This window comes from Nelumbo nucifera, chromosome 5 (assembly GCF_055504915.1).
Source record: "Nelumbo nucifera cultivar China Antique chromosome 5, China Antique-T2T, whole genome shotgun sequence".
Classification (NCBI taxonomy): domain Eukaryota; kingdom Viridiplantae; phylum Streptophyta; class Magnoliopsida; order Proteales; family Nelumbonaceae; genus Nelumbo; species Nelumbo nucifera.
Window position 1 is genome coordinate 53683290 of NC_142653.1, and position 66402 is coordinate 53749691.

General features: G+C 37.6%; 1 protein-coding gene across 2 annotated transcripts; it reads left to right on the forward strand.

Annotated features, from left to right (window-relative positions):
* The first annotated feature begins 1050 nt into the window (after nucleotides 1–1050).
* Nucleotides 1051–44768, forward strand: LOC104596748 (Tmem18). Of its 2 annotated transcripts, XM_088888715.1 has the most exons (5): nucleotides 1051–1425; nucleotides 24465–24570; nucleotides 44142–44290; nucleotides 44378–44511; nucleotides 44667–44768. In XM_088888715.1, exons 1-4 carry the CDS (start codon nucleotides 1285–1287, stop codon nucleotides 44471–44473), a joined length of 492 nt encoding a protein of 163 aa, XP_088744841.1. In that variant the 5' UTR covers nucleotides 1051–1284; the 3' UTR covers nucleotides 44474–44511; nucleotides 44667–44768. The 2 variants fall into 2 exon arrangements, with proteins under 2 accessions (XP_088744841.1, XP_010256327.1); XM_010258025.2 differs by having other exon boundaries at nucleotides 44378–44768.
* Nucleotides 44769–66402: the final 21634 nt, after the last annotated feature.

Sequence of the window (66402 nt, forward strand, 5' to 3'; positions counted from 1 at the left end):
CCATTGACCATACAACCGACGGAAACACAGGTGTCGAGAATTTCCTTCATAGTTTCAGACAAGTTTTTCACCATCGATCTAGGCCTCATAATTCTAGCAATCTCAAATTCTCAATAACATCAAGAGAAATGTTGCCTGCGTGCTTATTGTTCTTGGTCTTCTTGCAATCCCGTTCAGGCTCTTTGAGGGCCTTGATTACAAGAGCAGTTGCCGATGGCACAATGGATACTTTGGCCTGTTGGTTATGTACAATGAGTTTCACAATCGAAGACCCTTCCATTCTTTTGTAGTTTCTTTGGCAGATTCTTCTCCGACCTTCTTCGAAGAGAGACCGAGTGGTCCGACCTTTGGAGCGAGTGAACTCATTGCACTGACCTCATCACCAATAACACACATGGTGATGCCGGTGGATCTGATTTCCAGCTCTTAAGAAGAAAATGAGCAACGTTTTAGAGGGTATTTTAATAAAGGAAACATCTATGATGCGGAAAATATATGGTATGGGAAGAGTTTTGACCAATCAAAATCCATCTATGAATTTTGATAAATAATACCTGATTGACTACCATCGTTTATGATTTCAGTTGATTGGTCATAAGTTTTTTAGATATGATATCTTTTTCGTATCATAGTCGAACCTTTAATAAATCTACATCTAAATAGATAGGCATAAGGGTAATATAGGCATTTTAAAAAAATAAAAGTATTAAACTCGCAAAAGGGAGGTAGTTGCATATTTTCTGAAAAATGCATAGGATATTTTTATTAAAGTGAAAACATAGAGAAGGTTTTTATGATTATTAGAAAACTAAAGGGAGGTTTTTATATTTCACCCTTTTTTTCCGATGTTTGGGCTTTGAGGCTGAGTTCAGAGAAAAGACTACTGTCTCGAAGAAGGCGGTGGAATGTGGAAAGAAGGCTCAACGGTGGCGAACTGCATTGCTATGAAAGACCTGTTCGGTTTGAACCGAATCGTGGGCGGACCGCCACACTACTCCGGTTGGGGAATTCTAGATTGTAATAGGTCTTACAGTTGTCACGTGATGGTGCACGCGTTTTGGTTTGATGCTTTGAAGAACACTCGAGCAAGCTCTGCATAAGCTATCTCAGTCCTCAGATTCTGTGTCTTTCGTCTTGAAAAGTTGAAGTTAAGTTTTCGAATTTCCCCTTATTGATTACGGGAAAGGCTTAAGATTTTCTTTTCTGTCTGTGTAATCCTTTGTGGGGAAGTTGTCCACAAGGATCAATTTTGAAGTGTAATTCTTTGAATCGGGTTTTGGCGCCATGGAAGACCTGAAATCTGCGTTTAACGATCATATAGAGCAAATGGCGGGTCTCATTGAGAGATTCTCGGCGGAAATCCGAACTGGGTTTCAGCCAGCTTATGAGAATTTCATGGGTTTCTTCCATGCCATTGATTGGAAGGTTCTGTCTCTTCTCTCACTCTGAAACTTGTATTGCTTTTACTTTTTGAAGCTTAAAGTCTCTCAGTTCGTGCTGAATGTCTTTGGGCTTATTTGATTCTTCTTCCTCGTAATTTTTATTGATTATTGAACGCTGGATCTATTGATTTGTACCCTTTGTCACCATCAAAACAGTTTTTTTTTTTTTTTTTTCTTTTTTCTTCTTCCGAATGTTAATTGCAAGCTAGCAATAGATTTGTTCTACCAGTTTCCATTGGAACCAAAAGAAGAAAGAAGGTTGCTCTTTTTGTTTCTATTTTCCTTATATTGTTAATTTGATCTGTTATACATCCTTGTTTCTTTTCTGACAATGATGATAAGGATTTTGTACACATTGTACTGCAGTTGTGGTTTTAGTGGAGATGCAATATGGTGGCTGGACTGATTAGTAGTGTCATATGGATCTGATCAATAGCTATAATAAGTGGGAAGTGATGCTAGGATAAATGGGACAATAATTATGGCTGTAAACTAGTAGAAAGTAGATGGAGGTTAAGTAGTATTAGTATACTTTCTAGAACAGGGTAAATTTTCTACTAGTCTACTTTCGTATCAGATGAGAAGTTCATCCAAGGCAACATTTTAGTGGTAAAGCAAAGAAAAATTAATGGTACAAGAACAACAATGATTATATCTTTGAAAAGGAAGTTTTGATTGAGTCATATTAAAGAACACTCAATCCATTCTACATAATCTGTACAACTACTTCATCTAAAAAGCAATATCTATTAACATAAAGTAGTGCTTCTTTCCATTCAACAAATAGATACAACATCTGCTTCATGCTCTTTGCAGTATTTTTTGTTAATTAGTGATAATCTGTTCCATTCACGAATTGCATTTCTCACTGATCATTTATTCAATTCTGAGATTGTATTTCCTATTTCTGTGTTAAGAAAATGAATATTTTACATAAGGTAAAAGCAAATCAGGTTTAAATTTTACAAGTGAGCATTCTGAGACTTTCTAAACATAGAATCTTCTTGTCTGTTAGCCTTAGTCAATATCTTGCACTTTCATGAATCTGGTTCAATCTAATATGGTTTAAGAATCACCATGCCAAATATATCTCCCCTCCAAATGCATTTAGTCATTTGAACTCTCCAATTCCTATCCATATGGCAGACTACCAACTATATAGATGCCCTGCTAATATGCCAAAGATGTTATTAATGGTAGTTTAGTAATTTATGAGTTATGGAGAACTTGATAACAAGTGGGAGGACTTGATAACAAGAGCTCTACCTAGAGTCACATCTGACCATTGTCCCATTGGCCTAGGGCAGGAGCCGTTTAGGCAAGGACCCCGACCCTTTAGGTTTGAAAACATGTGGTTAACTCACCCGGATTTCGTAAGGAAGGTTGAGGAATGGTGGAGAGAAGACCTAAGGGGGGTGAAGTGGAAAGGAGTAAGATTTCTTAAAAAGCTAAAAAGTTTGAGAGCACATGTGAAGGATTGGAATAGGGAGCATTTTGGAAGAGTAGAAGAATTTAAATCCTCTTTGATGACCCAAATAGAGGAATTAGATGCGAAGGAATCCCAAAGAGTCATAAACTCTCAAGATAGAGATCGGAGATGGAAATTGAAAAGAGAGTTAGATGAAGTCATTTTGAGAGAAGAAATTTCTTGGAGACAGAAGTCTAGATGCAGGTGGCTCAAGGAAGGAGATGGGAACACTAAATTTTTTCATGAACTAGCCAATGGAAGGAGAAGGAAAAACCTAGTTTCCAAATTGGAAGTGGATGGACTAGTCCTTGATTCCCAAGAGAGGATAGCCAATTGTTTCGTTGACCATTTCAAATCCATATTAAGTGTTAGCGTAGGGGTATTTCTGTCTTTATACCTTGATTGATGTTGCTGATCTGTAATGTTGTGTTGAAACATGTGCTCTTAACTTAAGTAAGGGCACATAGGTCTTTTCAGTCATGTTTTAATAATAATATAAATACTTACTGGCCGACTGGGAGAAGTTAGGTTGACTCTTTCAGTTCGAACCAGAATTCTCTCTTCTCTCTTTCTCTCTTTCTCTCTTTCTTTATCACTTTTTCTTCTTCTATATAACTGAACTCAGTCAGGCCGAACTCTAAGGCAGACCTGAATTATAACATGGTATCAGAGCTAGGTTAAATTTGCCTAGATTTCTGCTTGCCTAGGGTTCATTCTCTGCGCACCCTATCTAAGGTTTTCCTCTTTTTTTTTCTATGTTCAATTGGAGATAAGGGAAAGGGCTGAAAAGGAGTGATCGCCCTCTTCCCTTGGGGGTCTCTATGCCTCCAGTCAGGTCGTATGTGGTCGGTTGCTGTGATTTCTGAGATCGCCCTCTCCTAGTAGAGGAAGAATAGAGGGCCGAACTGTGTGGGCAGTGGCTGTTGTGTGTGGACTGCTCTCCTGCTCGCATGGGTGTTATTTCAGCGATAAGGTAAGAGATTTCAGTGGTAGAGGACGTAGCTCAGGCCCGAGGAAGTGCACTCATTGTGGTATGGATGGACATATCATCAACTATTGTTATGATCTACATGGTCCTCCCTCAACCTGGGCCAATCATGCCGCGACCGGTGACTCAAGTTCCAGCTTTAGACAGGAGAATCATTCATCTGACCAATTGCCTCCTACATCCACAGATGGTCCCATGAAGGAGATGGTGAGTGTTCCCCGTGATGAATATGAGAGGTTTATCCAATCACAGCAGAACACAACGACTTTTGCTCACTTAGGTATGGCTTGTCTGGCATCTACACCCAATCCCTGGATCATTGACTCTGGAGCCTCCGATCACATGACTGGAACTCCAGGTGTGTTTTCCTCCTTATCTCATTGCTCAACATCACAATCTATCACCCTTGCTAATGGTTCCACATCCTCAATTTGTGGTGTTGATAATGTTGACCTAGATCCTGTATCCCTCTCATCAGTTCCGTATGTTCCTAAATTGCTTTTTAACTTTATGTCTGTTAGTAAGCTGACCAAATCACTTAACTGCTCCATTACCTTTTATCCTTCTATGTGTGTCTTTCAGGATCTCAAGACGGGGATGAAGATTGGTGGAGGGCATGAAGCAGGTGGACTGTATTATCTTGACGGTGGTGGTGGTAGAACTTCAATAGCTCTCCAGTCATCTCTTTCTCCTCTCCAGTGGCACTGCCGATTTGGTCATCCGTCACTCAAAGTCTTGAAGTCCTTGGTTCCGTCCTTGAGTCAGCTTTCTATTTTGGATTGTGAGTCGTGTCAGTTTGGGTAACACCATCGTGTTTTCTTTAGTTCTAGGGTTGATAACCGTGTGTCGAGTCCTTTTTCTTTAGTTCATTCAGATGTTTGGGGTCCTTATAAAGTAATGTCATATAATGGATACAAATATTTTGTCATTTTTGTGGATGATTTTTCAAGGATGACATGGCTCTATTTAATGAAAGAAAGAAGTGAATTGTTTACCATTTTTCAAAAATTTTATGCTGAAATTTGTAACCAATTTGGTACCCACATCAAAGTTTTTCGTTCTGATAATGGCCGCGAATATTTATCCTCATTATTTCAGGAATACTTGGACCAACACGGCATTATACATCAGACCTCGTGTACCTACACCCCACAACAAAACGGGGTGGCTGAGAGAAAGAATCGCCATCTCCTTGAAACAGCAAGATCCCTAATGCATCACATGCATGTTCCCAAACCTTTTTGGAGTGATGCAGTGCTTACCTCTTGTTTTCTGATTAATCGGATGCCCACGTTCATCCTTGATGGTCAGTCTCCGTTTCAGGTCTTGTTTCCCACTTTGTCTCCGTTCCCTCTTATGCCGAGTGTTTTTGGGTGTGTCTGTTTTGTCCATAATCTGGGTCCCGGGAACGACAAGTTTGATGCCCGTTCTCTCAAGTGCATCTTCCTTGGCTATTCTCGGACCTAGAAAGGGTATAGGTGTTACCATCCTAGTTCTCGACGGTCCTTTGTGTGTGCTGATGTCAGTTTCTTTGAGTATACTCCGTTCTTTTTGGGGTCTGGTGATGCTTCTTCCTCCTCATCACCTTCTCCTCTTCCACTTCCCGTTGTCGATCCTCCTCCCTTTGTTCCAGTCGTGACCAAATCCTTGCCTCCGGTGCCACCACCTGTTGAACGCCCACCTATCCGTCATGTGTATACACATCGCCCACGTGCACCAGCTACTACTCCTCCAGCTACATCTCTGTCGACGAATCCGGCACCAGACCCCCACTTAGCATCTGAGATTGATCTACCCATTGCTTTGCGGAAAGGTAAACGTACTTGCACCCTTCATCCCATTTCTAATTATGTTTCTCTTACTCACCTTTCCGCTTCCCATCGCCAGTTTGTTACCTTGTTATCCTCAGTTATTGTTCCTAAAGATGTCCAGGAAGCCCTTGCCTCTCCAGGGTTGTGCCGTGCCATGGAAGAAGAACTCTCAGCCCTTCCTCATAATCATACTTGGGACCTCACTGCTCTTCCTCCTGGGAAGCAAGCTGTTGGTTGTAAATGGGTTTATAAGGTTAAGTATCTGCCTGATGGTAGTGTTGAACGCCTGAAAGCGCGATTAGTTGCAAAAGGGTACTCCCAAACCTATGGCATTGACTACACAGATACCTTCTCACCGGTTGCTAAGATAGGGTCAGTTCGTGTTGTGATCTCTCTTGCAGCCATGTATGAGTGGACACTATATCAGCTTGATATTAAGAATGCCTTTTTGCATGGTGACTTACTCGAGGAGGTCTACATGGAGCAACCTCCAAGGTTTGTTGCTCAGGGGGAGGATGGTAAAGTGTGCAGACTAAGGAAGGCTATATATGGGCTTAAACAATCTCCTCGAGCATGGTTTGGTAGGTTCAGTGAGGTGGTAAAGAAGTTTGGCATGAAACAGTGCAAAGTTGACCATTCTGTATTTAGTCATGACTCTCCGGGAGGAAAAATACTATTGGTGGTGTATGTAGATGATATTGTTATTACTGGGAATGATAACATTGGTATTGACAGGCTGAAGACTTATCTGCAGGATCACTTTCAAACAAAGGATCTGGGTAAACTGAAATACTTCTTGGGGATAGAGGTAGCGAGATCCAAGTATGGGATTAACCTGTGCCAGAGGAAGTATGTGCTTGATTTGCTGGAAGAAACAGGCTTGTTGGGTGCCAAACTAGCTGAAACACCCATGGACACAAATACCAAGCTAAGTAGTGATATGGGTGAAGTGTTTGAAGACCCTGGCAGATACCGACGACTTGTGGGCAAACTGAACTACCTAACCATTACCAGACCAGACATCTCATTTGCCGTTAGTGTGGTAAGCCAGTTCATGCAAAAACCTCTGATTCCTCATTGGAATGCGGTTCTGAGAATTGTGAAGTATCTAAAAGGGGCCCCGGGTCGCTGTCTGATATACAAGAGTGGGGGAAAACTTGAAATAGAAGGGTATTCTGATGCTGATTGGGCCGGTTCTATGTCTGATAGGCGGTCTACTACAAGCTATTACACCTTTCTGGGAGGTAACCTGGTGACATGGAAAAGTAAGAAGCAGATGGTTGTGGCAAGAAGCAGTGCAGAAGCAGAATATAGGGCTATGGCACACCGCTTGTGAATTAGTGTGGCTAAGGAACCTTCTATTTGTGATAATCAGGCTGTAGTTCATATCTCCTCTAATCCAGTGTTTCATGAAAGAACCAAGCACATTGAGGTTGACTGTCACTTTGTGAGGGAGAAGGTGCTGAATGGAGAGCTAGACACTGCACATGTTAATATAGGAAATCAGTGGGCTGACTTATTTACAAAAGGCTTGAGTCGGGGAAGAGTGGACTACATATGTAACAAGCTGGGAGTATATGATATATACTCACCAGCTTGAGGGGGAGTGTTAGCGTAGGGGTATTTCTGTCTTTATACCTTGATTGATGTTGCTGATCTGTAATGTTGTGTTGAAACATGTGCTCTTAACTTAAGTAAGGGCACATAGGTCTTTTCAGTCATGTTTTAATAATAATATAAATACTTACTGGCCGACTGAGAGAAGTTAGGTTGACTCTTTCAGTTCGAACCAGAATTCTCTCTTCTCTCTTTCTCTCTTTCTCTCTTTCTTTATCACTTTTTCTTCTTCTACATAACTGAACTCAGTCAGGCCGAACTCTAAGGCAGACCTGAATTATAACATTAAGGAAGCCCCTAGGTCCTAGTGTGGAGTTGGAAGGTGTGACCTGGCAGAGGCTTCCAGAAGAGAGTAGAAGCTGGCTAGGAAGGAATTTTGAGGAGGAAGAAATAAGAAAAACTGTCTTCTCCATGAACAGATCTAAAGCACCAGGGCTGGACAGTTTCACAATGGTTTTCTTTCAAGATTGTTGGGACATAATCAAGGAAGACTTGATTGAGGTCTTCAAGGAACTCGAGGATAATTCAGTGATTAGTCGTGGAGTTAACGCTACTTTTTTAGCCTTAATTCCCAAGAAGAAAGAGGCCAAGCATCCAAAGGACTTTCGACCTAATAGTTTGGTGACTAGTGTATACAAGATTGTGGCTAAGGTCTTATCTTTGAGGATTAAAAAGGTGCTTCCTTGTCTTATCAGCCAAGCCCGAGGAGCTTTTGTTCAGGGGAGACAAATAGTAGATCGGATCCTAATAGCAAATGAATGTGTGGAGGAGATGAGGAGATCGGGTTGTAAAGGTTATGATTGTAAACTAGATCTTGAAAAGGCTTACAACCTAGTGGATTGGGGATTCTTATTACTCGTGCTAAGGAAGTGTGGGTTTGGGGATAGATGGTGTAAATGGATAAACGGTTGCCTTTCCTCTTGCCATTACTCCATCCTAGTCAATGGGGTAGTTAACGGTTTCTTCCCAGCTAGCAGGGGTCTGAGACAAGGTGACCCCATGTCACCTTTCCTATTCACTTTAGTTGCTAATGCCTTTAGTAGACTTCTCTCAGAAGCGGATAGGGCTGGATCCTTAAGAGGGTGGAGAATAGGTAGAGATAGAGTTTCAGTAAACCATCTTCAATTTGTAGATGACATAATAATCTTTTGTGAAGGTTGTGATCTGATGGAGGTAAGAAATCTGAAGGATTTGATAATTCACTTTGAGAGGGCCTCAAATTTGAAGATAAATTTTGAGAAAAGTTGTGTTGTGGGAATAAATTTGAGTAGAGAGGAGATGGAGTTTATAGCAGCCTCGTTAGATTGCACATGGTCTTAGTGGCCTCTATCCTACCTAGGACTTCCCTTAGGCGCAAATCCAAAGGAAAGTAGGTTCTGGAACCCGGTGGTGGAAAAGTTCGAAAAAAGATTGTCAACTTGGAAGAGAAACTATATTTCCCTAGGGGTAGAGTTACTTTGTTTAAAGCAACTCTAACCAACTTGCCTTTATACTTCCTGTCAGTCTTTAGAATTCCTAAAAGGGAGGCAAAGAGGTTGGAAAAACTGATGAGGGACTTCTTATGGGAACCTGGGGAAGAGAAAAAAGATCACTTGATTAGGTGTGAGGTGGTGAGTAGAAGCAAAAATGAAGGAGGCCTAGGCTTAGGGAATGTGGTGAGTAAGAATGAAGCTCTTTTAGGTAAGTGGCTTTGGAGGTGGCCCTTGGAGAGGGAGAGGTTGTGGCATGAAGTAGTGAAGAGTATCCTTGGCTGTTCTGAATCAGGTTGGGAAGCGGAGGTATCCCGAAGGGCTTCGCTCACAATACCTTGGAAGGCTATTTATGGCATTCTCCCAAAGTTCCTCAGATTTGTAAGGTATGATGCTTGTTCTGGAAACTCCATTCTTTTTTGGGAAGATATTTGGGTGAGCACTCAACCCCTAAAATACCACTTTCCTTCTCTCTATTCCATCTCCCTCTTTAGAAAGAAACCAAGTTCCCCCCCGGTTCGCCCTTTGGATTTAAACTGGAATTTTGGGTTTCGAAGAGGGTTAAGGGATGAAGAACTTCTTTGTGTTTCAGAGCTCTTGTTGCTTCTAGACTCAGTGTGCTTGGACCCCCCTAACCTGGATAAAAGGGTTTGGTCTCTAACCTCGGTTGGCTCCTTCACTTGTGCTTCTTTCTTTAAAGCCCTTTGTTCCAATCTCTCCTCTCAGGTGTTCCCTGTTAAAGAGGTCTGGTTAAGGCCAATTCCTCCTAAAATAGCAGTGTTCTGTTGGGTAGCCTACTTGGGTAAGATCAATACGGTGGAAAACTTGCAAAAGAAGAAACCTTACTTGTGTTTGTCCCCAAATTGGTGCTTCTTGTGTAAAGTGAAGGGTGAGGACTGTAACCATTTACTGATATCGTGCTCTTTTGCTGCCAATATTTGGAACTGGGTTGTTGCACTATTTGGGTGCAGGTGGAACTTGCCCTCCGAAGTAAAGCTGCTGTTCATTCCGGCTGCTTTTGGGAGATTGACAAAAAGAGAGAAGCTAATGTGGAAATGTATAAGAGCTGCTACCTTGTGGGCTTTATGGGAGGAGAGAAATGCTAGAATATTTCAAGAAAAGGAAAGAAGTCTTGCTGAAATTAAGGAATGCATAATGACAAGGACAGTCTTGTGGCTAAAATCTTCACACTAGTTGGCAGATTACTCCTTTGATGACTTAAGGAGAAACTGGGTAGCAGTGGCTTCTACAGTCTCCACAAAGAACAAATCACAAGCTGAATGGGAATCCCCACCGGATGGAGTGGTAAAACTGAATTTTGATGGTAGCTGCCAAGGTAACCCAGGGCCATCTGGAATAGGAGGGATTCTGAGTGACAAAGATAGCAACATGTTGTCTTTATTTTCAGGATCAGTGCGTGTTGGTGATTCTGTAAGGGCAGAGATACTAGCAGCGGTACAAGGTATACAGATGGCCAGTCAACTTGGAGTGAATAATTTGATAGTAGAAGGGGATTCCAAGGTAGTAGTGGGCTGGTTGACAAGTCCAGAGACAGCTTGTTGGGGCTACAGGGATTTGTTAAAGAAAGTTAAATGGCTGACAGGGAATATGTCAGTCAGGTTTCAGTGGGTCAACAGATCAGCAAATGCAATGGCTGATTCTTTGGCCAAGCAAGGGGTGTCAAGGGGAGATCTGTTTTGGGCCACTTTTTAACTGTGTTTCAGGCTTGTGTTTGTTTAGTGTTTATGACTCAGTCCTAGGGGGAGGTAACACCTTGTGCCTCTTCCTAGGCTGAATGTACTACTATTTTTTGAATTAATAAAACTACTCTCATTTATCAAAAAAAAAAAAAAAAATTGAGTTATGGAGAATGGTTATTCTGCTATAAAGATGCCCAGCAAATTAGATACACTAAAACATGGTGTAAGTTTTTTGAGTATTTGAAATATATATTTCCCCCACTCGTGCACCTGAATTATCCTTCTCTTCTTCCTTCTAAAGATGATAATGCTGAAACTTGCACAACCTTCAAAGTTTTACAGAGGATAGACTTGTTTGTTCCTTTCAAGTGTTGTGTTTCTGAAACATGTTGAGTGTATCTTCTTTTTTTTTTTTTGATTGCAAGACAGCAGAGAGGGATAATTCAGCTGCAGGAGTGGGGGAAATATATATTTCAAATACTCAAAAACTTACTCCATGTTTTAGTGTATCTAATTTGTTGGGTATAGCAGGATAACCATGCTCTATAACTCTTAAACAATGTTTTAAAACGCAAAGGTGTGGCGCGAGGCGTTCCACTACCTAGAGGCATGAGGCATAGTTTAGAACGCAAGAGGTGTAAGCCTCCCGAACACAAGGAGGCGTAAGCCTCCTTAAGAGGAGGGGGGTTAGGAGGAGGATGAAGAGGAAGGGGGGATCTCATTTTTTTCTTTATTTTTAATAAAAATCTTTTATATTAAGAAGAATAAAGATACATAACATTAGTTGAAAGGGGGGGTCTTGTCAAAGCGGAGGCGAGCAAGCGAAGCCCCCCAGGCGAAGGGGCAGGGGGCAAACCACTTTCTTTCCCCTTATCTTTTCTTCCCTTCGCTTCCTTTCCCTTTCCTTTTCTTTCCTTTCCTCCTTTTTTCTTCTCTTTCTTTTTCTTTCTCTTCCCTTTCTTTTCCTTTCTTTTCCTTTCCTTTCCTTTTTTTTTTCTTTTTTTTGTCTTTTTATATCAGATGTGCATGAGCCGCATGAGGCGTACGCCTCTAGCACGCCTCATGAAAAAAGCACAAGAGGCGTACGCCTCAGAGGTGTCAGCGCCTCTGGTGTATGCCTCAGGGCGTTTTGGGAGCGCCTTGCCTGGAGGCACGCCTCCAGGGATATGCCTCCCACACCTTTTAAAACACTGCTCTTAAATTACTAAACTACTATTAATAACACCTTTGGTATATCATTAGGGCATCTATATAGTTGGTAGTCTTCCATATGGATAGGAACTGGAGAGTTCAAATGACTAATTGCATTTGGAGGAGAGATATACTTGGCATGGTGGTTCTGAAACCATATTAGATTGAACCACATTTATACAAGTGCAGGATTTGACTAAAGCTAAAAGATAAGAAGATTCTATGTTTAGAAAGTCTTAGAATTCTCACTTATAAAATTTAAATTCCATTTACTTTTACATCTCTATGTATATTTTTGACAAATCATCTAGTTGCCTCATGGAGGCCCTTCTTTAAACCAAATTTGGATAGAAACATAAAAAGAGAAAAAAAAACAAAGAAAAGGGAGTTCATGACTAAGATGGAAAAGTACTACCCAAAGTACCAAATTTAGAAACATCTCACACATTTGCACACCTAGACAGGCCATGTAGATGCTAACTAGACTTTTCATAATACAGTCTAATTCTATACATATCCAAAGTATTTTACAGTATTCTACGTTGTGCTGGGGTTGTCTATAATGTCCTAGACACACTTTAGAGAATTATGAAGGAAAGGTCTAGGAAAGGAAGTATCTGGATGCAGAGATATCTAGAACTATTCTGGATATTTGCAACGGTTATTGATGACAAGTGGTGTAATCCTAACTGACCCTTTAGGAGGTGGATATTCATAAATAAGAGTACCTCCTCCATTTGTAACCAGACAAGTACCATACAAGTTCCCTTTTCTAAACTCTCTTGTGTGCTCTTTTGTTCTCTTCCCCAACTAATCTTGTTTAGTCAAGTCTGTTGTAATTTAAGGATTACTCTACTCAAGGGTGGAGTGTTGCATGGCTAAGGCTAAGGCATAGTCAAGCAGTGACAAACAACATTTGCATACAGGGATATGGTTAGTACACACAAGGAGGTAAATGGAAAACAATATACTACCAAATGATTACTTAACCTAAAAGAGAATTTAAATTTTGGAAGCATCTTGAATTAGTAAATTAGCAGAAACTTGCTTATCCAAGCAGGAAAAAATGGGAACAGAAGTGAAGCATTTCCCAAGCATCTTCAGAACAATAAGAGATCAACATAGAAGTGAAAGATCAATCAGAAAATTCTCAATATGCATTTCCACACTTCTCAAATCATGGTGGAACTTCACTACAAGCTACTCAACCAGCTGATTCTATGAAAAAAGACACTTGTTATATAGAGGTAAGTAAACCAAACTTGAATAGTGATAGAACTAAACTGGCAAGAAAAGAGAAATGTATGAGGGATTTTTGGTGGGATCCAGGGGAGTATAGAAAGGACCATCTGATTAAGTGGGAGTTGCCGAGTTGGTTTGTAGATGTAAGGAACAAGGAGGATTGGAGATAGGAAATTTGGTTCTTATAAACACTTCTCTACTTAGGGAAGTGGTTATGGTGATTACCTCTAGAAAAGGAGGGGCTATTGCACAAAGTACTAGTAAGTATTCATGGTTCTTTGGACAATGGCTGGTTGTGGCAATAGAGTCCTTTGGAGGATCTATGGTTTGGCAATTCTCCTCTTAAAGATCAGCTTCCCCTTATTTATTCATTGTCCAACTTTAAGAGGCACCTATTTCTAAATTTTGGAATCTCTAGTTTTGGGATAAATGGAACTTTGGGTTTATAAGGGGTATAAGGGATAGGGAATGTGAGTCAATGATTGACCTCCTATCTTTACTTGGTTTAGTTTTCTTGGATCAACTCTTGGGACTTGGATAGTAGGATTTGGAACACTTCACCCTCTAGTATCTTGTGCATCTTTCTTTAATACCCTTATTCATGCAAATTATTTTGGGGGAGAACTTTTTGGTGAAAGGGATATGGAGCAAACCTGTCCCACCTCAAATACAGGTCTTCTGCTTGGAAGTGTTCCTAGGACAGATTACTACTTGTTATGTGCTTGAAAAACAAAGACCCAATAAATGTTTTTGTCCTCATGTGTGCACTCTTTGCAACACAAATGGTGAGACCATTCCCTACATACTAATCTCCTGTCCTTTTGGGAATTGTGTTTGTTCACTTTTTGGTTGTAGATGAGAACCTCCTTAAGATGTGGCTACTTTCTTTAGTCCTAATTTTTTAATGCAGCCAAAGAAGAAAGGAGAATTATGTGGTGAGCAACAAGAGCATCAACATTATGGGTTATATGGGAACAAAGAAATGAAATAATTTTCATAGAGAAGATTAGATCTAAAGAAGATATTGTTGACAACATAAAAATATAGGCTGCTTGTTGGGTAAAAGTCAAGGGCCTGTTTGTTTCCTCTTAACTTATATCTCTTAAGAGGAATCTTACAACTTTAATAGGAAAACGGGTGTTTGTTTCCTCTTATCTCTTATCTCTTAAAGAGGAATCTTACAACTTTTTGCTTTCCAATGATACCCCCAAAACATAAACAAAAATTTCATTTATGGGGTTAAAATGGATATTTGACAATTTTCAGAATTCAGAACAACATTTTATGCTTCCAGAGTTCAGAGGAAAGAAAAGTTCACCAATACCAATATACCTCTTAATGTAATTATTGTACTTTTAGATGTCAGACGTCAGAGAAAATGAACAGGCCCTAAGCAATCAAGGTGGTCTCGATGGATGACTTAATAAGGGCTTGGAAAGAAGTCACAAACTCCACATAATTTTTTTTTTCTTTATTTATCTTCGAGAAATGACAAAATGTTGATGGAGTGGAAGCCACATCTAAATGATAGAGTGAAGTTGAACTTTGATGGAAGGTCATTAGGCAATCTAGGCCCTTTAGGTATTGGGTGTGTGTTTAAGGATGCAAGGGGAAAGGTAGTGGCAATGTACTTAGGTCCAATAGGAGTTGGGGACTCTTTAAAAGCTGAAGTAATGACACTATTACAAGGAATGAGGATAGCTAAATAACTCGGGTATCATTATGTGGAGGTTGGGGGTGATTCAAAAATGGTAATCTCTTATATAGGTTGTAGCAATCCATGAGCTTGGATTTACATGCAAGGTCTAAGAGAAATTGGGAGTATTGCAAAGGAGGTAGGGGCCACTTTTAGTTGGGTCAAGAGAACTGCAAATGGGATGTCAGATTCATTTCCCAAGTAAGGGGTTTTTAGGGAACATATTTTTTGGGTATAGCCATAATTTGGATTATTTAGAACTGTGAAGGTTGGCTTGGTAAATATGCCTTGATCCTGAGTTGTATCTTTTCAATCTAAATTAATGAAAATTTTTGTTGTTGGCCTAAGAAAGAAAGAATCCTCTTTTGTAGTTGTATGCCTTTTCTTTCTTTTTCTTTTGAATTATAGTTAGTTATTAATGAATCATACCAAAATAGTTAGCTAATCATCCAACCACCAAATCTCTATTTGTTCTTTTAGGAAAAGATTTAAAAAAAAATCGATGATTTTAATGGAACATTGAAAAATTTCTAATAATATTCTAAACTGATAAGCTTTAAATATATATTCTATCAATGAAATCTAAAACATCGTTGAAATATCGAAGATATTAGTAAAAAATATTGCTGCAAAACTTTGTATTGCCACTTAGCAAAATGGGGAAATTTCACCAAATCTTTTCTATATTGCGAACCGTGGGTATAACCTCATTTCATTCCAACTTCCTTCAATTCACTAGGGTGGAGGTTCACTTGGGGTAAGGCTAAACTTTGGACTGATTTGTGGTGAGGAGATCTACCTCTTAAAGATAAATACTCCTCTTTTGTTATCAAAAAAATTCTTCTCCTAGAATGTTTTTCTTTGTGCACTCAATGGATAACTTGGAATTTGAACTTAAGAAGATGTCTTGGAGGGTGAGATATTGGCAAACTCTCTTATTGAGTCCTTGGGGGGGTTCTTGTTTAATGAGTCTAAAAGGGATTGCAAAATTAGGAACGTTTCTAGTTTGGACTCTTTTTCTTGTGCTTTCTTCTCAAAAACATTTTCCCTTGATTTTTCTTTGAACCATGACTTCTCGATTGAGGCAGTTTGAGGTGGCCTTATACCACTGAAAATTAAGGATTTTTTTTGGGAGGTGGTACATGAGAAAATTAACATGTGAATCCTTCAAAGGAATAGGTCAAATTGGTGTGTTTCTCCTAACATGTGTTCTTTGCAGAGGAAGTGGTGAGATTGTCTCACATTTAAAAATATTTTGTCCCTTTTTCTTTGTTTTTTGGGAATTTTTCTTCTTTCTTTTTGGCTGCAGGTGGAACCTTGCATCTAATTTGAGGAGCCTGTTTAAGATGTCATTTTTCTTTCCATCTAGGATGAGGGGAAAAGCATTATGGAGGTGTTCAGGAACAGTTATACTGTGGACTGCATGGAAAGAATTGAATAGGAGGATTAATGGAAATAATTTTGGCTAGGGTGGTGCATTGGGTAAAAACTTTACCCATTTTTGCTTATGCTTCCTTTGATGATCACACTAGGAGTTGGCAATCGTTGCTAATTTTTCCACTACAAGACTACAAGAGCTAAAATTTACACCCTATGGATGCCACTAGCCATACCCTATGTCAAAATAAACTTTTTTTTTTTCGATAAATGATGATGATTTTATTAAATCATGAACAAGTTTGACATTGAAAGCTCATACAACAACCCTCAGAGAGGTGCGAGTTGCAACCTCCCCCAACAGAGCACAAGGAAACTAAAAAACAATGAGAATCAAAATTGAGCCCAGAAAATGTCTTCCCTGTTTGGCCCTTGCTTGGCTAACACATCGTCCAAAGCATTTGCTGATCTCCCCGCCCACTGTGTAGAAGTAGACATATTTCTTATCAGCCATTTGAACTTATTAACTTCATTTTTGTAGCACCAAGCAGCATTCTGGGGGTTGTTCAGCTAGTCCACCACTACCTTAGAATCCCCTGCAATCATCAATTGCTCTACTCCCTTCTGGTTTGCAAAAAGAACCCCTTGTACATCGGCTAGTAATTCTGCCCTAACAGAATCTCCATGTCTTAGAGGACCCGAGAACAGAAGGATTACCTCTCCATGCTGATTTCTCAGAACCCCCCCAGGGTCCTGGATTGCCCAGGATGCTCCCATCAAAGTTCAGCTTCAAAGATCCTGCAGACGGGGGAAGCCACCCCTAAGCTTAGTGGAGGAGCAACTTGCTACTATTATCCAGTTTCTCCAAAGATCAATAAAGGAGAAGTGCTGAAAGAGCTCCATGGTTTTTAACTAGTGTATTGCCCTGTTCAAAACACAACCCTTCAAATTTAGGCTGCTCCTCTCCTATTCTTGGAAGATTCTAGCGTTTCTTTCCTCTCCACATAATTCTCCCTCTTTTTTTGGGCCAAGAGAAGGTAGAGTGGTAAAAAATTGTGCATACATCAGCTGCTAGGTTTCAACTACACCAAACAACGAGACCCATAACTCTGCCAAGAATGGATAAGAAATCAGTAAGTGATAGCAATCCTCCCTATGAGTTCTATAGAGAACACATTAGTTGGGAAAAATACACGAGAGGTCTTCTCTTTTGTAGGTTATCTAGTGTTTAATTTCCCGAGGTACACTTCCCAGCAAAAAGCCATGACCTTTGGGGAAATTGGTCTACACCAAACTTCCTTAGAGGGGAACAACTGATGACCAGAAGGAAGGCAAAAAGACTTAAAAGAAGAGGCACCAGTGAAGGTCCCTTTGGGGATCTTACATTTTGGATGAGTCTTTAGATGACATAAATGGAAAAATATTGACACTTCACTCAGGGCTGATTGGATCACAAAGATTCAACTAGGGCAGGAGTGATGGTGGTTTTATAGGGCCCAAGACTAGCCAGAAACTTGAACTAGAGGAATATTATAGTGGAGGGGTGGTTCTAAGGTAGTGGTGGGATGCATGAGATATAATGCTCCAGGGACATTCAAATACTAAGGGAAGTTAATGCATTGGAAGAACAACTCAATATTACTTGCCAATGGGTCTGAAGATCTGCAAACAGCATGGCTGATTCCTAAGCCATGTAAGAGGTGAATAAAAGGGTCTTATTTTGGGGAGAGATCTCAGGAGGAGCTTGATGTAGCAAGGGTAGACAGTGTATGCTGGTCTACAGAATACATACTAGTGTAAAAAGGTATACTTGTACATTGTGTGTTTTTTTTTTTTTTTTTGCTAACTTGTACATTCTATTTAAAAATTAATAAAATCTCTGATTATTACTGATCAAACAAAAAAAAGGAAACAAGTCAGTTTTTGGGACTTTAACAAACTACAAAGTAGTCTAGATTAAAGATTAGCAACTAAATAAAAAGCTCTTCAATAAATAAGAAAGGAGAGAAGAAGTAGAAGAGAAAGAACTTATGCATTAGGATACAAAAGACAACTATGTCCTTCACTAGAGAGAAAAATCATCTATTTTCAACCAACCCACCTTGTATTTATAACTTATGCATTAGGATACAAAAGACAACTATGTCCCTCATTAAGTATGGGACACACAACTTAAACACAGATAAAACAGACAACTCACTTCTAATTATATGACAATATGATCAAACTACCCCTTATTCTGCCAACTCTAACACTCCCCCTCAAGCTGGTGAGTATATATCATCTAATCCCAGTTTGTTACACATGTAATCCACTCTCCCATGACTCAGCCCTTTAGTAAACAGATCTGCCCACTGATTTCCTAAACTTACATGTGCTGTACTTATCACTCCACTGAATCTTTTCTCTTACAAAGTGACATTCAACTTCAATATTCTTTGTTCTCTCATGAAAGACTGGATTGGAAGAGATGTGGACTGCGGCTTGGTTATCACAGTATAGGTTTGTCAACTGAGAACCCCATCTCTTGCTAAAGAATTTTCAGCCACAGTAGTTCACATATAGTATGTGCCATGGCCATGTATTTTGCTTTAGCATTGCTTCTTGCTATAGTTTGTTTGTTACTCTTCTAAGTCATCAGATTTCCCCCAAGGAAGGTACAATACCTTGTAGTGGATCTTCTGTCAGAAACAAATCCATCCCAATCAGCATTTTTATACCCCACTATCTCAAGAGTTCCTCTATTCTTGTATAACAATCCACAGCTTGGAGCTCCCTTCAAGTATCTAACAATCCTCAGAACTGCATCCCAATGTGGAATCCGAGGATGCTACATAAACTAACTCACCACACTCACTGCAAATGATATGTTTGGCCAAGTAATAGTCAGGTAATTTAACTTACCCACCAACCTTTTGTACCTCCTAAGATCTTCAAACTCTTCACCTGCATTAGTACTTAGCTCGACACCTGGTTCCATAGGTGTTTCAACTATTTTGGCACCTAGTAACCCTATCTCTTCAAGCAAATTGAGGACATGCTTTCTTTGACACAAATTAATACCATGTCTTGATCTTGCAACATCTATTCCTAAAAAATATTTTAGCTTATCCAGGTCTTTTGTTTGGAAGTGTTCATGCAGAAAAGTTTTCAACCTGTCAATCCCACTGGTATCACTACCAGTGATAACAATGTCATCTACATACACCACTAACAAAATTTTTCCAGCCTTTAGTTCATGGTTGAACACATAATGGTGGACTTCGCACTGTTTCATGCCAAAGTCCCTTACCACTTTACTAAATCTACTAAACCACATGCATGGAGATTGTTTCAACCTATAGATCACCTTCTTAAGTCTGCAAACCTTACCATCCTCCTCCTGAGCAATAAATCCTAGTGGTTGTTCCATATATACTTATTCAAGGAGATCACCATGTGAGAAGGCATTTTAAATGTCGAGCTGAAAGAGAGGCCAAACACACATTGCTGCTAAAGAGATCAACACCCGAATTGAACCAATCTTAGCCATGGGAGAAAAAGTTTCTGTGTAGTTAACACCATACAACTAAGGGTATCCTTTTTCCACCAACTGAGCCTTCAACCTTTAAACATTTCCATATAGGAGATACTTCATTGTATACACCCACTTACATCCGACAACATGCTTACTAGGAGGGATAGTGGTAAGCTCCCATGTGTGATTGTGTGCCAGTGCAAACAATTCATCTTCCAAGAAAGATGCATTTTGTAGCACGTGCATGATGCATCTAACTTATCCAATCCAAGCCCTAGATTATGAACCAAACAAACACAACAAAAAACTCTAGGAGTAAGAGAAAACAAAGATAGAGTAGTAAACAAAACTAAAAAGGGTGACTGACTTGCAAGGATAGACATGGGCATCCGATTGATGAGAAAACATGATGTAAGAACAACATCACTCCAAAATTGCTTGGGAACATTCATATCATGCATAATGGATTGAGTAGTTTCAAGTAAGTGTCGGTTCTTCAGTTCAACCATGCCATTCTGTTGTGGGGTATAAGAACAAGAAGTTTGGTGAATCACCCCGTGTTGTTCTAAATATTGTTGAAATGGTGTTGAGTTGTATTTCTTTTGCATTATCCGAACGAAGAATTTTAATATGAACACCAAATTGAGTACGAATTTCAACATGAAATTTTTAACAATTCACTTGTCTTTCATAAGATAAAGCCATGTCATTCTTGAATAATTATCAACAAAAATTTAATTTCAACGTTCATGTTTTCTCTGTTGTAGTTTGTGTATTTGCTGTTTGGAGAGGCTGCTCCTCGTGCCTCTAAGGGGATCTTCTTGTATCTATTCATTATTTTAATGGAATTGGTGTTATTTATCAAAAAAAAAAATTATCAACAAAAATTACAAAGTACTTGTAGCATTGTACGACACTACTTTATTTGGACCCCAAACATCTGAATGAACTAATGAAAAAAGACTCAAAACATGACTTTCAACTCTACGACTAAAAGATACTCTGGTGTTTTCCAAATTGACATGACCCACAATCCAAAGAAGAAAGATGACTTAATGATGAAACAAGTAACTTCAGGGCATTGAGAGATGGATGACCAAGTCTATAGTTCCACTAGAGAGGAGAAGACTGAAGTGTTACTTTCGGACCACCACCATCAAGGTAATATAATCCATCTATTTCATGCCCTCCACCAATCTTCATCCCCATCTTGAGATCCTGAAACACACAAGAAGAGGGGTAATAGGTTATAGAACAATTTAAAGATTTAGTCAACCTACTAACAAATATGAGGTTAAAAGGAAATTTGGGTACATATAAGATAGAGGATAAAGATAAAGATGTGAGGTCAACATCACCAACACCATAAATGGGAGAAATAGAACCATTAGCAAGTGTCACTATTTGAGATGTGGAAGATTGGGAAAGAGAGGAAAACACACCTGAAGTCCTAGTCATATGATTAAAGGCTCCGGAGTCAATAATCTAATGTGAAGGTTTAGATGCCAAGCAAGCCATACCTGAATGAGCAAGAGTGGCTGTATTCTGCTGAGAGGATGTCTGAAGAAATTTCCCATATTCATCACGCGGGACACCATTTCCTTCCTAGAAGCACCTGTAGATGTGGAGGGTGTCTGATCAGCCTGTTGGTTTTCATTAATTGTGCCACCACTTGTAGTCACTACATGATTGGCCCAAGTATTGGGTGGACCATGTAATTCATAACAGAAATCCTTCTAATCCACAATATGTACACCTCCTAGGACCATTACTCTATCCTCTACCTTGATCTCCCCTTGAATCTCGACCTCCACCTCGGCCACCAGTATGGTTGAACATAGGACCACTTTGGTTCCCTAGAAATCCACATCCACCTCCACCACCTCTATTTCCATGATCTCCCCCTCTTGCCACCACAAAATCAGACCTGCCCGAGAGAGTGGAATGCTCCGAAGGTTCAATAGTAATCTTCCGGAGTCGGGCAAATACATCCTAAGAGAGGGAAGATCAGACCCGCCTAGTATTTGTGCCTTAACAGGTTCATATTCAGATTTCAATCTCACCAAAAAACTTGTCAAAGGGCGATTCACATTAAGCTCATTACCAAGGTTTCTCATATTAACATAATACTCCTCTAGGCTCTGATTTCCTTGCTTCAATTAAAGTACTCTTGATACAGTTTGTATACTCTAGTGGTGTTATCTTGGCCAGAATAAAATTTCTTAGCATGATCCCATATCTCCTTGACTGTATCCAAGAACATAAAGTTCACCATGCTATTCAACAACCATGTCATAATTTGTGCATCCTCCTGTTCACACTCACTATACCCCTGAGAGTCAGACAAGGGTTTCTCCTCCTTCACATGTTTCACCCTCTTCTTGGCTCTCAGAAACACTTCCACCGACTTAGCCCATGGCACATAATTCTCACCATTTAATTTGATGGAGGTTATTTGTACATTTAGGTAATCAGGGGAAATCATTACACCAGTTTTATTATCACTGCCCTCTCCTATTGTGGCCATTATATAAAAAAAAAATTAATCACAAAGAGATCACCCTTCACTATTCAGCACTCACAACACCACACACCACACCACAATTAAGCAACTGTTTCTGAAGCACTCACTGTCATAGGGTTCAGCACTAAAAATCCTACTGCTGTTACACACATTCAGATATAAATAAGAAACAAACACAGTCCCTACACATACCTATCAATCAGCACTGCCACATAGTCCAAACCCAGTCCAAAAGAGAGAGAAAATGCAATGCGATCAGCTCACCATAGATTTCTGTTAACACCTGTCCATGAACCAGCCCTCTTCGAGTTGTCGAGTAGAGGGTTTCTAGTACACCACCAAGATGAACACCACCGCAAGAACTGAAGGCATAGCTACCTCCTAGAAGCAAAAACGGTCACTCCTTTTTGGCCCCTTATCGATCCTCCAACTGATTGATGAGAACTTTCAGAAAAACTCAAATCTGATATGGCGATCCAAGGAGAAAAGAAAGGAAGGAAGCAAACTGATTTCTGGACTGATTTCTAGTGCTCTGATACCACATTTGTGGATCGATTGACACTTCAGTACTAGTTCAGAAATAAGAAAGGAGAGAAGAAGAAGAAGAGAAAGAAGAGAGGAGACACAGAAAGGGTTTGTCCAGAGAGAAAAATCATCCATTCTCAGCCGACCCACCTTGTATTTATAACTTATGCATTAGGATGCAAAAGACAACTGTGTCCCTCATTGAGTATGAGACACAACTTAAACACAGATAAAATAGACAACTCACTTCTAATTATATGACAAAATGACCAAACTACCCCTTATTCTTCCGACTCTAACATATATAATAGCATAACAAGGGTAGACAGTGTATGCTGGTCTACAGAATACGTGCTAAAGTGTACAATGTATGCTTGTACATTGTGTTTTTTTTTGGGTAACTTTTACATTCTATTTAAAAATTAACAAAAACTCTGATGATGGCATTCTTAGAAATTGGCAGCTGCTGGTGAGTTCATCCTTGGCAAGAAGTTCTTATATTTCTTCATGGTCTCCTCTGGCTTTAATATCGTCAAACTGAATTTTGATGGTTGTAGTTTGGGGAACCTTGGATTGGATTTTAGGTGGAGTTTTCAGGAGTTTTGGTGGCAAATATTAGCTTTCTGCTTTGCACGCATGGCTATGGTGGTTTAGCTTGAGCTAAACTTATGGTAGTTTTAGTAGGGTTTACAGAGATTAGTGGTAGAAGGGGATTTCCATCCTGGTTCATTGGGCATTAATGGGGTCTTAGAGGTCATTCATGTAATATTCTGATGAACTTTTCATGCACTGTGGGAGAGGGGAGGGAACTTCACTTAGAGCTGAGATGTTTGTGCTCCTACAAGGTCTAAAGCTGGCTTTCTCATCTTGTTGGAGTAGTGTTGTGGTTAAAGGTGATTGCCAATTTGGTCTCGTGGTTTGGAAGGATGTTGGGCTTTAAGAATCTTAAATTAGAAAAGGCAAGGTGTTGGCTGGCTGCTTGAATTTTGGATACCCAAATAAGCTAACACCTTGGTTGATTGTCTTACAAGGGAAGGAACCACATGAATTACTTTGGGGAGTTCCTGGGCTGGGGGCACCGTTACAGGGCTGATTTTATTTTGTTTCTGTTTCGCATTTATGCACTTTTGTTCTCTGTCAGTAGTTATGATGCATTATACTTTTGTATTGTTGTATGTTGTTAAACACTAGGGGAAATCCATAAAAAAAATCTCTTTTTGATCAGTGTTAATAATAAAAAAATATAAAAAAAATCTATATGGATTAAGAGCTCTTTATATTATCATTCTTCTATTTGAATTTCTTTGGTTCTTTTTATTTGAGTTTATTTTTGGAAATATTATTTTATGTGATATATTGTGGAATAATGTTCCTTTGAAGGGTGATTCTCCATGAAATTGGCTATTGATCATTGATTATTCCAATATGTTTTCTTTAAAATATTAAACCTTCTCAAATTGTACTCCTATTAAATAATCTTGAGCTTTTCTATCATACATGCTTTTCTTATTTGAAATTGCCATTGATCTTGGATTTCTAATAAGGGTAATCATTCATTCATGGCTCAACCTAAGCCACAAATTTAATAACCTATTATAAATACAAGCTTATAGGCCCAAAGTGCCTGGCCTGAGCCTGGGATGCAGGCTGGCCCGGCCCTTGATCACCCCTTGCAATGCATATCAATCATCATTGAAAGGGAAGAAAAAGGTATGTGTCTGAGTGGTGGTGGTGATGGTGGTTGAGGTTCCTTTTGCATATATGTATCTGTATCGAATAATGCCTATAAACTATTGGAGTCTGGATACAGATGAATAAAATATTGAAGATCTATCTTTGATCTCTTAAGCCTTAGTTGTGGTCTTATTTTATGTTCTCTTGTTTCTTGTTTCTGCAGGAACCTTGGTTGATATGCTTGATATCTTTTCATATATTTTTGCTGCTAATAACTTTTGTCACAAGGAAAAATGTCAACTTCCAGATGTGTCTGTTCCTTATGGCATGTAAGTTTTTTATTTTTTTTTTCATTTTTAATTTTTACTCCTTTGCCTGATTTTAGTATCATGATTTGACAGTTTGACAATAAAGTTTCCAGGAGCTACAGATTTAACAGTCTGCTCCTTGTGGCCTACATGTATTGCAAGCAAAAGCCTTAAATTTTTTCAAGACCTGAATCATGGTTATTTTGAATTTTAGAATTCAAAATACATAGTATTATCTTTTACTTTTTTATGGTAAATTAAGATTCATTAAAATAAAAGAAGTACAAGAGAAGGTGATAAGAAATCACCCATGATGAAAAAGAACAAAGCAACATCAATGACAATCTACCCATTAAAATCTCTCAACATGTTGTGAATATCAGATGGATTTCTATAGGACTAAATAGTATACATAATGCCTCAATCCTTAGTTATCACCGTAGTCTTTTATGTTCTATGTAGTTTTGTCATTGGTTCAACCTCCTACCAAAGTGTTTAGTGAAGGCTTCTTTGCATATGCGCAATAGCTAATGCATTAAAGCTACATTTGGTTGCACATAAAAGGAAGAAGAAAATTTCTTTTAAGGAAATGAACCATTTTTGTATTTGCCTGGTATTTTTCCATAGCTTGGGAAACTGAATTTCATTTGTTTTACTTCTTGGTGTTTGGATTTAACTTGGTATAATAAACTTGACATATTTTTATACATAATATTTTAATAATAAAATACATGTAAAAATAGTAAATGAAGTCTGAACATTGTCTAATCAATATTGTGTAGAATAACAAATATAGGCACTGAATTTTTGTCAGTAGAAGAGGAACTACTTATCTTTAGGAGGGAGGGTAGCTCTGATAAGGGCAGCCTTAGCAAACCTGTTAGTCTACTTCCTTTCCACCTTTAGGATCCTAGCTAGGACAGCCAGACAGTTAGAGAAATTTATGAGGGACTTTCTTTGGGAGGGGATGAAAAAAGGGACCACCTAGTAAATGGGAACAAGTTAGCAAAACAAAAGAAAAGGGGGGGGGGGAGGCTAGGAATGAGGAACCTAATTTATAGGAATACATCTTTGTTAGGGAAGTGGCTTTTGAGGTTTCCTTTGGAAAGAGGCAGAAATGCATCTTTGATATGCCTTATCCTTTTGCTATTAATGTTCTAGATATTCTTATTACTAAGAAAAGGGTGTTAGATCTTGTACTATTAACCATCCTATCTTCCATTTTGTTACCTATGGTATGGTCATGTTTCACCTTCATTTTGTGCCTTTCTTATCTCTATTGACAGCATTTCTATTCCTAAGAGTGTGGAGTGTGGTAGAAGCTTTATCCAACTTGAATGGATAGATGCAATGTAGGAAGAAATTAATGCCTTACACAATAATGGCACTTGGGAGTTCATAGATCTTCTTAAAGGAAAAGAACCAGTAGGGTGTAAGTGGGTGTTCATGGTAAAGCATAGGGCTAATGGTACGGTTGAGAGATACAAAGCCAGATTGGTAGCAAAAGGGTTCACACATGTGTAGTAGACTATGCGAATACTTTTGCCCCTGTATCCAAGATGAAATCTATTAGAGTCCTCCTTCCACTTGCAGCTAATTTTGACTAGAATCTTCACGAATTGTACATCAATAATGCCTTCTTGAATGGTGATTTAGAGGAGGATGTGTACATGACTTGGCCACCTGGCTTTTGTGCTAAAGGTAGTGAGTAGAAGGTGTGCAAGTTGAAGAAACCCTTATATGCATTGAAACAGTCACCTTGGGCCTGGTTCAGGAGGTTTCATTTGGTTGTACAACAGATGGGGCTTAAACAATTGTAGTCAGACCGTACATTGTTTGTAAAGAAAGGTGATGGAAAAATTGCGGCCCTAATAGTGTATGTTGATACATAGTGGTTACAGGTGATTGGAAAACTGAATTACAAAAGTTGAAGGAGTTTTTAGCTACTTTGTTTGAAGTGAAAGATCTAGGTCTCTTGTGCTATTTCCTTGGGATTGAAGTTTCCCACTCACAAAAAGGAATCTTTATCTCGGAGTAATGTGTCCTAGATCTATTAGAGGGCACAGGCAAGTTAGGAGTGAAGCCAACTGATTCACTCATTAACCCTAATCATAAGTTGGGTGACAGTCAGGGGGAGGCTATAAAAGATGTGAAGCAATTCCAGAGACTCATAGGAAGACTTGTATATCTATCCATGACCAGACCTGACATTGCTTATGTTATCAGTGTCCTTAGTTAGTTTATGCATAACCCTAGAACCACTCATTGAGGCTGTTGAGAGGATTCTTGGATATCTCAACAACTTTCTAGGGGCTGGTTTGTTATTACAGAAGTATGGGCATTTGAAAGTTGAAGCGTATACAGATGCTAATTAGGCAGAGGCAGTAGATGATAGAAAATTTACTACTGGATATTGTACCTTTTTGGGAGGAAACTTAGGCCCTGTTTGGCATTAATTCTGAGGATTTTTATTTTCAAAATCCTTTAAAAAAAGGATGGATTCTGAGAATTTTCATCTAGAGAATCATCAGATGTGTTTGACACAGTCATCTGATTCCTATTTCTCAAAAAAATAATTGTGTTTGGCAGCAAACAATTTCTTGGAATCAATTTTCTAGATGACTAATACACAAAACCATGGCAATTCCAATAAATAAGTTCAAATGAAGCTACATTGTACTCTACTATGTTCAAATGATGGGACTCAAATTATAACAAAATCAAGTAAAACCTTTTATAACATTTGATCCTAGCTACAATTTGGAAACCGGGTTTGAACTACTGGGCTGTTGAAAACAATTTGGAAACCAGGTTTGAACTCCTCTTTCTTCAACATCCAATTTCCAAAAAAATATTTCCAGAAAATGAAAATTGTAGCCGCTTTGTGCTATAAAGGATTCTAGAAGTTAATTGAACATCCCATCCACCCATGTCTATTTCAAAAAATCAGATACAAACATTTTGCTTTCACCATAAATGGGTCTCTTCTCAATATATTCTAGTCTGATGTAAAAGAGTAGTGCTTAAATGCTAAAAACAACTTAACATTCGTGAATAACATTACACACTACACAGTAGATTTTGACCAATTTAAAAACACCTGGAATGAAATGATTTAATTTGATTTTCAATTGCTTTAGCAAGAACAACTTCAGATAAGATGGAGCCACTTCCATTTTCAAATCATAGAAATGAGCTAATTTCAGGACTTCAAGAAACCGATACACGTTCATTTTTTTCCTTGAGAACCATAAATGAATTTACTAAAGGTGATGATATTGCGTTCTTACTAGAAACCAAAATGAAATCATCTAACAATGCTAGCTTTCCAAGAGTGCAAGCCCACCTAAGAGATTCCTAGACCCCATCCCTGGCATACCCTCCCAAATCACAAAAGGTAAAGCTGAAGAAGATAAACATGCTAAGACAAAACAAAAGGAATGAAAAATAATTCTGGATCTCTCACCTTTCTCTCAGATTCATCATTCTTCATTACACTTCTCACAGGGAAGTGATGTTTCATATTGAAGTTCAACCTTCTCAATCATTTTATGTAAAATGTTTTATTCTACCTTCAATTCAACCTTCTTGTCTTTGTTGTTGTTAAAACAAATACCTGATTTTCAAAATGATGAATTTAGACCAGTAATTTCTTAATATAATAAGCCATTACCAAATGCTGGACCTGGCTATATAGGACCTTGGGAGGAGTGAACTGGATGCATACCTAATCTTAGTCACGGTTGGCAGCTCCTTCTGAACATGAGTTCTCAGCTCTTGGTATTCTAGAACAGAAAAAACTTGTCGAGCAAAATAACATAATGCCAATAGATCTTTCTTTTCTTAGCAGATAACATACTTCAGCACAGCCTATTGAGAAATTGTGCACAAGGGTCTATGATTTTTAAGAAACTGAAGGCAAATAAAGTTAATAAAGAGATATCATGAACAATGAACAGCCATGCCTTGTTATAGATTTCATGTTTGAACACCTTCTTTCTTTTCCGCCAAAAAAGGGAAAAAATAATGCCTTCAATCTTCTTTACTCATAAAGCAGAAAAGGATACAAGAAAGCCAAAAGAAAAACTTAACCAAATTCATTTTCAAACAAAACCCATAACTATACTGTGTTTCTCAGCCATAAAAGCCCGGATGAGAACAATATTAATGACAAGAATAGAAAGAAAAACTTACCCAAATTCCTTCTCGAACAAAACCTAGAACTATACTCTGTTTCTTAGCCCTAGAAGCATGGATTTCTTTATGAGAACAATATTAAGCACAGATTTCTCGATGAGAACAATATTAATGACAGGAACAGAAATGCAAGAGCATAGAGGGGACTGTTGAGCGAAGATGAGAGAAGAGAGAACAAGGGCTTTAGGGCTTTCCCCGTTCCATGTTATGTTTTGTGGAGAAATGACCAAAAAGCCCATGTTTTCACGTGTATGAGGATCACACATATTTGTAATTGCATTGAGGACGTAGTGAGAATTGAGCAGATGAAAATTTCTCATCTTGAGAAATTCCATCCTAAAGTGGATGGGTTCTCCAGAGAAAGCAAATCCAAACACAACTCTACTCTAAAGAATCACAAGAATTGCTAGAAGCGATTCTCCGGAGTGATGCCAAATGGGGCCTTAGTCACCTGGAGAAGTAAAAAGTAGAGTGTGGTGGCTAGGTCTAGTGCAGAAGTAGAGTACAGAGCTATGTCCCACAACGCTGCTGAGATTATGTGGATAAAGAACTTGTTAGGTGAATTGGGTTTTATAGTTAACGGTTCCATGTCACTCTATTGTGACAACAAGGCTACCATCAATATTGCAGCCAACCCAGTTCTCCATGGCAGGACAAAACACATTGAGGTGGACAAGCATTTTACTAGAGAGAAAATTGTAAGTGGAGAAGTGTGCACTCCCTATGTTAGCCCAGAAGAACAACTTGTAGATATCTTGACAAAGGGCCTTCATCACTTGCAGCACAATGACTTGTATGACAAGTTGGGCATGATTGACATCTATGTCCCAACGTGGGGGGGGGGGGGATGTTAGAAATACTAATATTTTATGGAATATGTGCTACAGGGGCACTAGTGTCATTTTACATTCTTTTATTATGCTACAGGGGCACTTCATTTCTGGACTGTCATTTCTAGTTTCTGCAATTGTTGTATGTTCAATTTTGCAACTTCTGTAGTCTTACTGTGCTTGCTTGTGGGTGACATTTCTCTCTCAGTTTCTACACTAGAAGCTGTTCGGGTTTCACATTTAAGATCTACTGTAACTCTATTCCTCCTTCTAGACTACCACTGGTTTGCTGTAGGACCTGAAATCATACTAATTTCAAGCTTGGAGATTGCAGCCATTACAAGTGCAGGTTCTGTTAATACAGAATGCTGCATCAGGTTTGGTCAGAGCCTGTGCTTCTGCCAAATTACCTCTTCATCAACCAATAGTTCTCATTCACAATGAACTGGAGAGGCAGAGGTCGAGACAATCAGGGCTTACCAGACTGAGTTGGAATGTTGGAAGATCAACTAGGACTTTTGAGTCAGTAGATGAATCAAATAGCTGAACGTTTGGATCTTCATTATGAAGAAGAAGATGAAAATTCTAGTGAGAGTGAGTCTAGCTATGTTCCATCTCTTCCTAGTGGAAATTGTCACACCATGGGTTTCAAGGTTCAGCTTGAAATTCCAAAATACCATGGTAGCCTATGAGGAGATGATTTCATGGATTGGTTGGATGCCGTGGAGAGGATATTTGATTACCAAGAAGTTCCTGAAGAGAAGAAGGTAAAACTTGTGGCCATGAAGTTAAAAGGTGGTGCTTCAGATTGGAGGGAGCAGACCAAAGATACAAGAGAAAGATGGGGAAAATCCAAGGTGAGGTCTTGGGAAAAGATAAAGGAGCCATTCTTCTTGTTGATTATGTGCAATCCTTGTTCAAGTGCCTTCAAAGGTTATGACAAGGTGATCGATCTGTCGAAGAGTATGCTGAAGATTTTAGGCAATTAGTTGCTTGTAATAATCTGACTGAAACAGATGATCAACTAATTGCGAGGTTCATGGAGGGGTTAAAACCAGCCATTGCTGATGCCATTGGAGTATATCCAATCTACACTTTGGGAGAGGCCTGTAGACAAGCTAACCTTATTGAAGCCAGATTAAGAAAAAGTGTAGCAGGTGCTGGTCCATCTTTTAAATGATTTGAAGGTGTTGGTTCATCTTCAAACAGAACAGGAAGTGCCAAGAACTATACCCTGAAGCCCAAAGCAACAATCAAGAAGAGCCCAACAAATCATGGCAATTCTGTCCATGGAGATGGGTCACCAAGGACCTTAAAACACAAGGAATTGAGGTGCTTCAAATGTAATGAATGGGGCCATATTTTATCTGATTGTAGAAAGAAGAATCTAAATATGTATGGCCATGAAGATGAACCAGAAGCTGATGATGAGGCTGAACACACTAAGAATTCAGCTGACCTTAACCATGAAGAAGATTATAATTATGGAGATGGGTAAGAAACTCTTATCTTGCAGAAGGCTCTCTTTGCTCCAAGGGCTGCACTGGCTGAGGAATGGCTTCACAACAATATTTTCTACTCCACCTGCACCATTAATGAGAAGGTGTGTGGAGTAGTTATCAATGGTGGCAGCTGTGAGAATGTAGTCTCAAAAGATGTTGAGAACAGGCTTCAACTGAAGATGGAGAAGCATCCTCATCCTTACAGTCTGGGTTAAAAAGGGGCCTTGAGGTAACTGTTTCTCCCAAATGTTTTGTTTCATTTATTATGGGCAAGAACTACAAAGACAGTGTGTGGTGTGATGTGGTTCATAGCATGGATGCTTGCCACTTGTTATTAGGCCGGCCATGGCAATTTGATTGCAGGGTCCTACATGATGGCTATCAAAACACATACACTTTTCACAAAGATGACCAGACCATGTGTCTACCATTTATCTCATTTTTTTTTTGAAGAAGAATATAAGGAGTTGTTTCTTGATGAACTACCACCAGGATTGTCTCCTATGAGGGATGTGCAGCATCATTTTGATTTGGTGCAGGCTCTAGACTCCTAAATAAGGCTGCATATCGTATTAGCCCTAAAGAATATGAAGAGCTACAGTGACAAGTACCATTATGGAATAAATTGTTAGACAGTTTTGTATGCCCTTAGCTTCAATCAGAATGATGTACTTTATGAGTTTATTGTAAATGAATAAAAGTGCATATTTGATTCATGTTCCCTTTGTATGTTTTTGTGTAATACCCTTAAACTGGACATTTAATGAGACTCGTGTTAGTTTAGAACGTTCACAGCCAGTGGATCGGTCTGGGGAGACCTATCCTGACAAAGCTGACACTGTGGTGCCACCAAGTCGGTTGGGGTGGCCTGTCTCAGCTGCTAGGGTGAGACCCTAGGCACATACAATGTAGGCTTAATAGAACCTTTGAACCGGACCAGATTTCCAGTATTGCCCTCGACCTTGGAGATTGATGGGCAAAACTGGAAAGTTACACCCGACCCCTAGACTCGATTATGATACTGCACTAGGTGTCGGATTGGGTTGTCTTTGATGTACCAATCAGTGAGATCCTTAGCAGGGGTCAAAACCTGGGTATGTTGGGACAGTCCGAGAATTCATCTGAGTGGGTGATCATAGTGATAGGATCAGCCCCTTTGTCGGACAAAGGTAATGATCAGGGCTGCACTCTCACTGATGGAAACCAAGATTTCCGGCAGCCGATTTCAACCGTTGAGATTTGTTTTGCAAAGTATATTTTATATGAGATATAAAAGTATATTTATAATGGTTCCTAAAATGTTTGCAAAAGGTTTTAATTCCCGGGATCCATATAAGTAGAGAGTGCAATACGGTTCCTTGCAGCCGAGGGAGAGGTCCTCTCTTGTCGGGCAGTGTATGATCATTAAGGGCTGAGAGGTTAAGCGTAAGACCATTGAGGATAATACCTGATGGGCTAATCTTGCATTTGCCCACAGTCCCTAGGTGTTACAAGGTGGCTTGGCCCAGGGACCACTTAAGATAAGTGTTGGGCCCATAGAGCCCATTTGATGGGTTTCAGGGGGTGCACTGTCCTTAACAGTGTATTCGGCCAGGCCTTGCAACAAAGGCTGGGCCGAACCCATGTGGCTGATGTGTAGATCAATGCTTGGGTCCCACGCCATACAAGGAAGCCCAAGTGGGGCAGCAGTTAGGAAGGTTAAGTGGGTACATAAGCTTAATGGGCCTAAAGCCCATTTCGAACTGGGCTATTTATTTAGTTAATAATGGGGCGAATTCTGAGATGGATTAGCAGATAGGATAGGGTCTTGACCCTATCCACTCAGAGAGTCCAGATCTGAATGTGATTCAGATCTAGAAACCTCCTAATGAGATTAGGAGAAAGATAATCTAATCTGCAGATAAGATAAGGGTTTATCCTTATCACCTGAAGAGAAGGTTGATCCAAATATGATTTGGATAAGCAGCTCCTAATGAGATTAGGAGCTAATCTTTTTAGGTTAACAAAAGAAGAAGGGGGCGGCAGCCTTTAACAATCACACATCAGATTTTCTTTAGTGCTGAAATCAAGAAGAGAGAATTTTGCACCCTGCGAATACTCTCTTGCCGCCTCCGTGTTCTTGTCACCTTGTTTGCCAGTTCGGTCTCCAGTTGTGGGAGAAGTCAAGATTCGATCTTGACATTAGTTCTTTAAAAAAGAATGGATAGGAAGCTGTGCTCACGTAACATCCTGCTGATTCTTGCGAAGGACTGAGTTCTTGGAGAAGAACACTGCTGATTCTGCTCCATCCTGCACTGCGCCATCTTCAGTGGGAGCAGTCTTTGGATCCTTCCTTGGGCGTGAACACCTCCATTGGGAGATACTACTTCTCCGTATCAGGTATAATTCTCTCCTACTCTTTTTAGTTTAGATCTGGTTCAGTTTAAGGTTCAAGAGTGATCCTTGAAAATATGATTTTCTAAATAGGGAATGTGATTCCCAGTTGAAGGGAGAGAAATTTTTTGAAATTCGCCCCTTATTCCACAATCTTTGGGCGTCCATGGGATGGATCTTTCATCCCCTTCAGTGGTATCAGAGCCATGGTTCAAATCTTGAACCAATTTGTTTTAGATCTGAACCTGCGCAAATGGGCAGAAGGTGTTCTACCCGATTTGTGCAGATATGGGTTTTGGGAAATTTGTTCCCAAAATTAATGGACAAATAATCTGAAATTAATTTTACATAAATCTGATTATTATTTAGAATTGTTCTTTATGATTTTCTTGATTTATGGGCTGTTCGTACAAGAGGAGATTGAATTCTTGGTTTGCGCAGGGAACCTACAAGATCTACAGTTTCTTGATTTATTCATTACATTTGGTCTGTAAATAATTTTTTTTTTTTTTTATTTTTAGACTCAATGTATTAGGTATTCGATCTGATGTAATTATAATAGAAATTAGGTTTTCTATTTAATTTTTTTTTGGATTGAAGATGGCAGCGCAAGGAAGGAGATTTCGCAGATGGGACATTCGCTACCTGCGATTTGCAGTTTATGAAACTGCATTCTGTGATCTAACCTCTGTTTTGCAGGATGGATTGTGCTAACAGCCCTGATTGACTGATTCTTGTTTTTCTTTTATCAGTATTTAATTTCAGATTATTTTCTTGAATTAAAGATTTAATTAAAGATCAAACCCTAGACCCATTGGAACCCAGATTGGTTCAAATTGTTTGGACCGAATCTAGGGTTTAATCAAGGTTGAAAGTCAGCCCTAATTTTCCCACTAATGGGCCTAAGGATTGATGTTTAATTAAATGGCTAATTCGGCCCAACCTGTAAAGGCCCAGTTTTAAAAGGTTAAAACTGCTAAAAGCCCACTTAACATTTAAAGCTATATGGGCTGAACCATTCGGCCCATGTACCTAGATAATATTAATGGTTAATATTATGAATTTAAAATGGGCTTCAAATGGGCCTTACAGATGGTTAATTGATTGGATCAATTTATCCCTGCATGTGATGTATGGATGTGTGATGTGCTACGTACATGGACCAAAAGTACTTGGCCCATGCTCAATCGACAGTGGCTCTTGTGCACACCATGGCTGAATGCACATCATTGCCATGGTGTCCCTTTTGGTCATAGGATGACCTCCCTCAGTGGTGGGCCCCACACCTCATCGAGAGGTTACGTGCGGAACCCTAGCCGTTTTAGGCCCACCGAAATCTGGCTTTATGAAAGTCAGTGGGAGACACTTTGGTTTGACCTAAAATTAGAACTAGGGCATAATTAACTGTTCCCTCCAGTTAATATGAGTGCATGTGATAAGGAGATTCGTATGATGAACTCTCTAAAGGCCTTCCATCATTAGCATGAGGATGGGTCATTCAGTAATGAGGAAATGCACCAGAAAATGGGCTATCCATTTGCTGTTGGACTTGTCTAAATGTTTCATAAGATGATAGGGGCGTCATAGACCGATGTGGGAGGGGCTTCACCAGAAAATGGGAACTCTCTCATGGTACCTTGGCATTCACGAATATGATGGGTAAGCACTCACTGGACAGAAAGGTTTACCTGAAAACGACTCTGAACTTTGTCTGACAGAGGCCAAAGGAAAAACTCATATGATGAGTGGATATGATCCTTCACAAAAAGGTGGTGGGGTTTTGCAGCTGAAACAGTTGGCTCCACGCACCCTATGTGATTTCCCACATTTCCAGAGACGACCCGTAGTCTCCGTCACTGAGAAAGGAGGGAAATCTCAGAGATGAATAAATGGAGATGGAACGTAGATTAAAATCCATATCTATGAAAAGAACATGAATCAAATTAGGTTGTGGACTGATGTTTGCTCTTTTATCAGAAAATGGCAAATGGATCATTTGCAAAATTGCTTGATGACAACAAGTTGAAGGGCCCAAACTATGCCGACTGGTACAGGAACCTTATGTTGGTCTTAACCTCTGAAAAGTTGGATAAGGTAGCCAAGAATCCTGCCCCGGATCGTCCGGGAGATAGGGCTTCCGAGGCCCGAAGAAGAGAATACCAAGAACGGGAGGAGAAAAAACTCCCTTGCCCGCTGCTATATTATTGCCTCTTTAGACAATCCTATTCAGAGGCGGTTCGATCAGATCGAACTAGCTAAGGACGTACTGGACAGTCTGAAGACAATGTACGAAGAGCAGAATCGTTCTATTCGACAAAAGGTCTTGAAACAGTTCATGACCGCGCAGATGTCCAAGGGCCAACAGGTTCACGACCATTGTCTTCGGATGATGGGCTATATCAACGAACTGGAGGCTCTTGGATCCGGGCTGGATTTGGTAACACAGATCGATGCTATTCTCAACTCTCTGCCTCCATTCTTTAATCCATTCATCATGAACTACAACATGAACAAGCTGAACGTCAGCTTGCAGGAACTCAACAATATGTTGCAGAAGGCCAAAGAATTGATTAAAAAGGATGAGCCCATTGCCATGCTTATTGAAACTGGCAAATCGGGCAAGAAAAGGAAGGCAAAGAGAAAGCCCCAGAAGAAGGCTGCCAAACCCAAGAAACAGAGGAAGGACAAGGCATCAGATGCCTGTCACTTTTGTAAGAAGACCGGCCACTGAAAAGGAATTGTCCTGCCTACTTGGAATCCAAGAAAGGTAATTTCGAAACTTGTGTTATAGAAACCAATTTATTGGTAGCTTCTGCGTCCTGGTGTATTGACTCCGGGGCTTCAACTCATGCATGTAACTCACTGCAGGGGTTCAAGGTAAGCAGAAGGCTGAGTGAAGGAGAAGTCACACTCTACTTGGGGACTAATGCAACTATTGCAGCCGCGGCCATAGGAACCGTGGAGTTACTTTTTAGAGAAGGAACAATTGTACTGAAAGATTGTCTTTATGTGCAAAATTTAAGGAGAAATTTGATTTCTGTCTCAAAACTGTGTAGATGGTTATTCTGTCTTCTTTAGTAATACGATTACTATTAAAAGAATTAACAGATTCATCGCATACGGGGAACTGGAGAACGGTCTCTATGTTCTACATCATTCTCTAGAAACTAACATAACCGAAACTATGTCGGCTGAAATCCCCAAGAAGAGAGCCCGTGATACAGTTAATTCCACGTGTCTGTGGCATTACCGACTTGGCCACATCGGTGTTGACTGAATCACAAGGTTGGTAAATGATGGTCTTTTGGATTTTCTAGTTGTAGAAGATCTTCCCACCTGTGAGCCTTGCCTACAAGGCAAGATGACGAAGCGGCCATTTAACGGTAAGCCTGAAAGATGTACAGGCACACTTGACCTAATACATATTGATGTATGTGGTCCCCTGAGTGTTAGGACACGGAATCAACACGTGTATTTCATCACCTTCACAGATGATTTTTCACGATATGGTTACGTGTATCTAATGAGACAAGTCTGAATCCTTTGAAAAGTTCAAAGAGTTTAGACAAGAGGTCGAGAAACAGTTAGGGAGAGAAATTAAAGCCCTTCGATCAGATCGAGGTGGCGAATATCTCTCTGATGAATTCAGGGACTACTTAAAGGACAATGGGATAGTATCACAGTTAGCTCCTCCTGCTACACCACAACTTAACGGTGTTTCAGAGAGGAGGAATATGACCTTATTGGATATGGTCCGGTCGCTTCTCATACACTCAGAGTTACCCACATCCTTTTGGGGTTACGCATTAGAGACTGCGATCTATGTGCTGAATCGGGTTCCAACCAAATCGGTTCCGAATACTTCATATGAACTTTGGACCGGAAAGAAACCAAGTGTCAGACACTTGAAGATTTGGGGTTGTCCAGCATACGTTAAAAGAACAAGTGCAGACAAGTTGGAATCCAAGACCAGCCGTTGCCTATTTTTAGGCTGCCCAAAAGGCTCTGTAGGTTATCTATTCTATGACCCAAGTAAGCAGAAAGTGTTCTGCAGTCGAAATGCGCAATTCTTGGAAACCGACTATATCCTGGACACCCATCGTCAGGATGTTCTTGATGAGGAGAGCTCAGGAGCAGTGGGAGATGTCCCACAAGTTCCAGGTAGTGACCAACTTAGAAGATCCACTCGGGTATCCAGGCCACCAGTCCGTTATGGTTATGACCAGGATAGTTACCTGGTGGAAACCTTGACTAGTGAGGAGGATCCCGTGACTTACGCGGAAGCTATGTTGGACATAGATTCCCAGAAGTGGGTGGAGGCCATAAGAGCAGAGATGGACTCAATGGAGACCAATGGAGTCTGGACTCTAGTAGATCCGCCCTCCGGGGTAAAAGCAATCGGTTGCAAATGGATTTACAAGAGGAAGAAGGGCCCCGATGGTAAGGTTGAGACCTTCAAAGCTCGTCTGGTGGTGAAAGGGTACACTCAGAAAGAGGGCATCGATTATGAGGAAACCTTTTCGCCTGTGGCCATGCTTAAATCCATTAGGATCCTGCTAGCTGTAGCAGCATATCATGATTATGAGATTTGGCAAATGGATGTCAAAACTGCATTCCTGAATGGAGATCTTACTGAAGATATCTATATGTAGTAGCCGCAAGGCTTCATTGCTGCGGGTCAGGAAAACATGGTATGTAAACTTAACAGATCCATTTATGGACTTAAGCAAGCTTCTAGAAGTTGGAACATCCGTTTTGACTCTGCTGTCAAATCGTTTGACTTCGAGCAGAATCCGGATGAACCCCGTGTCTACAGGAAATACAATGGAGATAAGGTTACCTTCTTGGTTCTGTATGTAGATGACATTCTACTCATTAGGAATGATGTAGGAATGTTAACAACGGTGAAAGTATGGCTATCACAACAATTCTCCATGAAAGATCTTGGAGATAGATCGAAGCGGATAATAGGATTATCCCAATCTGCTTACATTGACAAAATAGTCAAAAGATACAGCATGGAAAACTCCAAGAAAGGAAACGTTCCTTTCAGGCATGGAGTCACTCTCTCCAAGAAGATGTCTCCCAAGACTTCTGAGGAGATTGATGGCATGAAAGACGTTCCCTATGCCTCTGCCGTAGGGAGCATCATGTATGCCATGCTGTGCACTCGTCCTGACATTGCTTAGGCAGTGAGTGTAGTAAGCAGATTTCAGGCCAACCCAGGGCAGGAGCATTGGACTGCTGTGAAAAACATACTTAAGTACCTTCGAAGGACAAAAGAGTTTTGTCTAGTATTCGACGGTAGCTCACTACAGATCCAAGGGTATACAGATGCCGATTTCCAGTCGGATCCAGATGATAGAAAGTCTACATCTGGATATGTTTTCACGATAGGATCGTGTGCTGTTTGCTGGAAAAGCAGCAAACAGGGGTCCACTGCAGACTCCACGACCGAGGCCGAGTACATTGCCGCAAGTGAGGCTGCCAAAGAAGCTGTGTGGATGAAGAAGTTCGTTCATGAGTTGGGAGTAGTTCCGTCCAGCACATCACCCATCCCATTGTTGTGTGACAACAATGGAGCCATTGCTCAGGCTAAGGAGTCACGAGCCCACTTGAAGTCGAAGCACATCGAGAGGAAGTACCACGTACTGCGGGAGATTATTGGTAGAGGGGACATCTTGATTCAGAAGGTAGCGTCAGCGGAAAATGTAGCAGACCCATTGATGAAGCCACTATCACAGAAAGTGTTTGAGAAACAGGTGGAAAGCATGGGACTCCGGCTAGTACCTGATTGGACCTAAGTGCAAGTGGGAGTTGTTAGACAGTTTTGTATGCCCTTAGCTTCAATCAGAATGATGTACTTTATGAGTTTATTGTAAATGAATAAAAGTGCATATTTGATTCATGTTCCCTTGGTATGTTTCTGTGTAATACCCTTAAACTGGACACTTAATGAGACTCATGTTAGTTTAGAACGTTCACAGCCAGTGGATCGGTCTGGGGAGTCCTATCCTGACAAGGCTGACACTGTGGTGCCACCAAGTCGGTTGGGGTGGCCTGTCTCAGCTGCCAGGGTGAGACCCTAGGCACATACAGTGTAGGATTAATAGAACCTTTGAACCGGACTAGATTTCCAGTATTGCCCTGGACCTTGGAGATTGATGGGCAAAACTGGAAAGTTACACCCGACCCCTAGACTCGATTATGATACTGTACTAGGTGTCGGATTGGGCTGTCTTTGATGTACCAATCAGTGAGATCCTTAGCGGGGGTCAAAACCTGGGTATGTTGGAACAGTCCGAGAATTCATCTGAGTGGGTGATCATAGTGATAGGATCAGCCCCTTTGTCGGACAAAGGTAATGATCGGGGCTGCACTCTCACTGATGGAAACCAAGATTGCCGGCAGCCGATTTCAACCGTTGAGATTTGTTTTGCAAAGTATATTTTATATGAGATATAAAAGTATATTTATAATGGTTTCTAAAATGTTTGCAAAAGGTTTTAATTCCCGGGATTCATATAAGTAGAGAGTGCAATACGGTTCCTTGCAGCCGAGGGAGAGGTCCTCTCTTGTCGGGCAGTGTATGATCATTAAGGGCTGAGAGGTTAAGCGTAAGACCATTGAGGATAATACCTGATGGTCTAATCTTGCATTTGCCCACAGTCCCTAGGTGTTACAAGGTGGCTTGGCCCAGGGACCACTTAAGATAAGTGTTGGGCCCATAGAGCCCATTTGATGGGTTTCAGGGGGTGCACTGTCCTTAACAGTGTATTCGGCCAGGCCTTGCAACAAAGGCTGGGCCGAACCCATGTGGCTGATGTGTAGATCAATGCTTGGGTCCCACGCCATACAAGGAAGCCCAAGTGGGCAGCAGTTAGGAAGGTTAAGTGAGTACATAAGCTTAATGGGCTTAAAGCCCATTTCGAACTGGGCTATTTATTTAGTTAATAATGGGGCGAATTCTGAGATGGATTAGTAGATAGGATAGGGTCTTGACCCTATCCACTCAGAGAGTCCAGATCTGAATGTGATTCAGATATAGAAACCTCCTAATGAGATTAGGAGAAAGATAATCTAATCTGCAGATAAGATAAGGGTTTATCCTTATCACCTGAAGAGAAGGCTGATCCAAATATGATTTGGATAAGCAGCTCCTAATGAGATTAGGAGCTGATATTTTTAGGTTAACAAAAGAAGAAGGGGGCGGCAGCCTTTAACAATCACACATCAGATTTTCTTTAGTGCTGAAATCAAGAAGAGAGAATTCTGCACCCTGCGAATACTCTCTTGCCGCCTCCCTGTTTTTGTCACCCTGTTTGCCAGTTCGATCTCCAGTTGTGGGAGAAGTCAAGATTCGATCTTGACATCAGTTCTTTGAGAAAGAATTGATAGGAAGCTGTGCTCACGTGCCATCCTGCTGATTCTTGCGAAGGACTGAGTTCTTGGAGAAGAACACTGCTGATTCTGCTCCATCCTGCACTGCGCCATCTTCAGTGGGAGCAGTTTTTGGATCCTTCCTTGGGCGTGAACACCTCCATTGGGAGATACTACTTCTCCGTATCAGGTATAATTCTCTCCTACTCTTTTTAGTTCAGATCTGGTTCAGTTTAAGGTTCAAGAGTGATCCTTGAAAATATGATTTTCTAAATAGGGAATGTGATTCCCAGTTGAAGGGAGAGAAATTTTTTGAAATTCGCCCCTTATTCCACAATCTTTGGGCATCCATGGGATGGATCTCTCATCCCCTTCATAAATGGTAGAGACTTTGTACTTGATTGAGACAGAAAATTCATCAGCCACTGGAGGACATTATGGAAGCGCTTGGGAACTGAGTTGTGCTTCAATAGTGCCTTTCATCCTCAAACTCATGGGCAAACTGAAGTTGTTAGTAGAAGCTTGGGTAATATTCTTTGTTGTATAGTGAAGGATGGGCCTACACAATGGGGCTTAGCACTTTCTCATGCAGAGTTTGACTACAACAGATCTGGAAATTGTATCACCACCATGTCTCCATTTGAGGTGGTCTATGGAGCAAATCCCAACAATGTTCTAGACTTGATTCCTGTTCTAAGTCTAAGCAAACCAGCTGAAGACGTTGTTGAGCTTACTGCCATCATAAAGAAGATACATGAGCAATTCCGTAAACAAATCGAGAAGAGCATTGCATGGTACAAAAGAGCAGCAGATTTGAAGAAAAAGAAGTTAATTTTTGGTGAGGAAGATCTTGTTTGAGTTTATCTTTGCGAGGGTAGAATCAAGATGGGCAAGTTGGAGCGACAAAAGGTTGGCCCATGCAAGATTCTAAAGAGGATAAATTATAATGTATACAAGGTGGAGCTACCAAACACCTTCTGCTGTGTTCAATGTTGCTGATTTGACTCCATACTTACAAGATGATGCCAATGCAGACTTGAGATCGAGTCTCTCTCAACCCGGAGAAGATGATGGAGATCAAGATAGGCCAAGCGGACAGAATTTAGAACAGGAAGTGTCAGCTTATGCAATTCAAGTTCTGGACCCTTCTACAACCTGGATTCTGGGCCAGCCTTGTGGGCCTTGAGCTACTTAGTGATTTGGATCTGTAAGTGGTTGGGTCCAGTAGATGAGTCACTTCTGGAGTCAAAGATATCATTAGTATCATATTTATATTTAGCAGTTGAGAATGCATCTAGTAGTCCTATGTCTTGTAAGTTGTGACTGCATTAAATAGTCAATGCCTTGTTAGTTGTGTTAGTCAAAGAGTCCTTTGGAAATCATAAAATGTTGGGATATGTGGGAGTATTTATAATGTTGGCGAGTTCCTATGTAAGTATCATTATTGTGGTTGTTGTAGAAGTATATAAACTGACTGGAACCTTGCAGTCCAGGCACTTCATTTTTGGACCGTCATTTCTAGTTTCTTCAATCATTGTGTGTTCAACTTTGCAACTCCTGTAGCCCTACTGTGCTTGCTTGTGGGTGACCTTTCTCTCGCAGTTTCTACACTAGAAGCCGTTCAGGTTTCACATTGAAGACCTACTGTAACTCGATTCCCCCTTCTAGACCATTGCTGGTTCACTGAAGGACCCGAAATCATACTAATTTCAAGCTTGGAGATTGCAGCCGTATCAATTTCAGGTTCTGTCCATACAGAGCACTGCATCACTCTCTCAGGGTTCTTGGGGTAGGAGCCTGCTGAATTGGGCTTACAGCTCCGACAAAGAATGGTGGAGGAAGTGGTGGTCCACTGTTTCCTGCTCTGCCCCACAAAACCTTGGCCACTTCACTCTTTATTAATGTAAGAACAAGGATGATGCGGTTAGTTGGATGCTATCCGGTGTATATGGACCAAATGAAAACAATCATAAGGCAACCTTTTGGGTAGAGTTAGAGGGAATCTCATACAGGTGGGATGTGCCATGGTGCAACAATGGAGATTTCAATATTGTTTGATATCCAATTCATTTACAAAATGAAGGGAGGGCCTTAGCTAACAACAAACAGGCTAAAGTTTGGGAATGCTAAGATGAGTGAGTGGAAAAACTATAAATGATAGGATTAGGATTGCCGTCATCTGTAGGAACCTAGGAGTAGCTCTAATAGGTGATAAAATGGGAGTGGACTAAGATGGTTTAGTCTGTGCATAGAACATCATCAACAGCTCCAGTTAGAAGAAGTGATTTGTTACAATTGGAAGTGGCTAGAAGAGCTATAGATAGACCAAAAAGGACATGGGTATAAGTAGTAAGAAATTATTTAAGCACTAATAATTTTAACAGTGGATATGGCCTTAAATAGAACAGATTGGCAAAACAGGATTCATGTAGCCAACCCCATATAGTTGGGATAAGGCATAGATGATGATGATGATGAACTCATAACTTTATTGATTTATGGAAAAGAATGTAAATGTACAAATAATATATCGATCACCCCAATGAGACCTGGTGGCCTCTTTTACCAACCCAAATACACCCTTCCACAGCCTCTTTTTTGGCTAAAGCATCCACCAAATTGTTCCCTCCCTTGGTGTCTACTGAATTAGCTCCTAATTCTTCTACTGTCTTGTGTCTCTTACATATTTCTATGTTTATTTTCTTTTTTGAAAGGTAATAAGGAGATAGATTTGTTATTTGATAAGTAGGGATAGTTATTTTTGAATCTCCTTCCACCATGGTATTTTTGAGGTTTAATGAGCACTTTATTAAGAAAGAGCGCATCTTACACATAAGTGGGACCTTTAACACCTTTCCTGTGGTTTAATATTTGGTACGTCCAGCCACAGCTAAAATTTCTTGCTTGTCCCTTGTGTAATCTCAAACTGCATTATTTTCTGTATACCCAACTCTAGTTCACAATTAACCTTCAATATTTTATTAATGAAGATCACATATTACATGTAAGTGCAACTTTTGGAAAACGGTCTTTTCCATGGTTAAGAATATCTGGTACCTTCAGCTGCAATTGAAATTTCTTGGTTGTTCTTTGTATAATCTCAAATTGTATTGTTCTGTATACCTAGTCTAGCTCCAGTTTTCAAGTTGCAAGTAAACATTTACTATGCAGTCTAGTGAAAAATTTGGTGACTGTTTATTTAACCTTGAAATGTATTATTGTTTGTGGTTTTGCATACATGACACATGAAACTTGTCTTGAGTAGTCATGACATGCCAGTATCCAGTTCTGACTTTCCTGATATTTACAGTGGGTGGTGTATATCTTGCTGAGAAGATCAATAGTCTCTTGGGTCAGAACTGGAAAAGCTTTGCAACCCAGAATTATTTTGATCCGCATGGCCTTTTCCTCTCCGTTCTCTGGTCTGGGCCTCTTCTCATAATTGCAATCATAATCTTGGTCGGTGATCTCAACTACCTGTTATCTGTTATTTTCTCTTTTATCTAGATGGATGCGGGCTCAATATTTTCATATATTCCATTGCAGATGAGCACCCTTTTTTCACTATGCCATCTGATCGTTAGGTGGAAAAAGGCTGAGCTCAGACACCGAGCAAGGCTCTCTCAGAGCAAGCAGGATTGATTTCCTCTGCAGTGCTATGTGTCTTTTGTCAACCATGGGTACCAATTTGTTTGGATTTAAAGCGTTTTGTAGTGTTTCTGGGGTTATGTTTCTCCAAGGTCCACTGATTTTTGGGGCCCCTTTGTTGACAGTTTAGGTCCTATACTTATATGTTCAGCCTTTTAGCGCTTAAGATTTTGGTTTTGCTGTTCAGGAATTCATGGCTTCTTGTGGTTTATGTACTCGAACGGAATACACTGGCTTTATGGTTTAATGTTCAAAGGTATTGCAGTTAAGCAGTCGGGGTTCTGTATTGTCACCTTTTTGTTTGTTCACCTCCTTAACAGGGTTCCTAGTTACTTGGCTTCAATACAGTCCTAGTCTTCTGTGAAATCCTCCTGATGTAACCTGAGACCTTGCACTTCATTACCGCTTTACTGATGCTTTTCAATGAAGCTGGTTCCTTAGTGTTTGTGTTCCTTATGGGACAAGTGATGGCATTTTGTTTTCTTTCTGTTGAGGATAACAGATAGTAAAGGAGAACCAGGGAGGGTTTTCAATTTCTTTAGCGAATTTTGTGACTCCCTTTTCATCAACCATTCAGTAGTTGAATTCAATTGGAACAGAATTATTCAAGGTTCTCAGTTTTGGGGTTTTACTTTTCTTACTCTTTATTTTGTTCTCTTTCTTTTTCCTTTGTGAAATGGGTATAGCTACTTATCTTAAAAAAATGGGTATAGCTCCTAACCTGAAGTGATTATCCTAGCCATTTCCTTGTGACAAATTTATTGCTTTTCTTTCTTCACTTTCTTGGTTGATTGAGAATAGTTTTCTAAGATGATGGTATGATCGCTGGGTATGGTCCATGGGCTATGTAAACGGCTGGTATATGGCTGGTCTATCCACTTGGATGAGAGATTTAATTTCTGGACCTGCTTAGTAGTTAGTTTCCCAGTATGAGAACCCCTCCCATTGGTTGGGCTATAGACCTATAGCTTGGGAAGCTAGTTTCTACATGACTATTAGATCACCGAATTGGGATTTCTGTGTGGGAAAAAATGGTTCCGGGTTTACTCTTGGTCGAATAGGTTTAACCAGGATATGGTAATTGCTGCATAGTGACTCGGCTTTAAAACCAAGGAAGAAAACTGTACTTAATTGATCAGATTTATATAGGGCAGCTTTCGAATGGTGTCTATTTATCTAAATTTGAATTCAAATTTGATCCAGTTAAGGGTGATCTGAATTCGATCATTTTAATTGAATATGGATACACCCTATATGATGATCCCATTCGGGTTAAATTTTATATGCTTGTATACTTAAAATTTATATTGTTAGTTTGAATATTGTGTTTTTACAAAAAGGGTCATTGGTTAAAGACTTGAAAGTTTCATAATTTTTTTTTCAATGTATTTTGTTCATGATACATCAAAACCAGTTTTGATTTATTTATTAATAATAAATAGTATTTTGATCATTTTTAGTTTAATTTATGAATGTTGTTCAATATCCAATTAATCCGAATTCAATTTGACTCTGATATAAATCAAAGGCAAAACCTATAGTGCATGAACTGCACTGTGAAGCAAAAACTTAAAATAGTGATAAAACAACATACTGCAGTTTAATTTTGGAAAAATTTATGATACGGGAAAGATATGATATGGAAAGAGTTTTGATCAATCAAAACTCACTCATGAATTTTGATAAATAACACCTGATTCGCTATTACGTTTATGGTTACAGTTTATTGGTCAGTTGTTTTTTGGATATTATATCTTTTTCATATCATAGTCGAACCCTTGAATTTTTAATGCTGTAAAATTCTTCAACGGTAAGTACACCTTATAAAATGTGAAGGTATATATGAAACGGTAAGTACACCTTTTAAATGTGTTTGTTTAAAATTTTGATTCATGTAGCAAATATTTAAAATGCTTGGATTCTAACTCCACGCGACAATATTTGATTCTAATCCAAATGCAAATGAATCAAATTATATATATATATATATATATATATATATATATATATATATTCAATTTGATGTAATCCATTTGTAACTTTACGGTTACGCCATTCTGCCCATTGTTAAGACATTAACAATGTATCATTTATTGTGCCCAACCAGAAGGGGTAGAGAAAGATACTAACCAACCCATTAGTCACCCATCTACCAAGATAAGAATGCTTCTAACCTAATTTAAACAAGATTTAAAATATTGACATGATATAATACGTATCATATAACAGCTATAGCTCCATGACCGTTAACATAGGCCAAAAAATGTTGACTCTTTTTAACTTTTGACAATTTCTATAGGCTGTACCAATAATCCATAGAAAATCATAAATGATTTTTTGTTTGTTTTAAATGATTTTAATTGCAAAAAAGAACTATAAATGAATCTATCAATGATGCTTTAAACTCATTGATATAACAATAATTTTTAATTTTTAAAAAATTGAAAAAAAAATCAGTTATTTTTTATATTCTAAATGACTTTCCTAGTAAGGAAGAACTATAAGAAGGATGGTTTGGGTTTGATCCACGCCATGATGCAAAGAACATTTGTTTGAGGCATAACTTAGTTCAGTCCACACTATAAGTGGATTGAATTGGGCCATATTTCAATTTATCATCCATTCTTACGTAGACCAATCCACGTCATAACAGGTGCAATCGTTCACACTGTTAACACCAAAGTTGTCTATAAATTAAGGTGATTTATTCAAAATTTCTTGATAACCATTCACACTGTCAACATCAAAGTGTAGAATGCCTTGACAAAGTGTGATGTCGTTTCTATAGTGTGATTTCATGCTACAGTGAGGCCCAATGGATTGAAAAGATCCATGCTTTATTGAGCCACAGTACCAAACAGTCCCTTAATGTCTTCTAATGAACTTTTTGTAGATTAGAAGAGGCAAAATTGTCTGATTAATTATTAGTAAAGTAATTGTATGCCAATATAAACCATCAATGTCTACATTTTCTTATATGTTTATACTGAAGGTTATTTCAACTTTGGATTTATTATTGATGTATTTATAAAATTTGTAAGAATTTCCTCAATGTATTCAGATATATCCATATATTTCCACTGTATCCATGTATATCTAAAACGTATCGTGATACATATCTATATACAAGTTTACTATATGATATGCGATACCAATATTTTGAACTTTAAATTGATGCTCTCCTATTTTCTCCACCTATCTTATCTTTCCATTTCCATGTATACTTTTGCACAAAAGCTCAAGAAAGATGTATTATGGTGCTCATAAGGAGTTCAAATCTGCGTCCCACGGCTGGACGCTCCACAAATGCCCCCACTCAATCGGAAGGTGCCAAGTGTCCTTCCACACGATTCCCCATTAACGCGTGTAGAGCTAACATGACGGACGTTAGCTCATCCCGTTAGCTCCAAATTCCCGCTACTCTCAAGTCTGAACTCTTGACCTGCCCTCGTCTCTTGACCCTTGCACTCCTCCATCCGAACTAATGGCGAGAACTCCGACAAATACACCGGAGGTACTCCCCGTTCCTCTTATCTCATCCCTCTCTAACATCCTTTACATGTTTTGCTGAGTTATTTTTTATCTTATTTTTTCTTTTTTCAATACGAAACACAGAAGGGAAGGGAAATCACCGGCGACCACCCGGCCATTATACAGGTTCAGTTTTTCCCTATTCATTCTCATCTATTTTTTTATTGCATCAAAACTTGGATTTTCTAATAAAAATAGAAAAAGTGAATTCTATGTAAAAATACCCACATTCAAAATTAAGAATATCCATATTCAATGAATGCCTCAAATTTTGTGCAGAAGAAGAAGAACACCCATTTTCAAATAACGCGCCAAAATATTGATTTCTAGTGATCCAATACTCCGACTTATGTAGATCAATTGACGCTCACCTGCATTGGCGATGGAACCAGAGCCTAGCGAGAGAACTCTCACTAGGGAACACCAAATCATTCTCCTCCGAAGCAAGTTCTTCCCCAAGGATTACAGCATGCGAATGCGAGATCTTCCAGACGCTGGATAGTAGAACCGCCAAGGGTTCAACATAGCGGGGATAGTTCGACGTCTTTAGTTTCTTGGCCCCGTCCGGCATGGCCATCGAAAACAAAAGGTTCCTCCCTGGAGTAGAAGAAGAAAAAGAGCGATTGATGAATAGAAAGTTGGAGGAGAGAATTAGAGACTACTGGCAAACGGGGAATACCTCCGGTGTGTCGGCCGGAACGGTCTTCGTCGCTGGAGTTCTTGCCGTTAGCTCGGATGTAGAAGTGTAGGGGTGGATCAAAGTTAGATGGAGGAGGCCAGGTCGAGAGTTGAGAGTAGCGGGAATTTGGAGCTAACAGCCGTCCCGTTAGCTCCACGCACGCTGAGGGAGGAAATCGTGCGAGAGGACACTTGGCGCCTTTCGATAGTGTGGGGCGTTGGTGGGAAGCCCAATTGTGGGGAACAGATTTTAATTCGACTGGAAGTATTTAAGGGATGTACCACCATTGATTTGAACCGTTCTTGGTTCATTTCGCATGGGCCGGAATGGAATTATAACATTACTATTTGTTATATTAAAAAAGACAATGGTTTTTTAATAAGAAACTTGTAATTATAAGTACTCAAGTCTTGAAACTCATATAAAGACATAAAAGATATCATGTGCTCATTTCTTAAATATTGTTTCAACAAAGCATCTCAAATAAAAGAACACGATCATATAGTGGTAGTTCTAAGTTCTACTTCATAGTTGTCCTTTGTTTTACATCGAAAACTCCTAATTGACCCAAATGATAGGACCGTTCAGCTCAGGAATCGTCTAAGCAATTGGTTCCCTTTTACCCCAAACCTAGTCCCTAGCAAAAAATCATTGAATCAGTCAATGACTCGTTGACCCAGGCAGTCGAATTGTCAACCTTCGACCCATTCAACGGTTTTTTGCCATTTTTTATTTTTAATTTTTGTTGTCAGAATGGGCCATCCGTTCAAATCGGACGGTTGAACTGTCGACCTGGAATTGCCAACCTTCGACCCATTCAACGGTTTTTGGCCATTTTTTATTTTTAATTTTTGTTGTCAGAACGGGCCATCCGTTCAAATCGGACGGTTGAACTGTCGACCTGGAAACCGGTGGCCAGAATGGTTCCGTTTCTGGGTTGTTTTTTCTAGATGTCAATAATTAGACAAAATAACTTTGTAGTCATAGTCATGGGAAGGGTGGACATTGCAAGGGATTCCAAAACCTTGAAAGATAAATCCAAAGTGACCTTAAACACATAAAAAATTTGGCTATAAATCCACCAAAATGGATAAACCAAGGAAAAAAAAATAAAAAAATCGAGTTCAAAGTTCTGCTTTGAGATGGAGCTAAACATACATGCAATCAAAGAAAGAGACAAAGGAGATTGTCTTGTAAGAAAAAAAAACATTGCACAAGAAAACTCAAAGAAAAAATAAAAGGGAAGAAATAAAGTGGTGGTAAACCCTAGACCGTTTTGGAGGATCTTGAAAAAGACCAAATACAAAAAAAAAAGCAGAAAAATGAAAAAAAAGGAACATACCGTACACACTCGAATAAAACCCACAATAGAAGAAACCTTTGAATAGAGAAAATCCAAAAGCATAAAAAACCATGGTTTTCGAACAACTGTTGACCTGGACGGACGGCATTTTGGCCCAGGAACCGTCCAGGCAACCAGCAACGTTTTACCCCAATCCCGGTCCTTGGAAAAAAACGTTGAATCGGTCAACGACCCATTGACCCGAATCGTTGACCCATTGACCCATCCAATGGTTTTTGGCCATTATTTATTTATTTTTAATTGGGAATCCTCTAAGCAACTGGTTCCATTTTATCCCAATCCTAGTCCCTGGCCAAAAATCGTTGAATCAGTCAATGGCCCATTGACCCAGAAGTTGAACCGTCGACCCGTTGACCCACTCAATGGTTTTGGCCATTTTTTTATTTTTTTTTAATTTTTTGTCAGAACGGGCCATCCGTTCTAACCGAATGGTCGAACCATCAACTCGAAAATCGGTGACCAGAACGGTTCTATTTTCGGGTCATATGAGTCACACGCTTGGATGAGATAACATGTTGCTTAATGGACCTTACACACAATTTTTTGCTTGTAATTTTTGTTGTTAGAACGGGCCATTCGTTCGAACCAGACGACCGTACCACCATTTTTTTATTTTTTTAATTGGGAACCGTCCAAGCAACCGGTTCTGTTTTACCCCAACCTTGGTCCCTGGCCAAAAGTCGTTGAATCGGTCAACGACCCATTGACCTAAGCAGTCAAACTGTAGACCCTTTGACCTGTTCAATGGTTTTTGGCTGTCTTTTTATTTTTTTAATTTTTGTTGTCAGAACGGGTCGTCATTCAAGCAGTTGACCCGAAAACCAATGGCCAGAAACGGTTCCGTTTTTGGGTCGTACGAGTCACACGCTCCAATGACATAACATGTATGATACTACTTAATGGACCTCACACACTCAATTTTTTGCCTGTAATTTTTGTTGTCAGAATGAGTCGTTTGATTGAACTGGACGACCAAACCACTGTTTTTTTATTTTTTTTTAATTTGGAACCGTCTAAGCAACTAGTTCCATTTTACCCCAATCCCGGTCCCTGGCCAAAATCCGTTGAATTGGTCAACGACCGATTGGCCTAAGCAGTTGAACCGTCGACCCGTTGACCTATTCAATGGTTTTTGGTTGTTTTTTTTATTTTTTTATTTTTGTTGTTAGAACGGGCTATCCATTCGAATCGAATGATCAAACCGTCGACCCGAAAACCAGTGGTTAGAATGGTTCCATTTTTGGGTCGTATGAGTCACACATTCGAATGACATAACACGTATGGTACTACTTAATGGACCTTACACACTCAATTTTTTGCTTGTAATTTTTGTTATCAGAACAGGCCGTCCATTTGAACCGGACGGTTGAACCACCATTTTTTTACTTTTTTAATTGGGAATCGTCCAAGCAACTGGTTCCGTTTTACCCCAATCCTAGTCCCTGGTAAAAAAACCATTGAATCGTTCAACGACCCATTGACTCGAGCGGTCGAACCGTCGACCCGTTGACCTATTCAATGGTTTTGGCTGTTTTTTATTTTTTATTTTTAATTTTTGTTGTTAGAATGGGCCATCCATTTGAATCGGACGATCAAACCATTGACCCGAAAATCGGTGGCCAGAACGGTTCCATTTTCTTGTCGTATGAGTCACATGTTCGAATGACATCTGTAATTTTTTGCTTGTAATTTTTATTGTCAAAACGGGCCATCTATTCGAACCGGACGGTCGAACCATCAACCCAAAAACTAGGTGGCAGGTAAGATAAATGAGATTCCTTATGTTTATTTCTTGTAATTTGAGAATTTTCATATATATATATATATATATATATATATATATATATATATACATACATATACTACTTTAAAATGCACGAATGGCCTCAAGAATATTTCTGGAATTTTCTAAGGACAAAATTTACCCTTCTATATTTAAATATATGATAAAAAATGAGGGCAAATAGAGTAATCAGTTCTTGATATTAAATGAGTTGAAAAGAGGTAATTTAAAGATATTCAATGCGTTCAATTCTCTCTCATTAAATCCAACACTTAAGTTATTAACTTGCATTCATGTTTATTAAATCATATATTTAAGTCATTTTTGTTTCTTTTCATCATTAAGTTCTATTAATTAAATCCATACTTAATAAATTAATAATTCTAACAACATAAAAGCTTATACTTTTAAAATCCAACTAGAAAAAATAGTGTTTTTATCTAGGTGGTGGTAAGAAGTTAAATCATTTTGGGTCAAATGGGTTAATCCATGTTGCCATGATTAAATAATAAAATTAAAAATAGATAAAATGAAAAAATAGAAATTAAAAAATTAGGAACATTTTTTACATACATATTGAACAACAATAAATATGATAAATAATAAATGTTTTTATTAATGATGGAAATGGAATGTAAAATTTAAAACCAATTGAAAATAAAAGTATTTTCTTATTCTCTCTCTCATTAAATCCTATATTTAAGATATATTTTTCTCATCATTAAATTCTTGTAATTAAATCCACAATATTAATTTTAATAGTGTAAAATAAATATTTTGAAAAGTAATTTGAAAACAAAGCCATTTTCTTCCCTCCCGATGGTGGATAAGCAATTCAACCATTTGGGTTCAAATGGATTAATAAATAATGCCATAATTAAATAATAAAAATTAAAACAAATAACTATGAAATGTAAGAAGCATTTTTATTAATGATGAAAATGGAATGCAAAACTCAAAATCTCCTAGAAATGAAACGATGTCATAGTGAAATAATAATTTTTTTAATGATAGAAAATATAAAGAATCACAAAAATAAAAAAAGATAGAGAAAATTTTGGGTGCACATCTAATGTTATATATTTATAAAAAATCAAATATTGGGTACATCTCTAATACTGTGCATTCATTGTATTGAACAAAAATAAGTTTTATACATAAGAAATAATTTTATCAGTGATGGAATGTAATACAAAATTTAATGTCAACCTCGAAATCAAACAATTTTTAATTTTAGATTGTGGATTAGTGGTTTGAGTCAAATGATACCATAGACAAACAAAAATTAAGTGTGATAAGTAAAAAATATTTTATATAATGTAAATGAAATATGTAATTTAAAGGGAAAATTATATTCAAAGTCGGTTGTACATTTAAAATTAGGTTGCAGGTTGGTCTAGAAACCAACGAAACTCTAACAACCGGCTCTAATTTCAAATTATAAAAACCCCTACCATGTCATTGGAGGCTTATGTGGTTGTTGCCAATATGGGGCTCTTAGTCCATGTTGGACGTAACAAAAAAAAAAAAACTATACCGAAAGTAGGTTTTCAGTTTCTCTCCCACTCCCTCTGTCTCTCGATCTCCCTCTCTGTCTCTCTTGATCTCTTGCTCCTTCTGTCTCTTACAATCATCTCCCTCCCTCCCTCCTTCTCTCTCTATTTTTCTCCCTCAATCTTTCTCATTCTTCTCCCTCACTTTCCCTCTCAGTCAATATCTCCTTATCTCTCTATCGTTCTCCAATTGGTGTAAATTTCATAGCCAAGAGCTTCTTGTGAATTTTTATCAAATTGGTGTAATAATTTTTGAACCATACCAATTTGGTCACATGTTCTTTTATACGATCTGATTAATACCATATAAGTGTGTGAGAAAATAAGAAAAAATGAGAGGAGCGGGAAAGAAACTGAGGAAGAATGATAGAAATTAAGGGAGAATGAGAGATCGATTGAGAAAGAGAATGAGAGAGAACGATAGGTAGAGAGAGATAATGAGAGAAATTGATATAAAGAACATAAATACAAAAACCAAAAACCATTTTTATTTATTTTAAAATCATATAGTCGTTGAGTAGATAAAGATGACTGTGAGTGAGAGTGTGAGGGAGATTGAGAGAGAGAGAGAGAGAGTAAAAACCTTTTTTTTTTTTTTTTTTTCCAATCACCCAACATTAAAAGGCAATTTTAGTATAAGCTTTTTGTTATGTCCAAAATGGATTAAGAGTCTCATGTTGGCAATAACCACATAAGCCTCTGATGACATGGCGAGGGTTTTTATAATTTGAAATGTAGAGCCGGTTGTCAGAGTTTTGTTTGTTTATGGACCAACTTGTAGTCTAATTTAAAATATATAGCCAGCTCCGACTATAATTTTCCCTAATTTAAAACTAATCCAAAAGCAAAGCTATTTTCTTATCTAGATGGTGGGCCAGTGATCTAACTTTTCAAAGAAACCCGTGATGTCAGAATTGAATAATAAATATTTAAGTTCATTTTTAATACATATTGTTACTTTTATTAATTTTCAATTTTTATCTTAACTATGATATATCTAAAATTCAAGTAATTAATATGAAGAGAAATTTCTCACGTGCAACGCATTTGCTTAATTACTAGTATATATTAAAGGGAAATAATGCTATTTGATGAAAGGGGAGACCACCCATTTTCCTTTAATATATATATATATATATATATATCTTAAAAAAGATTGTTTGATGTCATTTAGCAAAAGCACAAAGTACTGCTTTTTTTCTATTGCATAGAATCACAAAATGTTCAAGCTAATAATAAAACTATGGCTCAGTTTGGAAGGAGTACAAATGCAAATTTGTACAGTACAAATACAAGTAAAATAATACAAAATACAAGATTTTGCACTCTACATAATTGTACTTATACTCCTTTCAAACTGAGCCCCTAACTATCAATGACTAGGTCTAGGGTATTAAGAAAAGTAGACAGTAGTAGTGGCGTAGCTAGGAATTTTTGTTAGTGAGTGCAACATCTTTTTTGGGGATTTTTACATAAAAAGTAATCAAGTAATCAAGTATGGCCATTTAACAAATTTGGCTATATTCTCAAAATAATTGTTAAAACAATAAGTGGGAGAAATAGTTTATTTTCTTCTAACTAAATTGCTCTTTCTTGAAACACTGCCTACAAGGCCATATTTCCTGATTCCCCATTGTTCTCTTACTGTCTTGATCGCTCCCTCTTCTAATAGAATTCTCCTCCATTGAAGAGCTTTGGTCTTCACGAGGCAACTCAAGTTCGGGTCACTACGAGTTCACCCATTCTCTAAAACGATTCAGCTGCATGAAAGAACTAGGAGACCATGGAGAAGAAAAAAACATAAAAGTCTTGTCAGCTAATTTTTCTGAAAATGAAAGCTTCTCATTTGGGTTCCCCTTGTTTATTCCTCCAAATTTTTTTCTTCAACCATATTTAAAAATCCTCTGTGCCATGAGAAGTGTTATTAGAAGAAAAGCATCCAAGAGGGAGAGAAGTGATTCCTCCCTTTTGTGGGTTTCTTTGGCAAACTCCATAGATTCCCTCGTCTGTTCTTGCTATCCACTCTCTTTCATTTGAGATCAAATTAAGTGTGAACATATCTCTCCATTCCTTGGACATCTATCATTTTTCTCTTGTTTCTTTTAACCAGGAAAAGAAAGAGATGCAGATGGAAGAAGCACCTTGTATTTCAGCTTCTCACCATGAAATTAAATTTGTAATAATGTAAAAGAAGAAACCACCTTCAACGAAAAAAGGACAAAAAACCAAGGTTCAAAGTTTGACAAAACAACTTGAAATGTTGATAATCTTGACCCAGAAACTGTAAAGTCCAATATGAGAGAGAGAGAGAGAGAGACCCGGTTCTCATACCTTAACAAAACAAAAGTTTCAAAGAATACAAACTACATCCTAAAACAAACCTAAAGCCAAAATGTTAAGACAAATTCTAAAAGAAAGAGATTGTATTATATACTTATAAGATACTAAAGGTATTAAAGGATCATTATGTCCTTCATAAGTACAAGAACTGAAAAAAAAAGAATAAAAGAACAATTATATGGTATATACAATACACACTATAATGGTGCTCCCGAATAATAGATCAACCCATAGATTCTCTACACCCCCACAAACTGATTCTCCAGTGGTGAGGACAAGTCATAGTTTTAGTGAAGATGTCTCCAAGTTGAAGGCTAAAGATGCGAGGAAGAGAGATGTTGCCCACTAGAAACTAATCTCCAATGAAGCGGAAATCAACCTCAATATGCTTTTGTATGTTCATAGAATACAAAATTTGAGGCTAGCTATCTTGATTGTTCTTACATTATTAGCATGAAGGAGATCCTTCAATCATATTATCTCATTACTAATAAATGAAATAGCACGATATTTTGCATTTAGTAGAATTAGAAATTATTTGTTGTTTCTTACATTTCCATGAAATAAGTGAATCACTTAGGAAAACACACGACCAAATTGTAGATTGATCTCCTTGTGTCTGGGCATTTCGCTCAATCACCATCAACATAAGCAATTAGGTCTAAAGATGATAATGATGAGAAAAATAATCCATGAGACAGTAACTCGAAGATATCTAATAATATGAAGAACAACTAACTTATGTGGTTGCCGAGAAAAGGAAGCAAATTGATTAACCGCTCAGATGACATAAGAGATATCCAGGTACGTCATGATTGAGATAAATCAGGCTATCCATAAGCTTTTGACATAAAATAACATCTATAAGAGGTTCACCATCATCTTTGGAAAGCTTAACATCAAAAGGGATATCAACTTGCTTATCATTAGTGAGATGAGCCAATTTCCCAAATCAGTAACATACTTGTGCTAATTTACAAAAAATCCTCAAGAGGAATGAGATACATCTAAGCGCAAAAAGTAGTTAAGAGAACCAAGGTCCTTCATCTTAAAAGATTGACTAAGAAGACTCTTCAAATAAGTAATACCTTTATGATCATCACTAGTGCTAAGAATATCATCCACATAGTAGTAGGAGAGTGATTCTTGGAGGTTAAATATGAGTAAAGAGTGAATAATTTGAAGGGCTCTAGAAAAGTCTTGCATTTGTAATGACAAATTGAAACATCTTAAACAAAGATTAGAGAGCCTACTTGAGGATGTATAGAGATCTCTTAAGGCAACAAACCATAGCAAGATCATCACAATATCTTGATGGGGAATTTATAACCATCTCTTTCAGGTGGTCATGCAAGAAAGGCATTTTTAACATCCACTTGATGGATATCCCATTGTTTGATAGTAGAGATTGCAAGCATGATACAAACTATTTTAATCTATGAAGCAGGGGCAAATGTCTCATCATAATCAATGTCATATTCCTTATATCCTTATTCCACCAAATGAGCTATGTACCAATCATTACTATCATCAAAATTTAGCTTTATAGAATAGATCCACCAACTAACAATGGTGGAGGCATTTTGAGTAGATATCAAATCTCAAGTGTCATTTTTTTAGGCATCCATAGCTTCTTTTCAATGTAGAATAATCATAGCCTATTGGAATCTTAGGAATAACTATGGAAAACAAAATGGTAGAGAAATATCTATGTGATGAATGGAAACCATAACGGCATAAGGTGGAGGAGAGGAAAGTAAAGCTATAAAAGAAGAGATATGTAAGGAACTTACATATCATTACTGTCATATTCCTTATGTCCTTATTCCACCAAACGAGCTATGTACCAATCATTACTGTCATCAAAATTTAGCTTTATAGAATAGACCCACCAACTAACAATAGTGGAGGCATTTTGAGTAGATATCAAATCTCAAGTGTCATTTTTTTTGGCATCCATAGCTTCTTTTCAATGTAGAATAATCATAGCCTATTGGAAAAATCTTAGGAATAACTATGGAAAACAAAATAGTAGAGAAATATCTATGTGATGAATGGAAACCATAACGACATAAGGTGGAGGAGAGGAAAGTAAAGCTATAAAAGAAGAGATATGTAAGGAACTTATAATGTTAGAAGAAGAGGAAATATCTTGAAATGGTAGTGTTGGGGGAAGGGTAGTAGTAGCTGGAGTAGCTACCCACTTCCTGGCATACTAAAGGAGAGATGGAGTAAGTGCTAATGTGGAGTCCAAAGAGCCTATAGTATCAAAAGAATATAAAACTAAGATAGAAGTAGCAAGATGCTTTGCAATATGACTAAAGAAAGAAACATCTTCAAGGAACATACCATTTTTAGAGATTTTGGTTTGATAGGTTTAAGGGTCATAACAAAGAAACCCATATGGTTAGAGTTGTACTCTATAAAAGCATGAATGACAGACTGTTGAGTGAGCTTAGTTCGTTCATGAGGAAGATGGACAAAGCATACACACCCAAACACATGAAGAGAGGACAAGTTTGGAAGATGGCAAAATAAACTCTAAAAGGAGGAGGTGTTACCAAAGACTAAGGAATCGAGTTGATGAGATGTATAGTTGCGTTGACTACCTTCACTCAAAAGGAAGTAGGGGCAAGGGAGTTCAACAACAATATTCTCAAAATACTCAATATATGTCTGTTCTTACTCTTTACCACCCCATTTTGTTGTGTTCTTAGACAAGACTTTTGTGATTGTATTCCTTATTTTCTTAAGAAAGTTTAAAAGTCGCCATCAATGTACTTCCCCTTGAATTTAAATGGAGTATTCCGGTAGTTATATCAAATTACTTTTTTACCATAGGTAGAAAAAATTTAAATATTGAAGGAACTTCTGATTTTTATCAAAGAAAATATATCCAAGTATAGTGGGCACAATCATCAACATAAATCATAAAGTAGTTGTAGCCTAAATGTGAAGTTATAGAAGATGACAAGACATTATTGTGAATCAACTTAAAAAGAACATCACAATATGCAACAAAAATAGGAAAAAAGAAAAATATGACTTTTACTCAAATCACATAAAATATAAGATTTATTAATATGAGTGAATGAAGTAGCTTTAGTAGACATAACCAAAAGAGAATAAAAATTATAGTTTATTAGCAAAAGGGTGGACTAAGTGCTAATGCTATAAGTGTCACGCATTATTTTTGCAATTAGGAGTGGTGGAAAGTAAACAAGATGAAATAGATGAACCTAGTGTCTTTTCGAAATCTAAGGAAAACAATCGTCCAAGTTTATAACCCTTCCTCTTCGTTGTCCTAGTGTGCTAGTCCTAAATCAAATAACCATCACAAGAAAAAGGCATAATATTACCATCCTCTATAGGTCGCCTAATGATAATTAAATTAGTAGTAAGTGTAGACCTTTGATGATAATAAAATCAATGAGTATTAATGGTTTGATTATGCAATATTATCTTAAGTAAGCTTCTACAAAGGTTGCTACCAAAAATAAAAGGAGTGAGTTCTACTTGATTAGCTTCTTGAACTTTATATTTTCATTATCATTAAATCTCTCTAAATGATGATGCTTAAACAATATTTAAGACAAAGCTTCTATAATAACTAAAAGATTTAAAGTACTCAAATGATCATATTCTACAACAACTCTAAGGAGGAAGACAACATTAAGTTGTACTCATAAGTGTTGGTCTTTTAGGTTCTTGATGTAATCAATTATTTAAGATGCACTCTCTGTAATGCTCAATAAGACTGAACTTAGTTTCAGCAACCTTAGAAACTAATGGTTAGAGTAGGTTTGATAGCTAGGATTTCCTATACTTGAACAAGAGACTACAATCTGAAAAGTCTATTTTAAAAGCCAAACAAAGGAATTTCAAACCTCTAGATGAATATCTCAAAGGTTTCTAAATGTTAGGCTATCTATGAGACTCTAAAGGGCATAGTCGATTAAATGTGATAGCCAAGACATGTTTTTCCAAGACTATGAGATATAGTCAATTACCTTAAAAAGTATAGTGACTAGCTTTGACAGTTGAAGCATAAAAATGCCCTATTTGAGAAAAGTAGTTGACTTCCCAAAAATGCATTGTTGACTAACGCAGATAGACTAAGTTCAAACTGGTATGGGTTGAGTGACAGGAGGAACCGGTTGGTTGCAAGAGAAAAAGAAATTTGACAGTCAACTACTTCAAAAAAAATTAACCTTTTGAAGGCTTAAACAACATTTGCTATCTTTGGAAGGCCTTCTATTATTTTGGAGAAAATTTGAATCATTTCTAAGAAAGGAAAAATCCCTCTAACGGATAGAAAACAATCACTTACTCTCAAATTCTTTATAAATAAAGGAGTTTGGATTAATTTAAATAAAACAGAAAAAGAAAGAAAGTTACCCATATAGTTTCATAAGTGGGAAAACCTGATAAGCCATTGATCTTGTACAATCTTACCCATATATTATACATCTCTTTACTAGGTTGAGCATATTGAGAAATTTCTTGCAATTGAATAGATTGAGTTGAAAATTGTTATGTTTACATATTAAGAGGTCTTTTGCTATAAACCTACTTTGTGCTATATTAGAATTATTCTGAGTGCATGTAGGTGTCTAATTTTAGACACCGTTAAGGTCTTGGTTGGCATCTAAAAGCCCAACTACAAGGTATTGCAGGCACTTGTAAACCCTGTTATGTAAGGTATTGTAAGCACCCACAAATCCTGCTAGCTAAATATTGTATGCACTTGAAAGTCACACTGAAAAAGGTATTGTAGAAATTCAAAAGTCTTACTAGTTGTAAGGGCTTTAGTGGCACCTGTGAAGTCTAACTAATTAATGAAAATTCTGAGGGGTGGCTTGAGGTAAAGGACGTAGGCAAGGGTTTCTATTAAACTTATACAAATTTTGTTTGCCTTGTTTGTGTGTTTTATTTGCTTTATTTTTACTTTCATTATAGTTTCTACAATTCTTGTACAAGATCTGATAATTGTGCCCTCTAACATCACTTTTGGTGACATTTGACTAAACGTCACCAAAGGTGTCGATTGACTTTTAAGAATTCTTTTGGAGACATTCCGTAAAAATGCCAAATGTTAAATATTTTTTTATTGTTTCAATAGTTTACACCATCTACTATCATGTTTACTTTTTAACAAAAAATGAAAACAAAAAAACTTCATCTAAAATGAAGAGACTTCCCCTTTAAATTGGAATTCTCCCTCTCTTGTTGCACGCGAATGAGAGGACCGTACATCAAGTTTGTTGGATGTCGCACAAATGATAAAATAATGATGTTATTTTTATGATATAAGATATGAATGTAGAAAAAATATGTTAAACTTAGCTCATCTTACTGTGTTTGAATGTGCAACTCTTGACAACGTCTATAAGTGTCATGAAAACTCTAACTTTTTTAATGTTGCCAAAAATGTAACTATACCCATAAATTATCGATTGACTTTTAACAAGTCTACTGTAGACATTCAATAAACGTCACTAAAGGTTAAATTTCTTATCTTCTATTTTTTTTTTCTTCCGATGTATCAATTGTGACACATCACCAGTTATCACCAATTTTATTTTTAACTCATCACATTCATCAAAATAGCCATCTTATTTTACAATATAAATATATGTTAAAACAAAACAAACTAAACCATACTATTGTGGTCACTAAAAGTTTATTTATAATAACATTTATGTTTAAAAAAATACATACAAAAAAAGGAAAAAAAACATCATCCAAAATGAAGAGATTTTCTCTTCACTTTGGCATTTTCCCACTCCATACTTGTTAATACGCATGAGAGGGCCCATTATTAAGTTGTCAAATGTCTTGCAAATGATAAAACAAAGATGTTATTTTTATGCCAAAATATATGAATGTATAAAAATAATATTTAGCTTAAATTTATATAAGTACATAATGCATTTCCTATTGGAAATATTAATGATGATGTGGCTGTAGAGGTATTTAAAGCCAGAGCGGAGTCTAATGTATATTTTTAAATATTTTAAGAACTATTAAAAAATGCACAACAAGAATTGTATCTTGGGTGCAAAAAGTACTTGAAGTTTGAATGAAGCTTAAGATATTTCACTTAAAATGTTTATATGGTTGGAGTAATAAATCATTTGATTATTTGCTTGAATTTTTGAAGGATACATATCTAGAAAGTGAAGTTCAAAAAAAATTATGAAAAAAAAAAGATAATTAAGAATTTGGGGTTTGGCTATACTAAAATTGATGCATGGTCAAAACATTAGATGTTTTAGAAAGAGAGTGCAAATAAAAATAAATGTTTTTATTGTGGTACATTAAGGTGGAAAATGTAAATCATGGAGAAGATGGGGATGCATTAGATTCAAGTGCAGATAATTCAAAACTTGTCGTTAATGTACTTTAACACTTCCCATTGAAATCAAGGCTACTGAGGTTACACATTTCATTAAAGACGACATTTTATATGAGATGACATCATGAAAAATGGATTAATAGTGATGTGTTATGACATCTTGTTGACTTTCCAGCATAGCAAGCTTTTGATGAAATGCATCTAGAGTTTGTTTTAGAGTTTCACAATGTTTGACTTGGATTAGCTAGTAATGGGTATGATATGAATATAAGTGTTTTTCATAGCACATGACTTGTGATTTTCTTTTCATACAATTTCATGCCATACATCATTTTTGTCATTACTTATTCCTAGCCCATCTGCACCTAGATAAACATTGATGTGTATTTGTAGCCCTTGATAGAAGAATTAAAGAAATTATGGGTGGATGAAATAGATACATATGATGTATTTATGAGACAGTTTTATAAATTGAATGCAATATTATGTAGATTATTAGTGATTTCCCTACATATGCATACTTGTTAGGATGGAACACTAAAATTTGTTATATGGGTCTTAAGAGATTTTTAGATCCAAATTACAAATTTTGATCTGATAAGTATCATTTTGATAGTAATGAAGAATGAAAATTATCATCAAATATGTTATTTGGATTTGAGGTTTTGGATCAACTACAAAGTCTTACTGCAGGTGGATTAGGAAAGAGAAAAAATAGATAAAGCGGGAATAGTAACACAAAAGAAAATAGGTTGGAGGAAAACATTTTTTTGATTTAACAGATTAGGAGTCTTAAATTATGTCATAATCTAGATGTTATTATCATTGAGAAAAATATATGTGATAGAATTATAGGGATTTTTTTAGATATTGAAAGTAAAACAAGAAATTATTTTAATGCTCATCTTGACTTGAAAATAATGGGCATAAGGCATTCAATTCACCCTAAGCAAATAACACCTATTAAATTGTTGACCCCTTTTACATGTTTTACAATGAAAAAAGATGAGAAATTAACATTTTATAAAGTATTAAAAAATTTAAAGATTCTTGATAGATATGCATCAAATATTTCATGACATGTTAATTTTCAAACACACTAGATCTCAGGGCTAATGAGCCATAATTGTCATATCTTAATGCAATAGTTGTTTCCATTAGCTATTCGACGGAGTTTGTCTCATAATGTTAGTGCAACACTAATTGATTTGTATAGATTCTTTAAAAATTTATATTCTAAAAAAGCTTAAGGGGAGGATTTCTTGAAGTTGAGAAATCAAATTGTTGTGACTCTCTTTCAGTTAGAAAAAAATTTCCTCATTCATTTTTTGATATTATAATACATTTGCCCATTCACTTAGTTAATGAGACTATGATCGGTGGACTAATACAATATTGTTAGATGTATCCAACAGAAATGGATATATATTAAAGAATTCAAATTCATTATTAACTTTTTTTTTACTTAAATGTATAATTTGTTAGACTACTTTCTTTTATTTATTGAAATTTTTATAGATAAGGATACAGTAAGGGAGAGCCACGAGAGCCATGACCCTCTTATGATAAAAAAATGCCCAACTAATAATGTTGTTTGTCGTATAAATTCCCCCTCCCTTACTCTCCAATACAATGGTTACCCTCTATGAGCTCATTTATATTTATTCCCCCATCCCTAATCCATTTTAGATTTTGTCCCAATTTGTGAAAATTTTTAAGATCTACTCCCGTCTATAGGTATTTGAGCACATTAAAAAATATGTACATAGTAGAGTATATCCATAGGATTCTATTGTAGATGGGTATATAGCAGATGAGTGCTTAATTGCTTGCTTAATGTACTTAGATGGGATCTTGACATGGTTTAATAGAACAAAGAGAAATGATAACGTTGAAATGGTTGAAATAGAGGAAGAGTGATATTTTTTTTCACAATTAGGGTGTGGTTTTTAAAAAACTAAAATGATCTACCTTGTTCAAGACACGTTGGTAAAAGCACATAAATACGTGTTATTCACTTGTAAACTAATTAATTCATTTATTCAATAAGTAAAATGTCATTTAATTATATATTGAATATCTTGCTTTTGAAAACTTTTTTTTTTATTTCTTAATGACAAAAAATAATATGAAATTCAAATGAAACATTGTCATGCTTAGGAATGGCAACGGGGTGGATTTGGGGTAGGGATCATATACCTCATCCCCACTTCCAATTTTGAAAATAATCTCCATCCCCATCCCCGATCCCCGTTGGGGATAAAATTTGTCTTCCATCTCTGATGGGGATCTGAACCCCTAGAACTTTTTTAGATGACGGTTGGACATTTATTAATGATGTTATATTCATGCATGATCTAATTCGTCTTGATTGCAGCTTTGCTATTTTTTTCTCACTATTGAACTCATAGAATACAAACGTCTTCATCCGCTCCACCAACGTTCCATTCCCGTAGATTTTCTCATCCGTTGTGGTTGCCTTCCAAAATCCTCTTCGTGGATTCTTTTCCACCCGATTTGGCCATGATCCATTCTTCGACTTCTTTGACTTGTACGTGAAGTATGTGTTTTTTGGTATCTCTGCCACCACCATCTATGCATGGAAGAAACTAGGGTTAAACATCGTACAAGTCCACTTCCATTATAGCATTTAACTAAATCTCTTTCCAACAACATTGTTTCGTAAGTAATAACAGGCGAGTTCTGACTTGGTCGGAAAGAACCTGTATACCATTGGGATTACACCATTGCTAATAGTTCCCATTAATTTTTCCTGTAACAAGGAAGGAAAGTAGAAGAGAAATTAAAAAAAGAACGACGCTATTAGTTATGACCTACAGAGAAAATAATTAAGTAGAAAATTCTTATGTCGATGCTCAGAATTTTGTTAAAAACAAAAACATAATAAATTTTTGTTTTTCATACTCTTTTGTTATGACATTTCTTTTATAATGTTTATTATTAAAAATACAAATACTATTTTATTGTGTTTTTTTGTTAGAAACATTAATTACTTTAATTAAATGCTATATACATTTCGTGGTTACATTTATATATTAAGAAAACGAAAATTTCTAGGAATCATTATTTTAGAACAATTTATAACAATGATTTGATAACCAACTAATTATCTTATAATATAAAGATAAATGTATATCGTATCAGTATCGTAAAACACCAATATTATATATAATATGCATATAGTAAATATGCAATAAAACTTAAAAGGTGTATGATTTGAACCTAAATTACCCTTGCCTAATAACTAAACATGTCATTAACCACTAAGCCAACACTCATTTTATAATAATAAGTGAAATACATTAACATTTATTCATTTAACTTGTACAACCAATTCAAATAAATAACATATATTATATTCAATCACCCAAACTATAAATTAAAAAGAATAATATTTTATAAACTAATAGAATAAATAATCTATTAAATCTAAATTTATATCAAAAATTATTTTTAACAATGACTTTTATGTTAAACTGTTGCTATATGTAGCTTTTAGCAACTTGATATAATATTAATTATTAAAAATGAGTGGTAGCAATAGTTTTCATAATGAGTCGCTATTATAAGTTATATGCAACAACAATTTTAATGATGAATTATTGTTATAAACATTTATATAGGCTATGTTTGGAATTGGTGAACATCAAAAACGATGTAAACATTTACATCGATTCGGTTTTGTTCGCATTTGAAAATATTGTGTAATAATGATTGATGTAAAATTTCACTTTGAATTAGTTTTGCATGTGTTTGTATGGAATCGAGTTTTTCGTTGTGAATTAGTGTAAATTCTCATCATATGTAAATTTTTACATTAATTATCGATGCAAATTCTACGTCAATAAAATTGATATAAAAACCTTTACACTAATTGCATCACATTTTTCAAAATTACAACGGTTACAATTTAGTGTAAAACATTTTACACTAATTTCAAACGCTGCAATTATAAATTTTTTTGATGAATCATTGCAATAAGTATTATATAGTTATAATTTTCTTAATGAACCGTTGTTATATGTATTATATGACAATAAATTTCATGATATACCGTTGCGATACATATTATATATAGCAACAATTTTTTTGAGCAACCATTATGATACATATTATATAACAACGATTTTTTCCATAAACGTTGTTATAAATATTATGTAGCAATGATTTTTATATAAAAAATCATTGCGATAGTTTTATAAAGCAATGATTTTCATAATGAACCATTGCTATAAATATTATGTAATAATGATTTTTATAATAAACTGTTATAAATATTTTTTTGCAATGACTTT

Excerpts from the sequence above, each read along its gene's own strand:
- LOC104596748 (XM_010258025.2), top strand. The coding sequence starts at position 1,285 with ATGGAAGACCTGAAATCTGCGTTTAACGATCATATAGAGCAAATGGCG. Across the intron at positions 1,426-24,464 it reads TCCATGCCATTGATTGGAAG|GAACCTTGGTTGATATGCTT; the intron begins GTTCTGTCTCTT and ends TTGTTTCTGCAG. Across the intron at positions 44,291-44,377 it reads TAATTGCAATCATAATCTTG|ATGAGCACCCTTTTTTCACT; the intron begins GTCGGTGATCTC and ends ATTCCATTGCAG.